Raw genomic sequence first — 72,089 nt, forward strand, 5'->3', positions numbered from 1 at the left:
AGGTTTTGGAATCAACAAAATGACAACAGTGCCCAAATGTATGCACCTGCCTAATTTTGTTTAAACAATTATAGCACATTTTCTGTAAATCCAATAAACTTCATTTCACTTCTCAAATATCACTGTTTGTGTCTCCTATATGATATATTTAACTGACATTTTTTTATCGTAACAACCAACGATTTATACAAGAAAATCATGTCCATTAACAAGGTTGCCAAAACTTTCGCATCCCACTGTATGTGGATGAGAGCCACTGGGGGATGTGTTTTATCAAAATATGGATGGTACAAGTTGGTTGTCCTGCTTATAAGAGTTGACAGGAGAGAAAGAGAGAGATAACAGAGCAGAGAGCAGACAGGCTCAAGGATTCTCTTAGGACTTAAGTGATTGCCCAGTTTGCACAACACTTTGGTCTACTGGTAATGGGCTGATCGAGGGGCCCTGCTTCCTGTACCCCTTGCATACTTACATAGGTCATGCGTATGAAAAACATATGTTCATCATGTCCTACCAAGGAATTTGCCGTTCCTGCGACATTACCCAAAAATTACCCACATTAGCCAATACAAGCCTGCAAGTCTTTCTCTTCAAATCCCAACTGCCATAAACACAGTTTTACTCCAGGTTTCCATAAAAACACAGTAATTTTTCTTTACTGCTTAAAGGGGCTGGCACAGTGGAGGTCACTGTTATTAAATGGGTGGGCACTGTGGAGGTCACTGTTATTAAAGGGGCTGGCATTATGAAGGTCCCTGTTAAAGGGGCGGTCACTGTGAAAGTCACTGTTAAAGGGTGTGGTCACTGTGAAAGTCACTGTTAAAGGGGCAGTCATTGTTAAAGTCACTGTTAAAGGGGTGGCCCCTGTTAAAGGGGCGGTCTCTATGAAAGTCACTTTTAAAGGGCGGGCACTGTGGAAGTCACTGTTAAAGGGGTGGTTAATGCCAAAGGGGCAGTCACTGTTAAAGGAGTCGGCACTGTGGAGGTCACTGTTAAAGGAGTCGGCACTGTGGAGGTCAATGTTAAAGGGGCGGGTACAGTAGAGGTCACTGTTATGGGGAAACTGTCTGTCTATCTTTTACGACACACGGAAACATAAAATGAAATAGATGAAATATACCCGTGCGAAGCCGGGTCCTTCTGCTAGTGCTTTATAATTTAGTTTCCCACTCTTGATCTAGGGGAATCTGAGGAAACCATTAATGCATGAAATTGAAATCAGCTTTTGTAGCTGGGGGGGGGGCAGCCATTACCCCTGCAGCATCACTTTGCATCTATCATTTTGTTTCAGATATATTTACTGGAAAGTGAATGATTGTTTATGCTGGTTTATTGTTACTATGAGAGTAAACTTTCTTCTTTCTACTCCTCTTAGGATGTAAACCCTGGAAAATCCAATTTCCTGTTTTATGTCCTGGAGACCTCACCGCGGCTCAGCATGTTAGGCATGTATTTGTTTGATTATACAGAGACTTTTTTACCGTTCATCCACTCTACATGTCCTCTGCAGGAGGAGGATGAAGAAGACATTATAACAAAATTCATAGTAAGTTTTCACTGATTTGTAACATGTTTTTAAATCTATTTTTACCTAATTTACTTTACTCAGTCTTTGGTCCGAAGTTTAGGAAAACTTTGATTTGCAGCAAAGCCGAATTTCCTTTTACTTCGTTGTAATGAATCAGGTTTTCCTAAAATTGAGGCTACATGTGTTAAAAAGTGAAAGTGAGAAGCCTGGGAATGCAAGATCACCCATAATGCCGTGCAGTCAGCCAATCCACAGGTAGCCATCCCCCATGATGTCAGAGCCATATAAAAGCCTCATTCCCCGCGGTAACTGCCATTCTCCTGTGAGCTCAGCATAGCGAGACGTGGCAAGCGCTTATGCGCTAGGGACAGTGTTGCTTCAATAATCCAGCTGCCATGTTTGATCCATCCCCCATGTTCTGCCACCTTGTCTTAACCCTAATAATTTTAAGCGGAAAATACCAATAGTTTCATAGTATGGAGGGATCCCAGACCTTATAGAGGGATCCACGTGGGATTATAGCAATCCCTGTTGTGGATCCCTCAATTTTATTGCTTTGAGGAAAGTTTTCTGGCCTCAATACTGTGTACCATCTCTGGTACCATCACACAGGAGGACAGAGGCTGCTTCAAACACGCCGGAGCACACCAATCATCATGGCATCTGAAGGGTTAAAAGTCTGCAAACGGCGGTAATTCCATTAGTGCCGGGTGTCTTCTCTTTAAAGGGAACCTGTCACCAGTTTTATGGTGTCCTAACTAAGGGCTTTTTCACACTTGCGTTCTTTTCTTCCGGCATAGAGTTCCATCGTCGGGGCTCTATGCCGGAAGAATCCTGATCAGTTTTATCCTAATGCATTCTGAATGGAGAGAAATCCATTCAGGATGCATCAGGATGTCTTCAGTTCCGGAACGGAACGTTTTTTGGCCGGAGAAAATACCGCAGCATGCTGCGCTTTTTGCTCCGGCCAAAAATCCGGAACACTTGCCGCATCGACGGATCCGGAATAATAGCCCATTGAAATGTATTGTTCCGGATCCGTCCTAACATCTTCAGTTTTTAAGACGCAACGACGGATCCGGAAGTTGCGCCTGCGCCAGGAAGTAGGAAGGGCTTGGCTGGTGCAAACTTCCACAGACAACCCGCGCGGGAGAGGACAGGTCGTGTCTTCAGCTCCTGGAGGTGAGTATTCAGTGTGTGTTTTGTCTTTTAATACATTAACTACACACATCTACTATGTCCTAGACATAGTAGATGCATGTAGGAGGCAGCAAATGAATGTTGGGGGTAGTAGTCCCCTGGGGAATGCTGCCCCCAGCACCCACCATGCAGTCACCCCAGCTTCAGTCCCAAGTGCTTTTTCTTTGGGACTGCAGCTGGCTGGGGTGACTGCATGGTGGATGTTGGGGGTAGTAGTCCCCTGGCTAAGGTGGTACTGTTGTTTAATATTAATGTGTTAACTTTCATCTTTTTGTTCTCATTTTTCTTAGGTTTTATTTTTGGGGAGATAGACCTGATTTAGAAATAAAAAAAAAAATGTCCAGTAAGTATCATTTTTGAGGGATTTTTTTCAATAATTCAAAATCAATTGTTTAATTATTTTTAATTGTTTCAATAGGCTATTCAAGTGAGTCCGGGAACTCTCCTCCAAGGCGACGAGTTCGCTTGGATACGGTATGTCATGTTTGAAAGTTTTATTTTATTATCCCATCCATGTCCAAAATATTAATATTTTTTTTTCTTTTACAGCAATCGTCAGCGGAGGAGAGGTATTCCGACCCTGCTCCGACAACGGGAGAGGAGGAAGTCGGGGGTGGACACCATGAATCGGTAATAAAAATAAAATAAAAAATGTATTATGTTTATTCTTAATTCAGAAAATTTTTGGTTAAGTTTGATATTCTTTTATTTTAGTCTAATCCTACTGTTGCCTCAAGAGGTCGTCAGCAACCACCCACAAGGCGCCGGGGACGTGTGAGTATATCTCAGTATTGAATCTTGTTATATCATATGTGTAAATTATTAAATTATTTTTTAAAATTAATACCTTATTTTCTCATTTTTTTAGGGTTCAAGGGCCTCTGCCAGAACGGATGAGGAGGAATTATCTGGTTTCTATAGCGACAATGAACTCCTCATCCATCTGGTGGAGGAACGCATCCCACTCTGGGACCATACCGACCGCCGCCATGCAGACCATCACCTGACCCGGAGTCTGTGGATGGAGATTTGCGGAAAAATGCTGACTGATTGGGACGACCTCAGTGAAGGCAAACAGGAAGATTGCAGTAAGTATCCTTAATTTTTTTTAATTGATTAGTTATCTGTCATGTCCAAACTGCGGCCCTCCAGCTGTTGCAAAACTACTACTCCAAGCATGCCCTATCTAGGCATGTTGGGAGTAGTAGTTTTGCAACAGCTGTAGGGCTGCAGTTTGGTAATGCCAGTAATTGGAGAGTAACGTTTATTTTTATATTTTTCAGAGACGGCAGTCATGGTGCGATGGCGCTCAATAAGGGACCGCTATAAGAAAGACTATAATGAGGAGGTCAATCACCCGAGTGGGTCTGGCGGAACCCGCCGGCAGCCGTACCGCTATGCGGCTGCCCTAGGGTTCCTACGTAGAACCCTAGAGCTGCGAAGGTAAGTAAAAAAAAAAATCCCTAAAAAAAAAATGGTAAAATGTTGAAATCAATTTTAAAAACATGCTAATTTTTCTTTCTTTTTTACAGAACAACTAGCAGTACTCGGGCGCCAGAACCTCCTTGTGAAAGTCATCATGAGGCGGTCCCTGCTGAGCTGCCACCCGCGGATCCCTCTCCACCTCGTCCAGCACCTGGTCAGGACCCAAATCGTCCTCTACTGGTGCCCTCTGGTGACGCAACAATGGCCGTTATGGCGCCACTTTTTTGAGGCGTTGATGCGTCGCCAGAGGGCCGGTAGAAGCCGCCAAGCTGATTATGAAGACCTCACAAGGCTCTTGTATGAGACCTTGTGTGGTTACAGCAATAGGATTGTAGCCATGGAGGCCGAGCTGAGAAGTCTGCGGGAGTGTGTGGCGCAGTTTTCTCAGCCGGGCCCGCTACAAACCTATTGGCCGTCAGTTAATCAGCTGGTGGCGGACTTCACGCCCGACCAGGTGTTGGAGTTCAGACGTACGGTGGAGGATGCGGTGTGGGATTTGAGACACCGCACAACTTCTGTCCCCCAACCACCAACCTATCCCCCCTCCCATTCCTATCCCCCACCACAACCTCCTCACCCCTTCCAACCTCCTCACCCCTTCCAACCTCCTCACCCCTTCCAACCTCCGCAAACTCCAACCCGTCCACCTCAACCACCTCCCCATTCTACAACCCCCGAGCCTTTTCACCACTGTTCTCTCTCTCCTCCTAACTATTTCCATCAATCAACTTTCACCACTCCTCCTTCGCTGGCTCGGACAACTCCTTCACCCAATCCCCCATCCCGGTTGCATACTCCCGCTATCTCTCCTCCCACATCACACATTTCAGTGTCCACCAGAACATACGAAGGTGGAGAGGGATCAAGCCGTGCACGGCTTTCCACCCCCCAACCTCCTCCTCCAAATCCTCAATACCAGGATTTGTAATTTTTGTTGTTTTAAATTTTATATTAATATTGTTTTATTTATATATATATATATATATATTTTTTTTTTTTTATAAAATTCAGTAAAATTCTGTTCAAAGTTTTTATGTGTCCTTGTGTTTTTTTTACTTATGTAAAAATAAAGGCCTGACATGCTCTCCCACCGCTTGTGGAGCGACACTGGAACTGTCGCTCTACAGGCGGTGGGAGAGGGTGTAGTGGATAAAGGCCTGACATGCTCTCACACCGCTTGTGAAGCGACACTGGAACTGTCGCTCTACAGGCGGTGGGAGAGGGTGTAGTGGATAAAGGCCTGACATGCTCTCACACCGCTTGTGAAGCGACACTGGAACTGTCGCTCTACAGGCGGTGGGAGAGGGTGTAGTGGATAAAGGCCTGACATGCTCTCACACCGCTTGGGGAGCCAGCCAATGATAGTGGCTACTCATGCGGTGATAAGATTTTTAGTAAAAATAATATAAATTATTTAAAAAGAAACACCATACTACTATATTTGAAAAAGTTATTAAACTTTATTAATGAATATTTTTTTAGAAAAAAAACAGCAACAGTACAAAATTTGAATTTTAAACATTCTGGTCCTGCCACTGTAAACGTCCAGGATCTGAGCTGAAGTAGGCAGCAAATGAATCTCGCATGGCAGACACCGCCACAGTACCACGTGGTCCAAAAGTTTCAATACTAGACATTTCGCTGTCCTCGATTATTCGCTCAATTGCGGGTTCTTTAGTCCGTATGAAATTGTGAAGAACTACCCCACACTTTACTACTTCGTCTACTATTTCAATCTTCAATTGAATCGGTTTAGCAAAAACTCTCCATTTAGAGACAAGGATCCCAAAGGTGCACTCGACCATTCTTCGTGCCCTTGTTAAGCGATAACTGAAAATGCGTTTTGTGGCATCCAATCCACGGCTGGAGTAGGGTTTAATCAGGTTTCCAGACATTTGGAAAGCTTCATCCCCCCACCAAGACTTATGGCAGTGGTGGACTGTCGGTTCCAGGCATAGGTTCAGGAGGTGAAAAGTCAAAATCGCCGATTGTACACGCTCCGTCCCATGAAAGAGTTTTTGAAAATCATTGGTGCGGCCATATGCACCAATTTCAACTGCCACAAACCGGTACTCAGCATCAGCGATGGCCATTAAAACAATTGAAAAATACTTTTTATAATTAAAAAATTCTGATCCGGTACCTGGTGGCTTTATAATACGGATATGTTTTCCGTCCACTGCGCCGACACAATGCGGAAATTGACAGACCTCATAAAAATGTTTTTCAATTTGAAGCCATCTCTGCTGATTGGGAGTAGGTATGAACTCCTCATGCAGTTCCTCCCATAAAACTTGACATGTTTCTTTTACAATAGTTGAAATCGTTGAAATCCCAAGCCGGAAATGGTAGTGTAGCGACGTAAAACTGTCACCTGTAGCCAGAAAGCTGAAGAAAAAATAAAGAAAATAATAGATTAATAATTTGAAATACTTAAAAATTTTAGATTATGGATTCGTCTAATTTGATATGGCCTGAATCACAATAATTATCATAAATATCGTTATGAGTAAAATGTTACTATACTTGAAAGCATCAATATATATTTACTGCCTGTAATATTTATATTAAATACATGCAGATTAGTATAGCTGCTATAAAAATCTTCCCAAAAAATTGTTAATGAAATATAAATACTAGACAACACATAAATAATTAAAATTAATTATATATATATATATCTCATTATCTTGCCGGATGGAGTCGTTCTGTAGGTGACACACTCCTGTGGAAATACGTATCCATTCTGGCCAGTCTTGGTGATACTCGGTCTAGGAGCTCATCAAAGCTAGCCATGTTCATGCGAAAAAAATTATTACATTTTTCCGGATAATGGCGCAATTCCGGGTAAAGGACTTCAAATGCTCCTTCGGTAATCCGTGCTGACGAAATTGGATGAACCCAATACCGACGAAGACGACGCCGACGTCTATCTCGCTGTTGTTTCCTCCATCTTGAAACCAAGATCAGGGCTTTGAAAGCAAACTCTTGTTCAGGCATCATCCTGGCGACAATCCTAAGCAGAATCTGAGCTAGTCCCTTAAAGGTTTACTTTTTATAGACCAAAATATTTGCATATTTTATTAGTTGTACAACAGTGATAAGATTAGTTTCTGATTAATTTTTAGTGATAGGATTAGTTTCTGATAAGAAATTATTTTGCATACCGGATCCGCTCTAAAATACACAATGGATCCGCTGTTTCAACGGATCCGTACGACGGATCCGGCTACATACCGGATCCGTGCGACGGATCCGGACAAAAAACGCAAGCGTTGCATTCAGGATTTCCGGATCCGTATCTCCCGAAAAAAGCCGGAAAGACGCATCCGGAATGAAAAAAAATGATGCGTTCTCACGCGTTTTTCCGGATCCGGCGTGTAATTCCGGCAAATGGACTACACGACAGATCCGGCCAACGCAAGTGTGAAAGAGCCCTAAGGGCAACATAATTAAGTGACTGATTCTCTTAGCACAATGCTGGGTCACTTTCTTTAATTGACCCAGTCAATCTGCCAATATCTTGTATTGAAAAGCTCCAGCTGATAATGATTAGTCATGAATATTCATGAGCTCCTGACTCTCCCCACCCACCTGCTGCTGAATGACAGTTTGTTTCCATATGAATCAGCAGCAGGTATGCAGGGGAGTGGCTATAGCTCTGAATTAAATATACGCTAGACTCAATGACATCACGCTGGACTCGAATCAACTCATTAGCATGTGGTATCTTTGTGTGTATATTATGAGGTAACCATCTGTCACACCAGTAAGTGAATACATCTAAGGTACTTTTTAGTAGTTAATGATTATATATAATTAGTTAGATTATAAATCAAATATCCACATGACTGGTTCCCTTTAACCATTAGGATACCGGAGGTTTTTTGTTTTTGCATTTTAATTTTTCTTCCCTATCTTCCTTCCTTCCCATTATTGCCGATCGCGATAATTAGGGTACATTTACACTTGTGTTAAACTTTTCCAGTATAGAGTTCCGTCCTAGGGGCTCAATACCAGAAAAAAATTGATCAGTCAAAACGGATCCGTTTGCACTATCATGAAAAAAACAAACAAAAAAAAAACAAAACGTTGTTTTCATGGTAATGCAAACTGATCCGTTCTGAACGGATCTAAGCGTTTGCATTATAGTTGCGGATCCGTGTGTGCAGACCCCAGACGGATCCACTCCGAACGCAAGTGTGAAAGTAGCCTTAAGCTTTTTTCTGTACCCTAAAGATTTTAAGACTCTCAGACAACCCTTTAAAGGGACTCTGTCACCACTTTCTAACCCCCACTTTTTTAACTATCGTTTTATTCATGGTGCCCTTCTGATTACAGTTGTCATCTTATATGTTAGATCTGCGGTGCCGTTTAGGTAAAAAATCGATTTATATCACCTGTCAATCAGCTAGATAAGGTGCCCAGGGCGTTCCTCTCCTCTTGAATCTGCCGCCTGCCGCCGCCGCCGTTGGTGCCCAGCTCCTCCCCCGGTCTCGTCAGCGCTGCCTCAAACAACACAGATCCGCCTCCGGCTCTCCCTCAATGCCCCCTCCTTTTTTTCGGAAATCTCGCCCGTGCGTACGCATCCTTTCGGCATCATCGCTCTAAGTTCGCGTTATGCGCATGCGCGAGAAAAGGATGCGTACGCACGGGCGCAGGCCTGTGCGCACACGCGAGATTTCCGAAAAAAAGGAGGGGGCATTGAGGGAGAGCCGGAGGCGGATCTGTGTTGTTTGAGGCAGCGCTGACGAGACCGGGGGAGGAGCTGGGCACCAACGGCGGCGGCGGCAGGCGGCAGATTCAAGAGGAGAGGAACGCCCTGGGCACCTTATCTAGCTGATTGACAGGTGATATAAATCGATTTTTTACCTAAACGGCACCGCAGATCTAACATATAAGATGACAACTGTAATCAGAAGGGCACCATGAATAAAACGATAGTTAAAAAAGTGGGGGTTAGAAAGTGGTGACAGAGTCCCTTTAAGGGATCATTAGAGGTTCCATTGATTGAATCCAATCCAATCATACATACCACAGTTCATCGATATTTTTAAATAATCAAGAGGGAAACCCTTTTAAGTTGTTGTCCACTTTTTGGCAACCATTTCTCACATGACCTTAGCAATTATTTACAAGGAGGACATCCAGCTAGTCATCATTTGTGGTAGAAATAAACTTTACACACGATTAGAGTTGAGCGAACACCTGGATGTTCGGGTTCGAGAAGTTCGGCCGAACTTCCCGGAAATGTTCGGGTTCGGGATCCGAACTCGACCCGAACTTCGCCCCGAACCCCATTGAAGTCAATGGGGACCCTAACTTTTCGGCACTAAAAAGGCTGTGAAATAGCCCAGGAAAGGGCTAGAGGGCTGCAAAAGGCAGCAAAATTTAGGTAAATCCCCTGCAAACAAATATGGATAGGGAAATGAATAAAAATAAAAATAAAATAAATTAAAATTAACCAATATCAGTTGGAGAGAGGTCTCATGGCAGAGAATCAGGCCTCATGTCACCCACCACTGGAACAGACCACTGTCAGATATTTAGGCCCCGGCACCCAGACAGAGGAGAGAGGTCCCATAGCAGAGAATCAGGCTTCATGTCATAGCAGAGAATCAGGCTTCATGTCATAGCAGAGAATCAGGCTTCATGTCATAGCAGAGAATCAGGCTTCACGTCACCCACCACTGGAACAGGCCATTGTCAGATATTTAGGCCCCGGCACCCAGACAGAGGAGAGAGGTCCCATAGCAGAGATTCAGGCTTGGGCGTGTCTGGTGTCTGCAGCTGAGGTGGAAGGGTTGGACCCTGTTTGCAGTAGCAGGGGTTGCAAGGTGGGAGCGGCTGAAAAGCTGCACAAGCTGGTGCCGAAAGAGAGAGGAGGGGGGGCGTGGCTGCATTGGGTGTATCCCCGCCCACCGCCGCTGCCTCCACCGGAATGCTGGATAAGTGTTTGGCGGGGGTGCAGGTGCGGCGGTGTGACTATTTTGTCGCCACCCCTCCTGCCTTGGATGGGGGTGTGGTCCTTGCTTCCTCTGCCCCCGTTGGCCCCCGTGTGCCTGTGTCTCCCGCCGCCCCTTCTGCCTGTGTTAGTGCATCGGCGGTGGAGGGGGGCGGGGCCAGGGCGGGGTCCATACTTCCGTCGCCATGTGCGAGGTGACGGGTGTCCTGTGGCTTCCTTCTCTGCCCCTGCCTCTTCTGCTGCTCATATGCTCATTGCTCCTTCCCCTGCTGGTGTCATTGTACCAGCGGTGGGAGGGGGCGGGGCCTGGGCGGTGGGGGGAGTCTGCGGACATGCCCCTGGGAGTGCCTGGGGGCGTGTCCATGGGCGCGTGTCCATGGGCAGGGATGAGAGGGGCGGGGCTCCTGCGGCAGTGGCTTTGTGCTGGGCTGACATGGCTGGGAGCAGTGGTGCCGCAGAGCACCTGCTCCAGCCGGGTCCCCTGGGGAAAGGGAGCCCCAGTGTTATGGATAAAGGCAAGAAAGAGGGACGTTGTGAGAACATTAAAACAAATAAAGTTGCAAAGACTGTACATAGGGTATACAGGGGGTGGACGTCGCCGCGTCCTCTCTGTCCTCCTCAGAAGAGGGGGGGGATGGGGAGGATAGTGGCAGAGGTCGCAGTCCCGTGAAAACGCCTATGAAGCCGAGGATGTGGTGGTAGGGACCACTAAGGCTGAGGTGTATAAAAGGAAAAATGTTAATGTCGTTGGCCCAGTTGTGTGTTTGGGGGTAGGCGAAGGTTCAGGGGTCGTTCGGGGTCCTTGTGGGGGGGTGGATGCAGGGGTTGGTCCTGCTGCTGAAAAAGTGGCAGGCCCCCCTGCGTGCCCCCCTCAGGGGGATCCGGTGCGACACTTGTGACAGGTAGGGTTATGCCAGTGTGGCTGCGGCTGTAGGGGGGGGGGCTGACTTCTTTGGCTTCCTCGCTCTCAGGTTCTGGTAATGGTGACTTGCAGCGGCGACTGCTGGAGGCCCTCAAAAAGGGGGAGAGCTCCTTTTCCGTAGAGGGGAAGAAGGTGGAATGTTCATTCTGGTTCAACAGACATGGCGTTCGGACCTTCCGAGAACAGAACCCACCTGGTCTTCACCCACAACCGGCCCTGGAGCCAGACGGAATGTGGTCTGTCTCAAGTGGAGTAGCGACGAAGCTTGCCCTACTAGAAAGAGGGTAGTGGAGCTCCTGCTTGGGATGGGTTTCAGGGCAACTGACATCTTTGCCTTGATCCATCCTTTTGGCTCCAAGGAGTTTGACATCAGCTTTGTCCGGCCGGAGGGGCTTGAGCTCTTCTGGTCTGGGTATGAGCTGGTGAAGAACATGCCGGACTGGCGTGGTTTCGTGGCAAAAGTGATAACCCGCCAGAGTGAGGTCAAGAGAGTGACTGTGCTGACCCGTAACGAGTCGCTCTCTTGTATTGACATCATGACCTGGCTGGGAAGGTACAGAGAGGTCCAGGGAATACCAGCTAAAAACCTGGACGAGTTTGGCATTTGGTCGGGTGCCTGGATGTTTAATATCAAGCTTAAGCGTCTGGGTAGTACAGTTTCTCACATTCCATCATCTGCCTTTATCGGCCGAGACAGGATCTTGGTTTTCTACAGGGGGCAGCCTAAGCTCTGTCACAAGTACGGCAGCCCCACACACTTCAGCGCCAGCTGCCAAGTGCAGAAGTGCGCATTGTGTGGGGGGACAGGTCATCTTGCTGCATCTTGTGAGGAGATTAGATGCAACCTGTGTGGGGAGCTCGGGCACCCCTTCAGTCGCTGTCCTCTCTGAGGCCAATGCGGCCCGAACTCATGCAGGAGCGGGTCGGGAGGTCCCTTCGGCTGAGGCGGGTACTGGCAAAGGCAGTGGAGTTAAGGGGTCAGTGAGGAACCGGAACAACCCGTCCCGGCAGAGGCGGAGAGAGAGAGGCGTCAGGCGGCGAGGGAGGGGGAGGATCCCCGTCCTGGGGTGATGCCCGCTCCTTCCCAAACGACTGCCCCTCCTGAATCAGAGACCCTAGGGGGCAGCGAGCTGGAGGAGGAGATTGAGAGACTGGATCGGGCCGAAGAGACTCTGTCCTCGCACTATGAAAGTTCTGCATAGGGTAGTGGGGCAGAGTCCCAAAGTAGACAAACGGCGTACAAAAAAAAAAAAAATCTAGCCCGACCAAAATTTCCAGGGAAGGTGTAACCGGCTCCCCTCTGGAGCTCTCCAACCAGTACCTCATCTTGGATGAGACCTCTGCCTCCTCTGCTGAGGAGGGGGTTGAAGGTGAGGGGCCGGGGGCGAAGGGCCTTCAGGGGGCCCCGCGCCCCCCTCTGGTGGGGATGCAAGGTCCTCAGGAGGGGTGGCAAAACCGGGCCCTGAGACTGAGAAAGCCAGGAGTGGTGCGCAGAGGGAGGTGGTGGTGGCAGAGATGGATACCACTATCTCCCTCAAGAGAGGTCGTGCTGCTCTAGAAGGCAGCCCCGGGAGGGGGGAGAAGGATGGGAAGAAGGCAGTCTAATTTAACTACTCTTTATGGCGGTACCCGCTCTGCTGACTCTGGCGACCATTAATGTCGCCAGCATTAAGTCGGATGCGGCTCGTTTCACAGCCTTCGATCTTCTGAGCCGTGTTGAAGCTGACATTGTTTTTGCAAGAGACCAGGCTGCCAGATTTGGCAGCGATTTATAAAGCCAAGAGGGGGTGGAGACCAGGGCCCTCCTACTGGTCTCTTGCGGCTGAGCCGTATAGCGGAGTGGCGGTCCTTTTTACCGCACCGGTAGAATGCCGATGAGTAATTGAATTAGAAATGGGGAGGTGTTTGATCTTGGATGTCCTTATGAAGGGACAGGAACTGTACCTGATTAATATCTACGGGCCCCAATCCAGGTGGGACAGGAAATGTCTCTTTATGAGGATTTAAGCCTTTCCTTTTTACAAGCCGGCAGGTGGTTTTTGGTGGGGACTTTAATACTGTCACAAGGCCCCAAGACAGGGGAGGCACCAGAAACCGGCTGACTTATGATAGTATTTTTCTGAATAGAGTAGCTAGTGAGGCTCGTCTGGAGGATGTCCACATTAGGCATACCCCAGGCCACGGGGTTTTCACTTTCTATAGAGGTAGTCAGATCAGGTCTAGAATAGGTTTTATTTGAAGGAGGAGGCTACCTTTTCGCCCTCAAGGGTTGTGGAGGTGGAATTCTCCGATCACTGTTTTCTCTGAATATTTCAGAATCCCCCCAAATGGGAAGAGGTTATTGGAAGCTGAATTCGGGTGTCTTGGAGGAAGCAGAGGTGAGACAATCCTTTGAGGACTTCCTTCAGAGTCGGGTACCTTTACTGGATCTCTGTGATACTAAGTCAGAGTGGTGGGAGATTGTCACGGCTGAGGATGGGGAAAATCCTCAGCCGTGCGATGCCAGCTGATGTCCGGTTGCTGCTCGTCCAGGGCAATAGAATTAGGGAGCTGGTCACCTCCTATAGCGTCCCTAATCTGACCCTAACTCCTATCTACATGGGCCGACCTTAAAGGTAGGAGGACCCATGCGACGGAACCTAAGAGCCCTGACTTACCCTCCGTCCGGTCCCTAGCTAGGAGTCGGGGTAAGACGGCCTGTTCCTACTGGACACGGAGGAACAGGGGTCTCACGGGCCGAGTAGCAAGGAAAGGGGGAACATCAACAGTCTTATGGATATGGCAGGTGAACTAACTAGTTCCACCTACCTGCCATAGCCTTGCTGACTGGATCCCTGTGGACACAGGAATCCAGATCCATAAGCTGCACAGAAACCAAAGAGATAAGACATCAACCATACATCAGGGAAAGGAATCTTATGACCGGAAGGGTGGCCCTTACAAGAAGGATGGAATCCACAGGAGGCTGCTTCAGCCAAGCATGACTGAAAGCAACCTACTGAGCAGTGCTCCAGACACAGGCTTTATAGGGCTAAATGGCCACACCTACCGGACAGAGACACACCCAGTGACATCACACACACTGGGAAGAGGGTTAACCCTTCCAGCACCACAGGAAAGGAAAACACCAAACATACAGGGGAAGTGACCAAACTAAGATCACCCTGTGGCTGTTGCCGCTGACAACGACATGGGTGGCAGCCGTCCCGGGAGACAGCCTGAAGGCCGAGACACTGCCACCACATGTACATGATACCAAACGTTGCCATGGGCAGCCACAGTGAAAGGACGATGTCCGTGCGCACCAAACAAACTACAGTGCACACCAGACATACAAAACACAGTGCATCCACACACGCACACAACTCTCCGGGAACCGCACACAAAGCTGTTGTCCGAGGCAACCGCACTGAGGCCAACTACATTATGCCTCAGCTGCGGTTGACACAACAACCACAACCGCGGGCAACTGTATGCGGCTCCCAAGGAGTCACGGCCATAACCGTGGCCGTGACAGAGATATTCAAATATCGGGCTGCAAAGTTCTTCCGCCGGCTCTCGAGACTCAGGTCCCTGGACAGGTACCGCCTGTATCAGGGTCTGAGGAGGAAACTCGAGCATCTGGTCTCGACTGGTGGTAGCCGCGAGGATATCTCCAGGGTGAAATCTTTGCTCAAGAGGTGCCAGTATGATAGGCACACATCTTTAGTTTTTGAGAGGGATTTCGGGAGGTACCGCTCGCCCGACCCCTACAGAAATTGTAAGATGTCAGTGAAGAGTATGTTAATAACAGGACTGGTCGATAGTACAGGATCTCTGAGCAGGTCCAGATCAGGGATCCTGGAAGTAGTCAGATCCTTTTACTCATGCCTCTTGGGGAGGAGGGATCTGGATTGGGACAGGATGTCGGCTTTCCTGGCTGGGGTCATCTGAGTCAGGAGCTCACCTGGGGGCCCTGAGTCAGGAGCTCACCTCTCTTTCGACAGTTTGGTAGAAGAGATCAGAAAGGAGGAAGTTATCCTGGCGGTGGAAGGGTTAGCTCTGAAGAAGTCGCCAGGCCCGGATGGCTTAACATCCGAGTTTTATAAGGCCTTTAAGGACTCTTTATGTCCCCCTCTTGACTGAGGTATGAGGGGAGTTTTTATCCTTGGGCACTCTACCCCGGTCAATGAGGAGGTCAGCTCTGATCCTTCTATCAAAGGGTAAAGATCCGAGCCGTATTGAGAACTGGCGTCCCATAGCACTTAATATGGACAGAAAGATTCTGGCCAAGATACTTTTTAATAGGCTGGTAAAATTTGCACCCCAACTCCTTTTGGTGGCTCAGCATTGCTCAGTTCCAGGCCGCAGCACTTTTAGTGCTGTACTCTGTGTCCGAGAGGCAGTGGAGCAGAGTAGAGCAGGCTACTGGAGGGGGTACATGCTGTCCTTAGATCAAGCAAAGGCGTTTGATCGGGTGAACCATGAGTAGCTCTGGTCGGTCCTTCTGAAGTATGGCCTGCCGGGGGGGGAAGGGGGGTTTGTCGATTGGTTAAAGATCTTGTATGCAGGGGCAGAGAGTTTCCCGCTTGTGAACGGTTGGTCTGGCTGCTCTTTTGAGGTTGGGTCTGGTGTCCGCCAGGGTTGTCCTTTGAACCCGCTTTTATACGTGTTCGCGATTGATCCCTTTCTTAAGCGGATCGATCGTGGTCCATTGGCGGGAGTCGGGATGGATCGGGCGGCGCCGGAAGCCACTCTGAGGGTAGTAGCGTACGCTGACTATGTCACCATTTTCGTATCCTCGAGAGGGGAGGCGGAGTACGTGATGTCTGAAGTGGATCGCTACTCGGAGGCATCCGGGTCCATGATCAATCGAGATAAGTGTGAGAGTCTCTGGCTGGGAGGGGGTGATCCAGTTTTTGATCTCCCGGACACCCTCCCAGGGCCCAAGTCGTCAGCCAAAGTCCTAGGCATCCATTTTGGCCATGGGGATTATCCCACTCAAAATTGGGATGACAGGCTTAAGATCGCCGCTCAGAAGGTCGACCAGTGGAAGCGTTGGTCTTTGACCCTCAGGGAAAGGGTAAACCTGATCAAGGCCTACTTACTCCCTTTGCTTATCTATTTGGGTAGCGTGTGTATCTTGCCAGAGCCTCTCTGGACTCGGATTTATAGTCTGTTCTTCCAGCTCTTATGGGGGAATAGACTGAACCTGATCAAGAGAGAAGTGACTTACCGCACAAGGAGACTAGGGGGGTTATCTATGGTCAACCCCGTGGTGTTTCTTGTAAACACCTTTATTAAAGCGAATCTGGATGGAGAGGGCTTTTCCGTGGGTAGTCTCCTGCCAGGGGTGGTTTCAGCCTTTCTTCCAGGAATGGGAGACAGGAGGGCAAGTGAAGGACTTACGTACGCCTCACGGATATCTTCCGACTTACGTCACCCCGATTCTGAAGGCGATCCGCCGGTGGGGTTTGGAGGTGAGGGAGATCAGGACTCTGTCAAGGAGGTCCCTTGACGAGAGGGTCTTGTTGTCCCACCTTCAGAAGCCCCTGGCCCTCAGGGATTGCCCAAGCCAGGATCTAGACAAGGGGTTACAGTTGCTAAATTCTGCAAGGATCCCCTTGAAGTTTTGGGACTTGGCTTGGCTCTGCTTTCATGGGAGGCTGTATGTGAGGGACAACTTGAAGTACAGGAACTCTGATGAAAGGGGTTGTCCCCGGGAGGAGTGTGGCTCCATACTGGAAAGTACGGATCACTTCCTGCTTCAGTGTCCCTTTAATACAGGAGGTATACCAACGGGTGGGAGCTTCCATTGGCTGGCCTAGGCTAGCCAGCCTCTCCTACGCGGAGTGGGCTTATGGAGTGCTCAGAGACATTTGTAGAAGGAACCTGTGCACATGTTTTTTTAGTCAGTATAGTGGTTAGGTTCTACACGTGGAATGCACGGTGCTTAGTTTCAGCGCAGCAGAAAGTCCTCCCAGTGGACGAGGTATGTAGAAACATTCTGGGTGACCTTGTGAAGGTGCGTTCTTTGGAGTATGAGAGACTGGGTACCAGTAGGGCCTCTCTCCTCTGGAGAGGCTTTGCTTTTAGCGTACCCTAGCCTAGTCATACGTTTCCTGGTGGTGGGCTGATGCTTTCACCGTAGATTTTTGTTTTGTGGGATGTTGAGCTTTGAAGAAAGGCTTACAGAGACCGAGCTTGGGCCTTCGGGTAGTTCTGTATATTAGAATATTTTGCAGTGTGTGTTAAATAGTTATGTTGTTTATTAGGATAGAATGAGTTGGGGCTAGTTAGGTTGGGTGGGTGAGGGAAGGTTTTTTTTATTTGTGCTTTTATGTGTGTTTTGAAGTGGGGAGGCCTGCATCTAGCCCTGGACTATGCGGACATGGGGCGAGAGGCTAGATGTTGGTCGTGGAGGTAGGGCTGGCCTCGGACTATGCGGACACGAAAGACGTGAGGCGGAGGTCAGCCTTGGGTGATGGGTGAAGGGTGATGGAGTAGGTAGTGGGGGTTAGGGCTAGATTAGGGAGGTAAAAAGGTTTGTTTTGCTTTATGTTATATTAGTAAAAAGGTAATATAAATATAATAAAAAAATAAAATAAAAATTAGGTGATGGGGGAAAAAAAAAAAAAAAAGTAGTCAAGTTTTTCTTTTTGGGTTTTACAGCTGAACCGGCTAAGGAAGTTTCATTTCTTTTTTTTAGCATTTGTATATAGTTTGTATATAGTTTTTATAGAGTATTGGCATGAATGTGAGTATGAGTGAGGCTGGGCCAGCTGAGAAGCTGTTCTGTTTTGTTTTCTTGTCTGTAAAGTTTTGTATTTTTCTTATTAAAAAAAAAAGAGTTCCCATAGCAGAGAATCAGGCTTCACATCACCCACCATTGGAACAGGCCATTGTCAGATATTTAGGCCCCGGCACCCAGACACAGGAGAGGTTCATTCAACTTTGGGTTGCCCCGCAATATAATGGTAAAATGAAAATAAAAAAGAGAGGATTGAATGAGGAAATGCCCTGGAGTACAATAATATATGGTTAAGGGGAGGTAGTTATAAATGTCTAATCTGCACAAGGGATGGACAGGTCCTGTGGGATCTATGCCTGGTTCATTTTTATGAACGTCAGCTTGTCCACATTGGCTGTAGACAGGCGGCTGCGTTTGTCTGTAATGACGCCCCCTGCCGTGCTGAATACACGTTCAGACAAAACGATGGCCGCCAGGCAGGCCAGCACCTCCAAGGCATAAAAGGCTAGCTCTGGCCACGTGGACAATTTGGAGACCCAGAAGTTGAATGGGGCCGAACCATCAGTCAGTACGTGGAGGGGTGTGCACATGTACTGTTCCACCATGTTAGTGAAATGTTGCCTCCTGCTAACATGTTCCGTATCAGGTGGTGGTGCAGTTAGCTGTGGCGTGTTGACAAAACTTTTCCACATCTAACCCTGCCCTCAGAGGAGCTGGCCGTGACACAGCTGCGTTGGCGACCTCTTGCTCCTCCTTTGCCTTCGCCTTGGGCTTCCACTTGTTCCCCTGTGACATTTGGGAATGCTCTCAGTAGCGCGTCTACCAATGTGCGCTTGTACTCGCGCATCTTCCTATCACGCTCCAGTACAGGAAGTAAGGTGGGCACATTGTCTTTGTACCGTGGATCCAGCAGGGTGGCAACCCAGTAGTCCGCACACGTTAAAATGTGGGCAACTCTGCTGTTGTTGCGCAGGCACTGCAGCATGTAGTTGCTCATGTGTGCCAGGCTGCCCAGAGGTTAGGACAAGCTGTCCTCTGTGGGAGGCGTATCGTCATCGTCCTGCGTTTCCCCCCAGTCATGCACCAGTGATGGGCCCGAGCTGAGTTGGGTGCCACCCCGCTGTGAACATTCCTCCTCCTCCTCCTGACATAGAAGTGGTATTGTAACGCTGATAACGGCGTCATCGCCACTGGCCATGTTGGTGGAGTACTCGAAACAGCGCCACAGGGCACACAGGTCTCGCATGGAGGCCCAGTCATTGGTGGTGAAGTGGTGCTGTTCCGCAGTGCGACTGATCCGTGCGTGCTGCAGCTGAAACTCTACTATGGCCTGCTGCTGCTCGCACAGTCTGTCCAGCATGTGCAAGGTGGAGTTCCACCTGGTGGGCACGTCGCATACGAGGCGGTGAGCGGGAAGGCGAGCAGCGGCAGGATGTGAACGCCGGAAGCGCGAACAGACAGCCCGCACTTTATGCAGCAGCTCTGACATGTTGGGGAAGTTGTGAATGAACTTCTGCGGCGGAAGGATGTGCGCCAAACAGCTCTCCGCCTGGGGCCCAGCCGCCACTACATTTACCCAGTGTGCAGTTAGGGAGATATAGCGTCCCTGGCCGTGCTTACTGGTACACGTATCTGTGGTTAGGTGGACCTTGCCACAGATGGCGTTGCGCAGTGAACACTTGATTTTATCGGATACTTGGTTGTGCAGGGAAGGCACGGCTCTCTTGGAGAAGTAGTGGCTGCTGGGAACAACATACTGTGGGACAGCAAGCGACATGAGCTGTTTGAAGCAGTCTGTGTCCACCAGCCTGAATGACAGCATTTCATAGGCTAGTAGTTTAGAAATGCTGGCATTCAGGGCCAGGGATCGAGGGTGGCTAGGTGGGAATTTACGCTTTCTCTCAAATGTTTGTGAGATGGAGAGCTTAACGCTGCCGTGCGACATGGTTGAGATGCTTGGTGACGGAGGTGGTGCTGTTGGTGGTACATCCCCTGTTTGCTGGGCGGCAGGTGCCAACGTTCCTCCAGAGGCGGAGGAAGAGGCCGAGGCGGCAGCAGCAGAAGAGGTAGCAGGGGGAGCCTGAGTGAGTTCCTTGTTTTTAAGGTGTTTACTCCACTGCAGTTCATGCTTTGCATGCAGGTGCCTGGTCATGCAGGTTGTGCTAAGGTTTAGAACATTAATGCCTCGCTTCAGGCTCTCATGGCACAGCGTGCAAACCACTCGGGTCTTGTCGTCAGCACATTGTTTGAAGAAGTGCCATGCCAGGGAACTCCTTGAAGCTGCCTTTGGGGTGCTCGGTCCCAGATGGCGGCGGTCAGTAGCAGGCGGAGTCTCTTGGCGGCGGGTGTTCTGCTTTTGCCCACTGCTCCCTCTTTTGCTACGCTGTTGGCTCGGTCTCACCACTGCCTCTTCCTCCGAACTGTGAAAGTCAGTGGCACGACCTTCATTCCATGTGGGGTCTAGGACCTCATCGTCCCCTGCATCATCTTCCACCCAGTCTTGATCCCTGACCTCCTGTTCAGTCTGCACACTGCAGAAAGACGCAGCAGTTGGCACCTGTGTTTTGTCATCAGAGACGTGCTGAGGTGGTATTCCCATGTCCTCATCATCAGGAAACATAAGTGGTTGTGCGTCAGTGCATTCTATGTCTTCCACCCCTGGGGAAGGGCTAGGTGGATGCCCTTGGGAAACCCTGCCAGCAGAGTCTTCAAACAGCATAAGAGACTGCTGCATAACTTGAGGCTCAGACAGTTTCTCTGGTATGCATGGGGGTGATGTGACAGACTGATGGGCTTGGTTTTCAGGCACCATCTGTGCGCTTTCTGCAGAAGACTGGGTGGGAGATAATGTGAACGTGCTGGATCCACTGTCGGCCACCCAATTGACTAATGCCTGTACCTGCTCAGGCCTTACCATCCTTAGAACGGCATTGGGCCCCACCAAATATTGCTGTAAATTCTGGCGGCTACTGGGACCTGAGGTAGTTGGTACACTAGGACGTGTGGCTGTGGCAGAACGGCCACATCCTCTCCCAGCACCAAAGCGTCCAGTAACACCACTACGACCATGTCCGTGGCCCTTACTAGATGTTTTCCTTATTGTTACCGTTCACCACAATAAGAAAAATATTATTTGGCCCAATGTATTGAATTCAAATTCAGGCCTTTTTTTACAGACACCTAACACTATCTGGCTATGTATTTAGGTACCGTATTACACTAATAAAGGCACAGCAGTAACGACAGATTTAGATGAATGTAAATTTGAGGCCTATTATTTAGGCGCTGGGTGAAAGGTATACGTTTACAGACAGAATTAGACTTGAAAATGCACAGTAGCGTGTGTGTGAAGTTATTGAGAATGACCCTATCTGCACCTTGAATCTTATATACCCTTTTAGGGATAGATTTAAAGTAGGTCTGATACAGCAGAAACCACTAAATTAGGAAATTGCTAAATTGGGAATTGTATTTCAACCCAGAACAAAAACTGTGCTTTGACGGACACTAAATAACTTGACCAGCCACAGCAATAACCACAGATTTAGATGAATGTAAATTTGAGGCCTAGTATTTAGGCGCTGGGTGAAAGTTATACGTTTACAGACAGAATTAGACTTGGAAATGCACAGCAGCGTGTGTGTGAAGTTATTGAGAATGACCCTATCTGCACCTTGAATCTTATATACCCTTTTAATGAATAGATTTAAAGTAGCCCTGATACAGCAGAAACCACTAATTTAGGAAATTGCTAAGTTGGGAATTGTATTTCAACCCTGAACAAAAATATATCCTTTTCCAGACAGCAGACAGTATTACAATTGGCTGGCCACAGCTGAAACACCAGATTTAGGGTACTGCTATTTTGGCAATTGTATTTCACCCTTCAATAAAATAGCAAGCACAGCCAAGCCCCTGATGTAGGATATAGCCAAAAAATAACCACACTATTGATGGTTAAATGCACTTGGTGACAGCTTGTGCTGGCGCACCACAAGACACAAAATGGCCGCCGATCACCCCAGAAAAAAGTGAATGAAAAACACTCTGGGCAGCCTAAAAACAGTGAGCTATTGAATAGCAGCAGTTCAATGATCCACAGCTGTAGATCGATCACTGAATGAAGTCTTTTGGAGGAGTTAATCACTGCCTAATCTCACCCTAACGTCGCAGCTGCAACCTCTCCCTACACTGATCAGAGCAGAGTGACGTGCGGCGCTACGTGACTCCAGCTTAAATAGAGGCTGGGTCACATGCTGCACTGGCCATTCACAGCCATGCCAATAGTAGGCATGGCTGTGACGGCCTTTTGGGGCAAGTAGTATGACGCTTGTTGATTGGCTGCTTTGCAGCCTTTCAAAAAGCGCCAAGAAAGCGACGAACACCGAACCCGGACTTTTACTAAAATGTTCGGGTTCGCGTCCGTGTCACGGACACCCCAAAATTCGGTACGAACCCGAACTATACAGTTCGAGTTCGCTTGTCCCTAGCCACGTCCTCTCCCAGCACCAGAGGGTCCACTAACACCACCACGACCATGTCCGCGTCCCTTACTAGATGTTTTCCTCATTGTTATCGTTCACCACAATAAGAAAAAAATTATTTGGCCCAATGTATTGAATTTTAAATTCAGGCCTTTTTTTTTTTTTTTTTTACAGACACCTAACACTATCTGGCTATCTATTTAGGTAACGTATTAAACTAATACAGGCACAGCAGTAACGACAGATTTAGCTGAATATAAATTGTAGGCCCTGAATGACAGGTATACGTTTACGGACAGAATTAGACTTGGAAATGCACGGCAGCGTGTGAAGTTATTGAGAATGACCCTATCAGCACCTTCAATCTAATATACCCTTTTATGGATAGATTTAAAGTTGTCCTGATACAGCAGAAACCACTGATTTAGGGAATTGCAAAAGTTGGGAATTGTATTTCAACCCAGAACAAAAACTGTGCTTTGACAGACCCTAAATAACTTGACCAGCCACAGCAATAACCACAGATTTAGCTGAATATAAATTGTAGGCCTATTATTTAGGCGCTGGGTGACAGGTATACGTTTACGGACAGAATTTGACTTGGAAATGCACAGTAGAGTGTGAAGTTATTGATGATGACCCTATCCGCACTGTCAATCTAATATACCTTTTTTGGATAGATTTAAAGTTGGCCTGATACAATTCCCCAAATCAGTGGTTTCTGCTGTATTTCAACCCAGAACAAAAATATATCCTTTGCCAGACAGCAGACAGTATTACAATTGGCTGGCCACAGCTGAAACACCAGATTTAGGGTACTGCTATTTTGACAATTGTATTTCACCCCTCAATAAAATAGCAAGCACAGCCAAGCACTTGATGTAGGATATAGCAAAAAAAAAAAAAAAAAACACACACACTATTGATGGTTAAATGTATTTGGTGGCAGCTTGTGCTGGCGCACCACAAGACACAAAATGGCCGCCGATCACCCCAGAAAAAAAGTGACAGAAAAACGCTCTGGGCAGCCTAAAAACAGTTAGCAATTAAATAGCAGCAGTTGAATGATCCACAGCTGTAGATCGATCACTTCATTAAGTGTTTTTGCTGAGTAAATCCCTGCCCTGCCTAATCTCGCCCTAACAGCAGCAGCTGCATCCTCTCCCTACACTGATCAGAGTAGAGTAATGTGCGGCGCTACGTGACTCCAGCTTAAATAGAGGCTGGGTCACATGCTGCACTGGCCAATCCCTGCCATGCCAATAGTAGGCATGGCTGTGATGGCCTCTTGGGGCAAGTAGTATAACGCTTGTTGATTGGCTGCTTTGCAGCCTTTCAAAAAGCGCCAAGAAAGCGCCGAACACCGAACCCGGACTTTTACCAAAATGTTCGGGTTCGGGTCCGTGTCACGGACACTCCAAAATTCGGTACGAACCCGAACTATACAGTTCGGGTTCGCTCATCCCTACACACCATCCTTAAAGGAGGCACCTTTATGCCTTTACTAAACATGCACTCATGTCATTGAATCAATGATTTTTAACCATGGATAAGGTGCACGTTGTTGCAGGCAGTGGGTGTGGAACCACTGTGTCAACCGACTGGTTTGACTTTTAGGTAAACCTAAGGGTGTTATTCTTGCAGTCCCCTAATTCTCACCCGTTAACCCCTATTCTGGTATCTGGACTTTGCTGCAGGACAGCCACTAGGCTACTCTTTGCTTAAATAGTCCCAGTGTGGTTGACAGCTGATCCATGGGGGTCAGATACACCTGTGTAAAGCACTAAGGGATCAGGCAAAGCTTGTAGTCAGTAACAGGCCAAAGTCAGGGAAAGCAGAGTTTTGGGTGGGTCTAACTGCTGTGGAAAGGTGATAGCATTATTACGTGGCACATCCTGTCCAGTTTTAGTAGTAATAATGACTCTGTATGATACAAATTCTGTAATATAACTAGATTAGTGTTGATCACGAATATAGGTACTTCGAAAATTCGCGAATATTTCGAATAAAGTTATATATATTCGTAATTTCGAATATTCGTATTTTTTTTGTTTGTTTTTAAATCAGTACACATGATCCCTTCCTGCTTCTAGCTTGTGGGTCAATAAGAAGGCTGCAATATACTTGACTTCAGGAGTAGTAGTGTTTGCGAATTTTGCTCTATATTAATATTTTTTCGAATATTCGCTATATTGCTATATATTCTTGTTTTTAGATTATTACGAATATTCGAAAAAACAGAGTTAGAGCAATATGGCGAATATTCGAAAAAAAAAACAAATATAGAGCAATTTAGCTAATATAGTACTAAATTCTTTTTTTCATAGTTGGAATTTTTTTCCAATCTGAACTTCACATGAGAAAAAAATTACAACTATTAGACAAAGAAGATTATAGCACTATATTAGCTAAATTGCTCTATATTCGTTTTTTCGAATATTCGCTATATATTTGTTTTTCGAATATTCGTAATATTCTAAAACAAGAATATATAGCAATATAGCGAATATTCGAAAAAAATCGAATATAGAGCAATTTGGCTAATATAGTGCTATAATCTTCTTTGTCTAATAGTTGTAAGTTGAAAAATTTGCATATTACACAATCATTACCTTGCCGATTTTTTTTTTGTAAAAAAAATAAAAAAAATATGTATTTGTGAATATTCTACAAAATATTGCGAATTCGAATAGGACCCCTGCCGCTCATCACTACTATAGATGACTGAAAAATACAACTAAATATATCAGGAGATGGGTTTTCTGCACATAAAAAGCTTACAAAATAGAGAACATAGAAAGAATGTATGGCAGATTATAAAGAGGAGGCAATGAAGAGATCTGAATGTGAAGAGAAAACTTGTATTACATTTTAGGTTTATAAATATTGTTCTGTCTTCATATACGTTCACACTATGTACAGTCTGACATTCAGTATAAACCATTCCTGCCTTCCAAATGAGGACTGTTTTCTGTAGTCTAACTTGTTTATTGGCAAAACAGGAGTATTTGATGTGATTGATCAATTGTGGTAAAACTATAGGAATACAAATATCTTGTATAAGTAAAACATAAAGAATGGCATGTACAATAATATAACATTAACAGAGAGAGCACATGACTAAAATGGCTGCCTATACATGGATTGCAGGTCTAGCATCTAGCAGTTACAACCTCTTTCCCTAAGTAACACTTATACCTAGCTAAACAGCACTGCATACATAATGTCCCTGAAACAAAGGTAGAAGTCTTACCAGATATGCTTGTACAAGGATTGTGGGGTTTGAAAAGGAGATTTGCAGGAAACAGCACTGCTGATGTCCTGTAACATGGAGACTGGAGGCTGGGCTTCTATTTCCCAGAATGCATTACACTCCCACAATGCCTTGCAACACCCACAAACACAATAATCTTTATTAACAGAAAAACAAGGTGCAATACATTTTTAAGACCGCTAGATGGTGCTATTACCTAACTAATCAGTACAGAAATACGAGAATTGTAGGAGAATGAATTAGAAATTAAATAGACGTGATCTGAAAAGAATCTCCCTGTGCTGGGGCAGAACAAATATAAATAAATGGATTGGGATAACCGCAAAATAATCAATTTTACATTTTTACTAGGATAGTTTTCTGTCTGACTTCCTGTTGAAGTACATGAATAGCCTAGGCTTATGCACCGTGTGGCTTTTAATTTTCTTATAGACTTTTCCCTGTGGTTACATTGCATACCCGTCTACACAGGGACACAAACCCCAGTAGCTTAAAAAACATTTAGTATGTAAATACCTTTCAGCCAGTCAGTCAGCAGACATACAATGTTTTAAGATAGCTCATGTCTGCTGCTAATTTGTCAAAATAGACCTGCATACATTAACTGTACTTCATGCCGTTTTCAGGATTTACAGGATCCAACATGGACACAGTGGCGTGAGTTTCTTGTCAAATACGTGTTTCTTCCATATCTACTTCTTGCTGAGTTTGCATGGGACTGGCTAGAAATACATTACTGGACTTCTCGATTTATAATTCTAAAGGCCATGATTAATTCAAGACGGGAGTTACATTCATTTTATTTACTGTGGAGGGACAGACAAAGATGGTAAGTGATCACATAAGTTGATGGTGGGTTTTCAGGAAGCATACAAATTTATAATTATCACAATTAATTGGAGACAGGCAGTATATATATAAATAAATAAAAAAATATATATATATATATTTATTTATTTATATTAGCTGAAGTACACGGCTTCGCTCGGGTATATTTAATCTATTTCATGTAATGTATATGTGTGTGTCGTTAAAAGATAAACACTTTCCATTATAACATTGATATCTACAGCCCTGACTGACCCCCCCCCCCCCCCACAGTGCCCCATTCCTTAACCACCTCAGCTCCCCTAGCTTAAACCCCCTTAACTACCTCCCGACCGTCTAACGCACGGATGCGTCCGGGAGGCGGTCGATTCATTCCTCCTGGACGCATCTGTGCGTCATCTCGCGAGACGCGAGATTTCGGTCTGAGCCGGCCCGCGCATGCGCATCGCGGGCCGGCAAAAGTTCAAGCACAATTTCGTCACCAGCCTGCCAGCCAATGATCGTGGCTGGCAGGCTGGCGATTTTTTAAATTTCAAATCAGAAGCCATTTAACACATTATATTTGTAAATATAAGGTGTTAAATGGCTTCCCTGCTCCTCTGCTGGTCCTTTTGGTCGGTTGGTCTCAGCAGAGGAGCAGGCATCACGGTGAGTAGCACCAAACACTACACATAGCCCCAGATCACCCCCCTGCACCCCAATTAACCCCTTGATCACCCCCTTCTTGCCCCTGTCAATCATTAGTGAAAGGGAAAAAAGTGATCAGTGTAAGGCCCCATGCACACGGCCGTGTGCGGGCCGTGGAACCGCGGCCTGGATCCCTCCTGAGAGCAGGAGCGCACGGCGTCACTGGTTGCTATGACGCCGTGCGCTCCCTGCTGCCGGCACAGTACAGTAATACACTGGTATGATCTATAGCAGTGTATTACTGTACTGTGCCGGCAGCAGGGAGCGCACGGCGTCATAGCAACCAGTGACGCCGTGCGCTCCTGCTCTCAGGAGGGATCCAGGCCGCGGTTCCACGGCCCGCACACGGCCGTGAACAACGGCCGTGTGCATGGGGCCTAAACTGTCACTTTTTTTTTCACTGGTATTGACTGTTAGGTTTTAGGGATAGTTTAGGCCCCTTGGTTAGGTAGTTTAGCGATCATTTAGCGCCCAGCCCACCGCACCGCAGTCACTTATTCGCTGATTAGCGTATCGCTAATCAGCATTTGTACTTTTATAGTATCTGTAAGTGATCAAAACTGATCAGTCAGATCTATAATAGTATTAGTGTCAGCTTAGTTCGCCCTCCACCCAAAACGCAGTGTTTGCCTGATCAGGCCTGATCGGTCGCCCACACGTGCGTTCACCCACGCCCGCCCCGCCGCAGTGACAACATTCTTTATTTTTTTTATCACTGCATAATCACTTTACAAGCGCTGCGGCGATAAAAAAAAATCAGTTTTGATATTTTTTATCAACCGCAGCGGCCTCCGGTACTTCGCTAGCCTCCCATTTGTAAGACAGGCTTGCTTTTTTTCTTGGGTAGTCTCAGGGAATACCCCTAAATTTAGTAGCCCAAATGTCAAACAGGGGGTATTCTTCTGAAGAGGCCTACAGGCTTCTGACCCAGTCGGATGAGGAATGGGAACCCTCATCTGATGAATCTAGCGGGTCAGAATATGAAACTGTAGAAAGCAGTGGCAGTCTGACTCAAAGTTCGGACGAGGAGGTTGAGGTCCCTGATAGCACCAGGCATACCCGTGTCACAACCAGACAGCTGAGAAGCTCTGACAGAGTGTCACAACCAGACAGCTGAGAAGCTCTGACAGAGGCCTTTCAGAACCTCCTTCTTGAGTTTCTGTGTTGTGGTATTCAGCTCCTCCTCTCGTTAGCCTCTCTCAGCTGTCATGTGTTGGACTAATTGCTTCCCTTTAAATTCTTCCCCAGAAGGCTTTTCTGGGCGGCTTATACTACTTCCTGGAGTGTGTGTGCACGCTGACTCTGTCCTCCTGTTTGCTTCAAAGCTAAGTGTTGTACCTTTATCTGTTATTTTCTGTTTGCTGGATCCCAGGTGACCCTGACTCCCTCCGTATCTTGTGTAGGGAGCCGGTGGTCGTGTCCCCTCACTATTGTAGGGTGCTCAGGGCTTTATAGTCAAGGTTCGTGGATATGCAAACCTCCACCATTCGGATCTTTGCATAGGCTGAGCAGCCAGGGAAAGTGCCAGGTCTTCTGCAGGGGTCTCCCTTGGTTCCTTAGTTTTTGGATCCAGCGAGTCGTTTATACATGTTGCTTTGCCTTGTTTCCTGTACACCGTCCGAGACATTATAAGCCGCCATAACCGTCTCAAGCATGGATCCGGTTTCACTTTTGGCTGAACGCCTTCAGGGTCTTTCATTGGAGGTAGCTGATCTCCGTAAGACTTTTTCTCAGCTTCAAGTGACCGGTTCAGCTTGCGTTCATGGAGTTTGTTCTGAGCCTAAGATCTCGCTCCCGGATACGTTCTCCGGGGGTAGTGAGAATTTTGTGCGTTTTAGAGAGGCTTGCAAACTCCATTTTCGCCTTCTTCCCCACTCCTCTGGTGATGAGGAACGGAGGGTGGGGATCATTATATCGCTGCTCAGAGGTAACGCTCAGTCATGGGCCTTTTCGCTGCCGGAGGGGGCACGGCCTCTCCGTTCAGTGGATGAATTCTTTTTAGCCCTGGGTCAGATATATGATGATCCGGATCGTATTGCTCTGGCTGAGTCTAAACTACGTCTATTATGCCAGGGTAAACAATCCGCAGAAATATACTGCTCAGAATTTCGGAGATGGGCAGTTGATACTGGTTGGAATGATCCTGCGCTCCGAAGTCAATTTTGCCATGGTCTTTCAGAGGGATTGAAAGATGCATTTGCCTTTCATGAGAGGCCTAGTTCTTTGGACTCTGCTATGTCTCAGGCCGTTCGTATTGACAGGCGTCTTAGAGAGAGAGGAGAGATGTCCCCTTCCTGTCATACTCAGTCCCAGGACAGTGCAGCGGTCCCGTTCTGTGCGCAGGGGTCTCAGTCGCCGTCAGCCCCTTCTGAGCAGGAGCCCATGCAGCTGGGGTTGATTGCTTCTGACAATAGAAGATTCAGCCCGCATGGGAGGGTTTGTTTTTGTTGTGGAGGTATAAATCATTTGGCAAATATTTGTCCCTCTAGGAGATTCAGGCAGTTTTCTGGGAGTAATAAAGAAACAAACAGGAAAAAATCTTTTAAAAATGTTCCGTCTGTTACTATTGGCAGGGTTGAGGTGGAAATTGAAGGTTTTCCATTTGCTTGTAGTTCCCGTTTTGTCCTGCCGGCTAGGGTGGCGCTAGAGAGCAAGAACATTTTTTGTTAGATTTTTGTGGATAGTGGAGCAGCGGTTAATCTCATTGATAATCAATTTGCGATAACTCATGGTTTCCAGGTGCGCACTTTGGGAAAGGATATTCCTGTTTTTGCTATCGATTCCGCTCCACTTTCTCAAAAATCATTAAAGGGCATAGTTCACAATATCCGTTTAATTATGAGTGATGCTCATGTTGAGGATGTGTTATGTTTCGTCCTTAGCGGTTTACCCACCCCTCTGGTGTTGGGGCTGCCCTGGGGCAGCCATCTGTTTCTGAGGTTGCTACTAAGACTGTACCATCTTTTCTCTCTGAATTTTCGGATGTCTTCTCTGAGAGTGGAGTTCAGGATATGCCCCCGCACAGGGAGTACGATTGCCCTATTAATCTCATCCCAGACTCCAAGCTGCCTAAATCTCGTTTATACAATCTTTCCCAACCTGAGAGGATCTCTATGCGTGCTTATATCTCTGAGAGTCTGAGAAAGGGACACATACGACCCTCGAAGTCACCTGTTGCCGCTGGTTTTTTCTTTGTTAAGAAAAAAGATGGTTCTTTAAGACCTTGTCTGGATTTCAGGGAGCTGAACAATATCACAATTCGTGACCCTTATCCGCTTCCTCTGATCCCGGACCTATTTAACCAGGTTGTTGGGGCTAAAGTATTTTCCAAATTAGATTTAAGAGGAGCATACAACCTGGTCAGGGTCAGAGAAGGGGACGAATGGAAGACGGCCTTCAATACCCCTGAGGGCCATTTTGAAAATTTGGTTATGCCTTTTGGTTTGATGAATGCCCCAGCCGTTTTTCAGCATTTCGTGAACAGCATTTTTTATCATTTGATGGGAAAATTTGTATTGGTGTATTTGGATGACATTTTGATTTTTTTCTCCCGATTTCAAAACTCATAAGGAACATTTACGTCAGGTCTTGCTCATCCTGCGGGAGAATAAATTATATGCGAAACTGGAAAAATGTGTGTTTGCGGTTCCAGAAATTCAATTTCTAGGGTTTCTTCTCTCCGCTTCTGGTTTTCGCATGGACCCCGAGAAGGTCCGCGCTGTGCTTGAGTGGGAGCTTCCTGAGAATCAAAAGGCGCTGATGCGTTTTTTGGGCTTTGCCAATTATTACAGGAAGTTAATTTTGAATTATTCTTCTATTGTTAAACCACTCACTGATATGACCAGAAAGGGGGTAGATTTTTCTTCTTGGTCAGTAGAGGCGCGTAAGGCTTTTTATGATATCAAGGAGAGTTTTGCTTCCGCTCCCATCTTGGTGCAACCTGATGTTTCTTTACCCTTCATAGTTGAGGTTGATGCTTCTGAGGTGGGTGTGGGGGCGGTCTTGTCTCAGGGTTCCTCTCCTGCCAATTGGCGACCGTGTGCGTTTTTCTCAAGAAAACTCTCCTCCGCAGAGAGAAATTACGATGTGGGAGATAGGGAATTGTTGGCCATCAAGTTGGCTTTTGAGGAATGGCGCCATTGGCTAGAGGGAGCCAGACACCCTATTACCGTATTTACTGACCATAAAAATCTGGCCTACTTGGAGTCAGCCAAGCGTCTGAACCCGAGACAGGCCAGATGGTCGTTGTTCTTTTCTAGGTTTAATTTTGTTGTCACGTTCCGCCCTGGAGTTAAGAATGTGAAGGCAGATGCCCTGTCACGTTGTTTTCCGGGAGGCGGGAATTTTGAAGACCCGGGTCCCATTTTGGCTGAAGGTGTGGTGGTCTCTGCTCTTTTTCCTGAATTGTAGGCAGAGGTGCAGGCAGCCCAGTCAGAGGCTCCTGATCTTTGTCCTCCTGGGAGGTTGTTTGTGCCTCTCGCTTTAAGACACAAGATTTTTAAAGAACACAACGATACGGTCCTTGCTGGGCACCCGGGGGTAAGAGCCACACTGGATCTCATCGCTCGGAGATTCTGGTGGCCTGCGCTTCGTAAGTCGGTTGAGGGTTTTGTGGCAGCCTGCGAGACTTGCGCTCGTGCCAAAGTCCCTCATTCACGGCCATCAGGTCCTCTCCTTCCCTTACCCATTCCTTCCCGTCCTTGGACACATCTGTCCATGGACTTCATAACGGACCTGCCTCGTTCCTCGGGGAAGACTGTGATTCTGGTGGTGGTGGACCGTTTTAGCAAAATGGTGCATTTCATCCCTTTTCCTGGTTTGCCCAATGCTAAGACGCTGGCGCAGGCATTTGTTGATCACATTGTCAAATTGCACGGTATTCCTTCAGACATAGTCTCTGATAGGGGCACGCAGTTTGTTTCCAGATTCTGGAAGGCTTTCTGTTCTCGCTTGGGGGTTCGGTTGTCATTCTCTTCTGCTTTCCACCCGCAGTCGAATGGCCAGACAGAGCGCGTCAATCAGAATCTGGAGACATATCTGCGTTGTTTTGTGGCGGAGAATCAAGAGGATTGGTGTTCTTTTTTGTCCCTTGCTGAGTTTGCTTTAAATAACCGTCGTCAGGAGTCCTCTGATAAGTCACCATTTTTTGGTGCATATGGGTTTCATCCACAGTTTGGGACTTTCTCGGGAGAGGGGTCTTCTGGTTTACCTGATGAGGACAGATTCTCCTCGTCTTTGTCATCTATTTGGCAAAAGATTCAAGATAATCTAAAGAGCATGAGTGAGAGATATAAGCGTGTGGCTGATAAGAGACGTGTGCTTGGTCCGGACCTGAATGTTGGTGATCTGGTGTGGTTGTCTACCAAGAATATCAAATTGAAGGTTCCCTCCTGGAAGTTGGGTCCTAGGTTTATTGGGCCTTACAAAATCCTGTCTGTCATCAATCCTGTTGCATACCGTCTTGATCTTCCTCAGACTTGGGAGATCCATAATGTTTTTCATAAGTCCTTATTGAAACCTTATGTTCAACCCATTGTACCCTCGCCTTTGCCTCCTCCTCCGATTATGGTTGATGGGAATCTTGAATTTCAGGTCTCTAGGATTGTGGATTCTCGTCTTGTCCGCGGTTCTCTTCAGTACCTTGTTCAGTGGGAGGGGTATGGTCCTGAGGAGAGGATGTGGGTCCCAGTGACGGACATTAAGGCCTCTCGTCTCATCAGGGCTTTCCATAGGTCCCATCCTGAGAAGGTGGGTTCTGAGTGTCCGGAGTCCACTCGTAGTGGGAGGGGTACTGTCACAACCAGACAGCTGAGAAGCTCTGACAGAGGCCTTTCAGAACCTCCTCCTTGAGTTTCTGTGTTGTGGTATTCAGCTCCTCCTCTCGTTAGCCTCTCTCAGCTGTCATGTGTTGGACTAATTGCTTCCCTTTAAATTCTTCCCCAGAAGGCTTTTCTGGGCGGCTTATACTACTTCCTGGAGTGTGTGTGCACGCTGACTCTGTCCTCCTGTTTGCTTCAAAGCTAAGTGTTGTACCTTTATCTGTTATTTTCTGTTTGCTGGATCCCAGGTGACCCTGACTCCCTCCGTATCTTGTGTAGGGAGCCGGTGGTCGTGTCCCCTCACTATTGTAGGGTGCTCAGGGCTTTATAGTCAAGGTTCGTGGATATGCAAACCTCCACCATTCGGATCTTTGCATAGGCTGAGCAGCCAGGGAAAGTGCCAGGTCTTCTGCAGGGGTCTCCCTTGGTTCCTTAGTTTTTGGATCCAGCGAGTCGTTTATACATGTTGCTTTGCCTTGTTTCCTGTACACTGTCCGTGACAACCCGGCCCCGTGCTGCTAGACCACAGGTTGCGCAGGATCCGCTTCAAGGGCAGCAGAGTGGGGCTGGCGCTGTCGGATTACGTGGTGAGGCAAACACCAGCAGAGCAGCCCATCCTGGACCTAGTACCAGCACTGCCGTACAACATGGTGAAGTGGCGAGCACCAGAAGGGCAGTTAAAGCTGGTACGGTGGCACGTGCAGTAGTTACCCCGTCGCAGCCACCGCACAGACAGGCCCGTAGAGCCCTTAGAATCCCTGAGGTGCTGGCAAACCCTGATTGGCAGTCCCCAACTTCAGCCGCACCAGTAGTTCCCCCTTTCACCGCCCAGTCTGGAGTTCGGGTTGAGACAGCTCAGATCGGTTCGGCCCTGGGATTTTTTGAGCTGTTCTTGACTGCGGAGCTCTTGTGGCAGAAACAAATCGGTATGCCACTCAATTTATATCCGCCATCCCGGGAAGCTTTTGTGCCCAGCTTTTCCGGTGGAAACCAGTCCAAGTTTCTGAAATAAAAAAAATTCTGGGCCTTCTCCTCAACATGGGTCTAACCAAAAAGCATGAATTGCGGTCATATTGGTCCACGAACCCAATTCATCACATGCCCATGTTCTCTGCTGCTATGTCCTGTTCTTTAGCGACAACACTACCTCCCGTCCCAGAGGCCACCCAGCTTTTGACCGGCTCCACAAAATTCGGCCCCTCATAGACCACTTCAACCAGAAATTAGCAGATTTGTATACCCCTGAGCAAAAAATCTGCGTAGACGAGTCCCTAATACATTTTACCGGGCGCCTTGGCTTCAAACAATACATCCCAAGCAAGCGCGCCCGGTATGGGGTCAAGTTGTATAAGCTCTGTGAAAGGGCCACAGGCTATACCCACAAATTTCGGATCTATGAGGGAAAAGATCAGACCCTGGAGCTGGTCCGTTGCCCTGACTACCTGGGGAGCAGTGGGAAGAAAGTCTGGGACTTGGTGTCACCCTTATTTGGCAAGGGGTACCATCTTTATGTGGACAATTTCTACACAAGTGTGGCCCTCTTCAGGCATTTGTTTCTAGAACAGATTGGCAGTTCGCGCGGGCTTCCCCCAACGGCTCGTTACCACCCGTCTTGCAAGGGGGGTGAGGGCTGCCTTGTCTAACCAAGAACTGCTCGCGGTGAAATGGAGAGACAAGCGTGATGTTTACATGCTCTCCTCCATTCACGCAGACACGACAATCCAAATTGAGAGAGCAACCAGTGTCATTGAAAAGCCCCTCTCAGTCCACGACTATAACCTTCACATGGGAGGGGTGGACTTCAATGACCAGATGTTGGCTCCGTATTTAGTTTCCTGACGCACCAGACGCTGGTATAAGAAGGTGTCTGTATATTTAAAGGGGTTGTCCGGGTTCAGAGGTGAACCCGGACATACCCTTATTTTCACCCCGGCAGCCCTCCTGAGCCTGGCATCGGAGCATCTCATGCTCCGATGCGCTCCCGTGCCCTGCGCTAGATCGCGCAGGGCATGGGCTCTTGTGTTTTCAATAACACACTGCCGGGCGGTAACTTCCGCCCAGCAGTGTGTTCGGTGATGTCACCGGCTCTGAGGGGCGGGCTTTAGCTCTGCCCTAGCCGTTTTACTGGCTAGGGCAGAGCCAAATCCCGCCCATCAGTGCCGGTGACATCACCGGGCTGCCTGTCAGCTCCATAGAGAGCCCCGGTACGTCACCGGAACTCAGAAAAATGCCTTTGCCCTGCGCGATTTAGCGCAGGGCAAAGGAGAGCTTCGGAGCATGAACTGCTCCGATGCTCATGTCAGGGGGGCTGCCGGGGTGAAAATGGAGGTATGTCCTGGTTCAGCTCTGAACCTGGACAACCCCTTTAATTCAATTGGCTCTGTATAATAGTTTTGTTCTCTACAGTAAGGCTGGGAGAACAGGATCCTTCCTCAAATTTCAGGAAGAGATCATCGAGAACCTCCTGTATCCAGGAGGTTCCGTGGCCCCATCCACCAGTGTAGTTAGCCATCTACATGAGCGACATTTCCCCAATGTCGTTGCTGGTACCTCAACCCAACCGTCACCCCGAAAAAGATGTCTTGTCTGTAGCAGGAGTGGAATAAGGCGTGACACCCGCTATTTCTGTCCTGACTGCCCTGACCACCCTGCCCTATGCTTAGGGGAGTGTTTCCGGAAGTACCACACACAGGTACACTTAGCATAGGGATCACATTTTGCAGGACAGGCACACAGGGCTATTAGGGCCCATTCACACACAGCTGCTGCAAACCTCTCCTTTCACCTGGGACAAAGTGCATAATGCACTTCGCCGCATCTTTGGGCGATTTGTGCTTTGCACATTGTCCCATGAGAAAGGAGAGGTTTGTCCTATAAAGGTAAAAAAAAACAAAAAAAAAAAACACCAGTAAGCAAAAAAGTTAACGTTCAGTTCCAAAAGTTAAATAAAGTTTATATGTTCTGTTCAAAGGTTATTATAAAGTTAATAAAATTTATTGCGTTGCGGCCTGGTTTTTGGATCCGAGACTTCTTCTCACGCTTTAGGGCCCCTAAAATGCCAGGGCAGTATAAATACCCCACATGTGACCCCATTTTGGAAAGAAGACACCCCAAGATATTTTGTGATGGGCATAGTGAGTTCATGGAAGTTTTTATTTTTTGTCACAAGTGTGTGTCACACGCACATACACTCAGCTTTATATATTAGATATGGTCCATATGGTCTTCGCCAGAAACACCCGTGTCATTAAGAAGGTGGGGTCCACGTAATGTTGTTCATTTGTTATAGGGTTATCTGGTTCTTTAAAATGGATGCCCTATCCTTAGGACAGGCCTTCAATATTAGGTTGGTCGGGGTCGACTCTGTTTTAATGAGCATCCACTTCACTGTGTACCAGGCATAGCTCTGTACTTTTAGTGGCAGCTGTGCCTGGTATCAGTAAAGCTTAGTCAGATTCAGGGACTGAACTGCAATACTTGGCACGAGTTCAGCCCCCCCACTTATCTAACGTTGATCTCTTATGTTAAGGATATCATCAGTTTTGAAGAGCACAATAATCACTTTAATTCTTGAGAGCGTGTAGTACTAAAGCTGGTTTCACATTTGTGTTGTGGCTTTCCGGTTTTAAGATCCGGCGCAGGATCTCAAAACTGGAATTAAATGGATCTGTGCCATTGAATACATCTGGATGCATCATAAATTCCCCCAAAAATGACAAGAGTCCAGCTTCCAATAAAAAGCATTGCATCTTCATTCTTCAAATCATGAATAATAAAATCCAAGTGTGACATCATGCAGACAGGATAGAGTTATAGTTTACACGTTTCGGATACCAAAATGTGATCCTTACTCATGTCAATTTAGTATCCGAAACGTCATGACAATGTCATGAGTATTTTGGTACCTGAAACATGTAGACTATAACACTATCCTGTCTGTATGATGTCACACTTGGATTTTATTATTCATGATTTTTGAAGCCTAAAGATGTAACGTTTTTTTTTGGAAGGTTTTCATTTTGTTTGGACTTTTATCTTGCCTGATCTGATTTTATGGTCCGTGTCTCCATTAAGCGGGACACAGGTTAGCGCAGCTATTTTTCTTTATTTGTGTTCATCTGGATGCATCTGTTTCGGCCTGATCCGGTTGTATTAAATCCAAGCTGAACAAACCAGATCTGGTATGAAAATCACTGTAGCTCAATGGGCACTAGATCATTAATTTATTTTTTCGCTAACAAAAAACAAGATTTTGCACTTATGAATTATATTAATTTTCATGCCGGATTCGGTCTGTTCCGTTGTGCAAACAGGACACAAAAAATAAGGAAGGTGTGACCCAGATGGAATCAATATTATGTTCTCTATCTTTCAGGTTCGACTCTCAACTTTTTTTGCGCCTTTTGTGGGTTATATCAAACAATGGATTTTATCTTTTCATCTTATGGACTATAACCCCACAATTTATCTATAACTATGTGTTTTACTTCTCATTGTATATCTACCCATTCATTTACATTTACGAAGTGGTGGTAAAGTTCCAAGAACTGGGCATTCAAGCAATATGAGACATGATGGCGTTCCTACCCAGGGTTGGATACAAATTGTCACTCTGAATTAATGGATGGAAGATGACGCCCCTTCTATCACTGTGATCCATATATTAAAAAATATTAAGACTATTAAAATCAAAGAGGCACTATTATGGTCAAAATATTTTCATAGTGTGTAATGTGGTTTTTCTACCTTGAACATTAAATATTTTCATTTTTTCCATCTTATTTAAGAGCATTGGTTGTTAAAGGGCATCTGTCAGCAGATTTGTACCTATGACACTGGCTGACCTGTTACATGTGTGCTTGGCAGCTGAAGGCATTTGTGTTGGTCCCATGTCCATATGTGTCCGCATTAAAATAATGTTTTAATATATGCAAATGAGCCTCTAGGATCAATGGGAACAAAAAATTATGAAGAGCAACAAGCACGGGCCTAATCAACCTTTCCGGAATGCAACAGCCAAACCACGACCACAGATGCACAGCAGTCCACCGGTTAGTAAGCAAACAGGTAGTGGCAGCATCCCAGATATTCCTTATATTCTTAGTACTTACAGTAATGTGTACAAAAAGAGCAAAAAATGCAACGTTTCGGCTATAAGGTAGCCTTTGTCAAGCATAACTACAAGTGGCAAAACACAAATGTATATAGTGCATGGGACACCTCCCAATACCTCAAAGAGGCCAAGCAAATAAACAGCACAACGCCTCATAGTTAAAAACCTCCAATACCATGGTGATCTTAATCAAGTATTACATTACTTACAATTGTGTTCAATTAAAAGGACGTGTGCTACCTCACGGGGGGCGGAAGCCAAGGGAGCACATCCATCAAGCATCTCGGTTGACCATTGCTATCGACAATTGTGCATGCTTAAAACATCATCAAAGGGTGTCACACGCATCACATAGCGCACACCAGCGCGTCACTGATTGCCTATTCAATCACGTGACTTCCGGTTTAAGAATTGTGGGTACCCTCAGGAATCTTTTAAAAGGGCACACCAACATGCAATGAGTTGCAATCGTGAACAACACTTGTGCCCAAAGGTTAGGAAGGAGGAAGACAATATGTGCAGGATTAAACACAATGTAATATAGCTGCTCACCCGTCTACTGTCAAACAAGGTGCTCAAAGTCTAACTGACTCACCCAGTCAGAAAAAGAGAGAAATTGAAATGTTGCTGGATAGACTGGCACACTATATCTGGTAGCAAGTAGAGGACAGACGAGTGGTGTTAGGTGATTGGTAATGAATTATTTTGATATAGGGAGATAAGTACAGTGGATATAAAAAGTCTACACACCCCTAAAAAAATGAGACAAAGATAAATAATTTCAGAACTTTTTCCACCTTTAATGTGACCTATAAACTGTACCACTCAATTGAAATATTTTAGGTGGCGGGAAGAAAACAAAAAAAATAAAATGTGGTTGCATAAGTGTGCACACCGTCTTATAACTGGGGATGTAGTTCAGAATTAAGCAATCACATTCAAAATCATGTTAAATAGGAGTCAGCATACACCTGCCATTGTTTACAGTGTCTCTGATTAACCCCAAATAAAGTTCAGCTACTCTAGTTGATTTTTCCTGAAATTTTCTTAGGCCTCTTTCACACTTGCGTTGTCCGGATCCGGCGTGTACTCCACTTGCCGGAATTACACGCCGGATCCGGAAAAACGCAAGTGTACTGAAAGCATTTGAAGACGGATCCGTCTTCAAAATGCTTTCAGTGTTACTATGGCACCCAGGACGCTATTAAAGTCCTGGTTGCCATAGTAGTAGTGGGGAGCGGGGGAGCGGTATACTTACAGTCCGTGCGGCTCCCGGGGCGCTCCAGAGTGACGTCAGAGCGCCCCATGCGCATGGATCATGTGATCCATGCGATCACGTCATCCATGCGCCTGGGGCGCCCTGACGTCACTCTGGAGCGCCCCGGGAGCCGCACGGATGGTAAGTATGCTGCTCCCCGCTCCCCACTACAGTTTACCATGGCTGCCAGGACTTTAGCGTCCCGGCAGCCATGGTAACCATTGAGAAAAAGCTAAACGTCGCATCCGGCAATGCGCCGAAACGACGTTTAGCTTAAGGCCGGATCCGGATCAATGCCTTTCAATGGGCATTCATTCCGGATCCGGCCTTGCGGCAAGTGTTCCGGATTTTTGGCCGGAGCAAAAAGCGCAGCATGCTGCGCTATTTGCTGCGGCCAAAAAACGTTCCGTTCCGGAACTGAAGACATCCTGATGCATCCTGAAGGACGGACTGTCCATTCAGAATGCATTAGGATAATCCTGATCAGTATTCTTCCGGCATAGAGCCCCGACGACGGAACTCTATGCCGGAAGACTATAACGCAGGTGTGAAAGGGCCCTTAGTCGAATCCCACAGCAAAAGCCATGGTCCACAGAGAGCTTCCAAAGCATCAGAGGGATCTCATTGTTAAAAGGTATCAGTCAGGAGAAGGGTACAAAAAAATTTCCAAGGCATTAGATACACCATGGAACACAGTTAAGACAGTCATCAAATGGAGGAAATATGGCAAAACAGTGACATTACCAAGAATTGGACGTCCCTCCAAAATTGATGAAAAGACTAGAAAAAAACTGGTCTGGGAGGCTACCAAGAGGCCTACAGTAACATTAACCACTTCAACCCCCCTAGCTAAAACCCCCTTAATGACCAGGCCACTTTTTACACTTCTGCACTACACTACTTTCACCGTTTATTGCTCGGTCATGCAACTTACCACCCAAATGAATTTTACCTCCTTTTCTTCTCACTAATAGAGCTTTCATTTGGTGGTATTTCATTGCTGCTGACATTTTTACTTTTTTTGTTATTAATCAAAATGTAACGATTTTTTTGCAAAAAAATGACATTTTTCACTTTCAGCTGTAAAATTTTGCAAAAAAAACGACATCCATATATAAATTTTTCGCTAAATTTATTGTTCTACATGTCTGTAATAAAAAAAAAATGTTTGGGCAAAAGAAAATGGTTTGGGTAAAAGTTATAGCGTTTACAAACTATGGTACAAAAATGTGAATTTCCGCTTTTTGAAGCAGCTCTGACTTTCTTAGCACCTGTCATGTTTCCTGAGGTTCTACAATGCCCAGACAGTACAAACACCCCATAAATTACCCCATTTCGGAAAGTAGACACCCTAAGGTATTCGCTGATGGGCATAGTGAGTTCATAGAACTTTTTATTTTTTGTCACAAGTTTGTAAGAAAAAAGAAATAAATCATCATTTTCCGCTAACTTATGACAAAAAATAAAACATTCTAGGAACTCTCCATGCCCCTCACGGAATACCTTGGGGTGTCTTCTTTCCAAAATGGGGTCACTTGTGGCGTAGTTATACTGCCCTGGCAATTTAGGGGCCCATATGTGTGAGAAGTACTTTGCAATCAAAATGTGTAAAAAAAATGGCCTGCGAAATCCGAAAGGTGCTCTTTGGAATGTGTGTCCTTTGCCCACCTAGGCTGCAATAAAGTGTCACACATCTGGTATCGCCGTACTCAGGAGAAGTTGGGGAATGTGTTTTTGGGTGTCATTTTACATATACCCATGCTGGGTGAGAGAAATATCTTGGCAAAAGACAACTTTTCCAATTTTTGTATACAAAGTTGGCATTTGACCAAGATATTTATCTCACCCAGCATGGGTATATGTAAAATGACACCCCAAAACACATTCCTCAACTTCTCCTGAGTACGGCGATACCACATGTGTGACACTTTTTTGCAGCCTAGATGCGCAAAGCGGCCCAAATTCCTTTTAGGAGGGCATTTTTAGACATTTGGATGCCAGACTTCTTCTCACGCTTTCGGGCCCCTAACATGCCAGGGCAATATAAATACCCCACATGTGACCCCATTTTGGAAAGAAGACACCCCAAGGTATTCTGTGAGGGGCATGGCGAGTTCCTAGAATTTTTTTATTTTTTTGGCACAAGTTAGCGGAAATTGATTTTTTTTTTGTATTTTCTCACAAAGTCTCCCTTTCCGCTAACTTGGGACAAAAATTTCAATCTTTCATGGACTCAATATGCCCGGAATATCTTGGGGTGTCTTCTTTCCGAAATGGGGTCACATGTGGGGTATTTATACTGCCCTGGCATTTTAGGGGCCCTAAAGCGTGAGAAGAAGTCTGGAATATAAATGTCTAAAAATGTTTACGCATTTGGATTCCGTGAGGGGTATGGTGAGTTCATGTGAGATTTTATTTTTTGACACAAGTTAGTGGAATATGAGAATTTGTAAGAAAAAACAAACAAAAAATTTCCGCTAAGGCTCCTTTCACACCTGCGTTCAGGTGTCCGCAGGTGAGCTCCGTTTGAAGGGGCTCACAAGCGGCCCTGAACGCAGCCGTCTGGCCCTAATGCATTCTCAGTGGAGGCGGATCCACTGAGAATGCATCCGCCTGCCAGCGCTCAGCCTCCGCTCCGCTCAGTGAGCGGACACCTGAACGCTGCAAGCAGCGTTCGGGTGTCCGCCTGGCCGTGCGGAGGCGAGCGGATCCGTTCCGACTTATAATGGAAGTCAATGGGGACGGATCCGCTTGAAGATGACACCATATGGCTCAATCTTCAAGCGGATACGTCCCCCTTTGACTTTCAATGTAAAGTCTGAACGGATCTGCTCAGGCTACTTTCACACTTAGAAAATTTTTCTAAGTTATAATGCAGACGGATCCGTTCTGAACGGAGCCACCGTCTGCATTAATATGAGCGGATCCGTTCAGAAAGGATCCGATCGAACGCTAGTGTGAAAGTAGCCTAACTTGTGCCCAAAAAAATGTCTGAATGGAGCCTTACAGGGGGTTGATCAATGACAGGGGGTGATCAGGAAGTCTATATGCGTGATCTCCCCCTTGTCATTGATCACTGTAAGGCTCCATTCAGACGTCCGCATGTGTTTTGCGTATCCAATCCATGTATCTGTGGATCCGTAAAAATCATACGGACCTCTGAATGGAGCCTTACAGGGGGGTGATCAATGACAGGGGGTGATCAGGGAGTCTATATGGGGTGATCAGTGGTTCATAAAGGGTTAATAAGTGACAAGTGGGGGTGTAGTGTAGTGGTGTTTGGTGCTACTTTACTGAGCTGCCTGTGTCCTCTGGGGGTCGATCCAAACAAAAGGGGCCCCGCAGAGGACCAGGTAGCAGGTATATTAGACGCTGTTATCAAAACAGCATCTAATATACCTGTTAGGGGTTAAAAAAAAAACACATCTCCAGCCTGCCAGCGAGCGATCGCCGCTGGCAGGCTGGAGATCCACTCGCTTACCTTCCGTTCTTGTGAGCGCGCGTTCACAGGAAATCTCGGCTCTCGCGGGAGGACGCGTATATGCGTCCACCCAGAAGAGCAGGGCCGCCGCCAGGACGCAATCCTGCGTACGGCGGTCCTGTAGTGGTTAAAGGAGCTGCAGGAATATCTGACAAGTACTGGCTGTGTGGTACATGTGACAACAATCTCCCATATTCTTCATATGTCTGGGCTATGGGGTAGAGTGGAAAGACAAAAGCCTTTTCTTGCGAAGAAAAACATCCAAGCCAGGCTACATTCTGAAAAAACACATCTGAAGTCTCCCAAAAGTATGTAGGAAAAGGTCTTATGGTCTGATGAAACCAAGGTTGAACTTTTTGGCCATAATTCCAAAAGATATGTTTGCCATAAAAACAACACTGCACATAACCAAAAGAACACCATACCCACAGTGAAGCATAGTGGTGGCAGCACATCATGCTTTGGGGCATTTTAACAGGGGTGTGTAGACTTTTTATATCCACTGTATATGGAGATCTATATTAAAATTATTTGTATAAACAGTCCTACATAGCAGCCAATCAACAAGCGTCATACTACTTGCCCTAAAAGGCCATCACAGCCAATCCTACTATTGGCATGGCTGTGATTGGCCAACTGCAGCATGTGACCCAGCCTCTATTTAAGCTGGAGTCACGTAGCGCCACCCGTCACTCTGCTCGGATTAGTGTAGGGAGAGGCTGCAGCTGCTGTGAGGGAGAGATCAGGGAGAAATCTTATCAAGAACTTTTTTTTGTACTCTGCGATCTACAGCAAATGAGTTTTGTGGGTACAGTGCACAATTTTTTTAAGCCTGCCCTGAGCCAACTACTTCTGAAAACTAACTTTTTATTTTTTTCTTCAGTTTGTCAATATCAATACATAATCGGCAGCCATTTTATGCAACGATAGTGCACCAGCACAGGCTATCTGCATGTCTGCAAGTCCAGAAATACAGCTTTTTGCTTACTGGGGTTAAAAAAAATACATCTGTTAAATATAGTGCACATCTGGGATTACACATGCATAAGTGACTGTCACATTTAGGCCAGAAATACAGCTTTTTGGTTACTGGGGTAAAAAAAAGCCTCTGATATACTGCATATCTGGGATTACACGTCCATAATTGACTGTTACATTTAGCCCAGAAATACAGCTTTTTGGTAACTGGGGTGAAAAAAAACTCTGATATACTGCACATCTGGGATAAGACACGCATAAGTGAGTGTCACATTTAGGCCACAAATACCGCTGACCTATAGAGTTTAAAAAAAAAAAATTGTGCAATACCCTACATCAGGGTTTTTATTGGCGGTTAATTATTTTTAACAGACTTAACCACTTTTTACTTTGCTTTGTAAACGCTAACTATGAGGCAAACATCTAATAAAGGACGCGGTCAGGTGGAGCCTCTGGTGCAGGGAGAGGACGTGGCCGTTCTGCCACAGCTGCACGTCCTACTGAACCTACTACCTCAGGTCCCAGTAGCCTCCAGAATCTACAGCGATATTTGATTGGGCCTAATGCCGTTCTAAGGATGGTAAGGCCTGAGCAAGTACAGGCGCTAGTCAATTGGGTGGCCGACAGTGGATCCAGCACGTTCACATTATCCTCCACCCAGTCTTCTGCTGGCAGGGTTTCCCAAGGGCATTCACCTAGCCCTTCCCCAGGGGTGGAAGACATAGAATGCACTGACGTACAACAACTTTTATGTTTCCTGATGAGGACATGGGAATACCACCTCAGTAAGTCTCTGATGATGACTAAACACAGGTGCCAACTGCTGCGTCTTTCTGCAGTGTGCAGACCGAAAAGGAGGTCAGGGAGGAAGACTGGGTGGAAGACGATGCAGGGGACGATGAGGTCCTAGACCTCACCGGGAATAAAAGTCGTGCCACTGACTTTCAGAGTTCGGAGGAAGAGGCAGTGGTGAGACCGAGCCAACAGCGTAGCAAAAGCGGGAGCAGTGTGCAAAAGCAGAGCAGCCGTCGCCAAAACAGTTAGCTTGCTACTGGCTCCTGTCACCAGGGACCGAGCACACCAAAGGCAGCTTCAAGGAGTTCCCTGGCATGGCACTTCTTCACACTATGTGCTGATGACAAGACCCGAGTGGTTTGCACGCTGTGCCATCAGAGCCTGAAGAGAGGCATTAACGTTCTGAAACTTAGCACAACCTGCATGACCAGGCATCTACATGCAAGACATGGGCTGCAGTGGAGTAAGCACCTTCAAAACCAAGAAACGTCTCAGGCCTCTCCTGCTCCCTCTTCTGCTGCTGCCTCGGCCTCTTCCTCTGCCTCTGGAGGAACGTTGGCACCTGCCGCCCAGCAAACAGAGGATGTGCCACCAACAACACCACCTCCGTCACCAAGCATCTCCACCATGTCACACGGAAGCGTTCAGCTCTCCATCTCACAAACCTTTTGAGAGAAAGCATAAATTCCCACCTAGCCACCCTTCATCCCTGGCCCTGAATGCCAGCGTTTCTAAACTGCTGGCCTTTGAAATGCTGTCATTCAGGCTGGTGGACACAGACAGCTTCAAACAGCTCATGTCGCTTGCTGTCCCACAGTACGTCGTTCCCAGCCACCACTACTACTCCAGGAGAGCCGTGCCCTCCCCCCTCCCTACACAACAAAGTATAGGAAAAAAATCAAGTGAGCACTGTGCAACGCCATCTGTGGTAAGGTCCACCTAACCACAGATACGTGGACCAGTAAGCACGGTCAGGGACGCTATATCTCCCTAACTGCACACTGGGTAATCGTAGTGGCGGCTGGGCCCCAGACAGACCTTAACCACCAACTTCAGCACAGCCAGGGGTAAACGTCAGCAGGCCGTTCTGAAGCTGATGTGTTTGGGGGACAGGCCCCACACCGCGCAGGAGTTGTGGCGGGGTATAGAACAACAGACCGACGAGTGGTTGTTGCCAGTGGGCCTCAAGCCCGGCCTGGTGGTGTGCGATAATGGGCGAAATCCCGTTGCAGCTCTGGGACTAGCCGGTTTGACGCACATCTCTTGACTGGCGCATGTGCGGAATTTGGTGGTGCAGAAATTCATTCACAACTACCCCAACATGTCAGAGCTGCTGCATAAAGTGCGGGCCATCTGTGCGCACTTCCGGCGTTCTCATCCTGCTGCCCCTCGGCTGTCTGCTCTACAGTGTAACATTGGCCTTCCCGCTCACCGCCTCATATGCGACGTGCGTGCCCACCAGGTGGAACTCCACCTTGCACATGCTGGAGAGACCTTGCGAACAGCAACAGGCCATAGTGGAGTTTCAGCTGCAGCACGCACGGTTGAGTCGCACTGCGGAACAGCACCACTTCACCACCAATGACTAGGCCTCCATGCGAGACCTGTGTGCCCTGTCGCACTGTTTTGAGTACTCCACCAACATGGTGGAGATGATAACATCGCTGTTATCAGCGTTACAATACCACTTCTATGTCTCCTTTAAAAAACACTTAGGGTGATGATGGAAGAGGAGGTGGCACAGGAGGAGGAGGAGGAAGAGGGGTCATCTCTAACACTTTCAGGCCAGTGTTTTAGAAGTTGCTCAGAAAGAGGATTTTTGCAACAGCAGAGGCCAGGTACAAATTTGGCCAGCCAGGGCCCACTACTGGAGGATGAGGAGGAGGATGGGGATGAAGCATGTTCACAGCGGGTTGGCATCCAATGCAGCTCGGGCCCATCACTGGTGCGTGGCTGGGGGGATACGGAGGACGCAGATGATATGCCTCCCACAGAGGACTTACCACTGGGCAGTCTGGCACACATGAGCGACTACATGCTGCAGTGCCTGCACAACGACTGCAGAGTTGCCCACATTTTAACGTGTGCTGACTACTGGGTGGCCACCCTGCTGGATCCCCGTTACAAAGACAATGTGCCGTCCTTAATTCCCAATGTGCCATCCTTAATGTGCTACTACAAGCGCAAGCTGGTAGCCGCGCTCCTGAGAGCATTCCCGACTGACACTGGAGGACAAGTGGAAGTGTAACGGTCAGCAGAGGAAGAGACCGTAGAGCAGGACTCAAGTACAGTGCAGCAGACAAGGAGGCTGAAGTAGAAACCGGCTTTATTAAAAGAGAACTCTAACTGCCGGAGAAGCAGATTTACAATATGAACAGCTTGAGAATTCACAATAAAGATAATGGAAATTTGCATAAAGAACACAAATGAATCACAAACACAAGTACAGACAATAGCAGGCTACTCTCTTCTAGGTAGTCCTATCTGTCCCCGCTACCCGGGGTGCACCTCTATGGTGCACTAAACTAAATCCTATTCCACTATGTCCTAGCTCAGGTTAGCATCAGTGCACTCACAGTTCGGTGTCCGGCACATGCAGGCAGGTACAGTCTGGGTCCCGATCTGGTTGCTTGCTTGCTTGCTTGCTTGCTTCAGCGTGGCTCAGCTCTGGCCTCTCTTTGTAGTCTCTGTAACTCTGGTTAGAGATAATCAGCAGCTCTGGACGTGTAATCAGGCAGGGCCTGGAATTCACTCACAGTTCCTCTGGTAAGTGCCTCACACTACAGCAGACAGCACACAGATACTGTGTCACAGCAGGCAGGGAGAAATCGCTCTAATCTTCCCTGTGGATCTCCCTCTCAGTGCACAGCGTCCTTCTTCCTGTGTACTCAGACACCTTCAGCCCAGGCTCTCTGCTCAGCCCGGGAAAAACACTTAACTCCTTGTCCTCTGGAAACAACTCCTCTCACTGTCCTACTCAGCCACAGTGGCCTCTGGTGGCTGGAGGGAAACATGACAGTCTGCTATATATATATGTGTTGGAAATGTTGCTGGATGATCAGGGCTGCCTCTTACATGCCTCCCCACTTAAAGGTGGCCGTCCTCGGCCTTGCTATATAGTCCATAGAAATAATGGTTAATGTAACTTTTTATACAGCAGTACAACATTGTCCACAATACATACAGGTGGACCAAATGAACTCATCAGCAGCGTACCTGTTTGGTGGAACCCCTGCAGTAAGCCTACTGGATCTCCGGAGGTCCTGGCTATCTGTTACGACCTGACTCTCTCCACTAGGAACTGCCAGTCTGGATTCATCCACCACAATAGGAGGTTCGGGTGTGTCCGAGGGCCCCTCTCCATTACGGGCTGGCAATGGTTCTGTGACAGTGCCTTCATCACCTGTAACCTGGGAGGCTCCTTCAGTGTTGGGAGCAGTCCACCAGTCTTCACCATAATCTCCATCAGAGATAACAAGTTCTGAGTATGGGGCAGGAGGAGGTGTCCTCTGAACAGGTGCGGGATCTTTGGACCGGCATGGCCGTAACATATTCCTATGTAGAGTCCGTGAAGCAAATTCCTCATTCTCAACCTGCACTTCGTAGACCGGACCATTAGGGTACACTCTCTTGATCACTTTATACGGCTGTACTTCCCAACGCTCACTCAACTTGCCTCTGGGACGTTTCTCTCGTACCAGTACCCGATCCCCAGGCTGCAATGGAACCTCCTGAACTGGAGGACGGTCTGTATGAGCTCTCTCCTGTAACCGCTGACCTGCCAACCGGCGAATGGTCTGGAGACGCCGACGGTGTTCTTTCACCCATGAGGTGGTTGATCGCTCTATTAGGTCTTCTGGCTGTTCTAGGTTTAATTCCACGATCTCTCGACCAGCCCTACCGAACAGTAACATGTATGGGGTGTAACCGGTGGTGGTGTGGACACGATTATTGTAAGCCCAGACTAATTCTGGCAGGTAGTCAGGCCAGTGTGCCCTCTTGTCTTCCTCTAGCGTCCTCAGCATTTGCAGCAATGTGCGGTTAAAGCGCTCACAGGCTCCGTTTCCTTGGGGATGATAAGGAGTTGTCCTGGATTTTTCAATGCCGTACAGTCGATGTAGCTCTTCCATCACTTTTCCTTGAAAGCACGCCCCTTGATCTGAATGGATCCGCTTTGGACACCCATAGACCCGAATGAAGTCTTGACAAATGGCTCGTGCAGCGGACTCGGCCGTCTGGTCCCGAGTTGGGGTGACTACTGCAAACTTGGAGAAGTGGTCGATCATGACCAGGCAATACTGTGGACCTCTTGACGATTGTCCCACAAGAAGATAGTCTATCATCAACACTTCCAGCAGTTCTGTGGTCTGGATGGACTGTAGGGGTGCTCTCTGTTCTGTACTCTTCGTGAGTTCACACACTCGACACTGTCGGCAAACTTCTTCAACTGTGGCCTCCAGTCGCGGACAATACACATAACGCTGCAGCCACTGGTATGTCTTGACTGGCCCGAAGTGAGCTCCAAACTCATGAGCCTCTTTGGCTATCTCCCGTGCCATTCTTCTGGGTATCACTACCTGCCACCTCGCCTCTAGGTCGGCAGGCTGTTGCCACTTGCGGAACAAAACAGCTCCATGCACTTCCAGTCTGTCCCATTGATGTAGAACGGACTTCATCTCGGCATCCAGATCAGTCCTTTCTTCTTTGTTGGGTTTCCTGCACTGGGTTACCCAGCTTTTCATTTGCTGCAGTCCAATGTCTTCATCTTGCAATCTGCCCCATTCTTCATTAGTTCTCCCCAATGCTTTGGGTAGCTTACGGGCCTCCCCACTTGTCTGGGCCGCGACTGTTGGGGGAGCGAACTTGCGGAAGTCAGGAGTTTCCTCTTCTTCCTTTTGTTCATCCATATCCCCTACTGGAGTTTCAAAAGTAACCCTCGAGAGACCATCAGCATTAGTGTTCTCTGTAGCGGAGCGGTAGCGAATTGAGAAGTCATACTTTGCGAGGCGAGCCGCCCAGCGTTGCTCCAGGGCTCCCAACTTGGCCGTACCCAGATGGGCCAGGGGATTGTTATCCGTCCGTACGAAGATCTTAGCTCCTGTCAGATATCCTGCAAATTTCTCCGTCATAGCCCACACCAGGGCAAGGAGTTCCAGCCGGAAGGAACTGTAGTTATGGGGGTTTCGCTCCGTATCTCGCAAGGATCTACTGGCATAAGCGATCACTCTCTCATGTCCATCCTGTACCTGCGACAGGACTGCCCCAAGTCCGTAGAGGCTGCCATCAGTAGCTAAGATGAATGGTTTATCAAAATCGGCATAAGCCAAGATGGGGGCCGATGTCAGGGCTTCTTTCAGGGCCTGGAAGGCCTCTTCCTGTTTCTGTCCCCAGGGGATACTTTGGCCCTTGGGTTGCCCAGCCGTTCCTCTCAACAACTCATTCAGAGGGCCCGCTATTTTTGCGTAGTCTTTGATGAACCGCCGGTAGTACCCAGTCAGTCCCAGGAAGGCCTTCAACTCACGCAGTGTTCTCGGCACTAGCCATTGTCGTATTGCAGCCACTTTGTCTTGGGACGGTAGCACTCCGTCTTGGGACACCCTATGGCCCAGGTACTCGATCTCCCTCTTGAAGAGATGACACTTCTTTGGCTTTACCTTCAGGCCATGAGATCGCAGTCGCTCGAGTACCTGCCCTAGCCGATTCAAGTGTTCTTGAAAAGTAGCAGAGTATACGATGATATCGTCTAGGTATATCAGAGTGGCTTCAAAATTCAGGTCTCCCAGGCATCTCTCCATCAGCCGCTGGAAGGTTCCAGGGGCATTAGTCAGTCCGAATGGCATCCTGTTGAATTCAAATAACCCCATGGGGAGTATGAATGCTGTCTTTGCCTTGTCCTGCTCAGCCACTGGTACTTGCCAGTACCCACTTGCTAGATCCAGGGTGGAGAAGTATTTGGCTCGTCCTAGAGCCGTCAGAGACTCCTCGATGCGTGGCAGAGGATATGAGTCTCGCGCAGTGCAAGCATTCAACCGCCGGTAATCCACACAAAATCGAATAGTGCCGTCCTTCTTCTTGACAAGCACCACTGGGGCTGCCCAAGGGCTCTGGCTTCCCCGCACCACTCCGGAATCTATCATCAGTTTCAATAGCGTCTTCACTTCCTGGTACAACTTGGGCGGAATCTGTCGATATCTCTCCCGAATTGGTGGAGTGTCCCCCGTCGGTATCTCATGTGTGATAGCATTCGTGCAGCCAAAGTCATCGGCGTGGCGGGCAAACGCAGCCTGATTCTGGGGGTCGGCGCCTCTTCTGCACTGGCAGTAACTGCCAGGGTCCAACCAGCATCCCCTACCGGAGCTAGAGTCACTTCTCTCTGACTCAGGATTTCTCCCTGATGTAGGTACACACGAGCCAGTTCCACCCCTGGCGTCAAGGGAACTTCTAGATATCCCACATTCACAGCTCTTATGGGTACTCGTCCATTCTGGACCACTCCCAGTGTCCGGGCCACCAGGACGTCCTGACCCAGCTCTCCTAGGCCTGTTGGTTCAACGAACACCTCCATGCCTTCAAGATTACGGAAAGTTCCCACGGGTAACGTCAGCACGGTCTCCCGACCAGGGGGAAGGGTGAAGGTAGCCTTTCCTGGCGCTCGGATCGTTCCCACCGCCTGGTGTGCTGGTACACTTTTCTGTGTTCCACAAAAACGGATTAGCCGTTGAAATGCTTTCTGGGTAGGTTTGTGCGGGGTGGCTTGTTTCCAGTAACCCGGCCCCCGTTTGGTGAACATGATCTGATCCAATTCTCGCAGGATATTCATGCCCATTATCACCGGCACATCTTCTTTGAACATTTCGGGGACCAACAAGATACCTTTCCGCCCCACTTCCTGTCCACACAGCCGTACATTCATCCACACGACCCCTGTGACAGGAATCTGTTGTTGGTTAGCCGCTGTAACCCGGACCAGTGTCTCTCGTTCTGGCTTGGCCAGCGCTTGAAAGTAACGGTAGAAGAATGACTCGGGCATAGTTGTCACCTGAGACCCAGTATCCACTAAGCAGTCGACAGGAACACCTTCGAACTCAGCTCGTATAGTGGGGCACCCTGCGACCAGGTGTTCGGAGCTTTGCTGGGTAACTTGGCTCTCCACCTCCCCTGCAGTACGCCCCACTACTGCAGGGGTCGGTAGTTTAACGGCGGTTCTTGGCATCCAGCTGGATTATTCCGACACTCTCTGGCGAAATGTCCTAGATCTCCACACCGCCAACACTGTGCCCCTTGACGGCCCACTTTTAGCCTGCGAGTGGGAGGTGCCCTCAGAGCTTGGCTGGATGGCCCCACTGAAGGGTAATGAGGGGCTTGATGGTATGGTAAACTAGCATAAGGGCATTCGGGTGTAGGAACCCACGGAGTCGCCTGATAGGTTTGTTGTCGGGCTGGATAGGCAGCCTCAGTAGTATGGCGCGACTCTATCCGTTTCTCCAGGTGTGTCAACTTTTCATGCATGGCACTCAGGGAGCTCTGCAAGTCTTGTACCACTCTGACCAGGGCTTCCTCATTTCTTGTAACCCCGGGGGGTGTAACGGTCTGGGTCCGTATTACTCCAGAAGCATAGCCGTCTTCTTTGTTTCGCGTCACGGCCTCTGCCAAAATTTGTCGAAAGGTTAGGGTAGGGTCTACTCTGACTCGTTCCCGCAGAGCCTGTTTCAGGGCATTGCTGTAGAGCCCCAGAATAAATTGTTCCCGCAGTATCCGGTCTATGGGTCCCATGCCAGTAACCCCATCTGCCTCTTTTTTTTGTACCTCGGCCAACACTTCCTGTAGGGCTGTAGCGTACTGAGAGACACCTTCGTCTTCCCGTTGAATCCGGTAAAAAAACTTCGCCCGGAGGTGCCCTGCACTGGCTGTTTCCCCATATATTTCTTCCAGGAATCTCACCATCTCTTGCAATGTATTGCGCGTGGCTTCTGGTTGTAGGAGAACATTTCTTCGGGGCTCACCCTCGAGAGCGGCCAAAGCAATTTCTTCTTGTAGTTCTGGGCTGACATTGTAAATCCTAACAGCACTCTGTAACCTTTTCACCCAGTCTGACAGTGTCATGTTCTGGCCATCAAATTTGGGTAGCAAGTTGAACAACGTGCCAATAGGAAGGGCCCTTGCAAGGGTTCCACCATTGCCTGAGGTACTCACATTAACATCATGCACATTGCCTTCAGCCGCCTCCATCTCTGTAACTGTACCCTGCTCGCAGCGCCACTTGTAACGGTCAGCAGAGGAAGAGACCGTAGAGCAGGACTCAAGTACAGTGCAGCAGACAAGGAGGCTGAAGTAGAAACCGGCTTTATTAAAAGAGAACTCTAACTGCCGGAGAAGCAGATTTACAATATGAACAGCTTGAGAATTCACAATAAAGATAATGGAAATTTGCATAAAGAACACAAATGAATCACAAACACAAGTACAGACAATAGCAGGCTACTCTCTTCTAGGTAGTCCTATCTGTCCCCGCTACCCGGGGTGCACCTCTACGGTGCACTAAACTAAATCCTATTCCACTATGTCCTAGCTCAGGTTAGCATCAGTGCACTCACAGTTCGGTGTCCGGCACATGCAGGCAGGTACAGTCTGGGTCCCGATCTGGTTGCTTGCTTGCTTGCTTCAGCGTGGCTCAGCTCTGGCCTCTCTTTGTAGTCTCTGTAACTCTGGTTAGAGATAATCAGCAGCTCTGGACGTGTAATCAGGCAGGGCCTGGAATTCACTCACAGTTCCTCTGGTAAGTGCCTCACACTACAGCAGACAGCACACAGATACTGTGTCACAGCAGGCAGGGAGAAATCGCTCTAATCTTCCCTGTGGATCTCCCTCTCAGTGCACAGCGTCCTTCTTCCTGTGTACTCAGACACCTTCAGCCCAGGCTCTCTGCTCAGCCCGGGAAAAACACTTAACTCCTTGTCCTCTGGAAACAACTCCTCTCACTGTCCTACTCAGCCACAGTGGCCTCTGGTGGCTGGAGGGAAACATGACAGTCTGCTATATATATATGTGTTGGAAATGTTGCTGGATGATCAGGGCTGCCTCTTACATGCCTCCCCACTTAAAGGTGGCCGTCCTCGGCCTTGCTATATAGTCCATAGAAATAATGGTTAATGTAACTTTTTATACAGCAGTACAACATTGTCCACAATACATACAGGTGGACCAAATGAACTCATCAGCAGCGTACCTGTTTGGTGGAACCCCTGCAGTAAGCCTACTGGATCTCCGGAGGTCCTGGCTATCTGTTACGACCTGACTCTCTCCACTAGGAACTGCCAGTCTGGATTCATCCACCACAATAGGAGGTTCGGGTGTGTCCGAGGGCCCCTCTCCATTACGGGCTGGCAATGGTTCTGTGACAGTGCCTTCATCACCTGTAACCTGGGAGGCTCCTTCAGTGTTGGGAGCAGTCCACCAGTCTTCACCATAATCTCCATCAGAGATAACAAGTTCTGAGTATGGGGCAGGAGGAGGTGTCCTCTGAACAGGTGCGGGATCTTTGGACCGGCATGGCCGTAACATATTCCTATGTAGAGTCCGTGAAGCAAATTCCTCATTCTCAACCTGCACTTCGTAGACCGGACCATTAGGGTACACTCTCTTGATCACTTTATACGGCTGTACTTCCCAACGCTCACTCAACTTGCCTCTGGGACGTTTCTCTCGTACCAGTACCCGATCCCCAGGCTGCAATGGAACCTCCTGAACTGGAGGACGGTCTGTATGAGCTCTCTCCTGTAACCGCTGACCTGCCAACCGGCGAATGGTCTGGAGACGCCGACGGTGTTCTTTCACCCATGAGGTGGTTGATCGCTCTATTAGGTCTTCTGGCTGTTCTAGGTTTAATTCCACGATCTCTCGACCAGCCCTACCGAACAGTAACATGTATGGGGTGTAACCGGTGGTGGTGTGGACACGATTATTGTAAGCCCAGACTAATTCTGGCAGGTAGTCAGGCCAGTGTGCCCTCTTGTCTTCCTCTAGCGTCCTCAGCATTTGCAGCAATGTGCGGTTAAAGCGCTCACAGGCTCCGTTTCCTTGGGGATGATAAGGAGTTGTCCTGGATTTTTCAATGCCGTACAGTCGATGTAGCTCTTCCATCACTTTTCCTTGAAAGCACGCCCCTTGATCTGAATGGATCCGCTTTGGACACCCATAGACCCGAATGAAGTCTTGACAAATGGCTCGTGCAGCGGACTCGGCCGTCTGGTCCCGAGTTGGGGTGACTACTGCAAACTTGGAGAAGTGGTCGATCATGACCAGGCAATACTGTGGACCTCTTGACGATTGTCCCACAAGAAGATAGTCTATCATCAACACTTCCAGCGGTTCTGTGGTCTGGATGGACTGTAGGGGTGCTCTCTGTTCTGTACTCTTCGTGAGTTCACACACTCGACACTGTCGGCAAACTTCTTCAACTGTGGCCTCCAGTCGCGGACAATACACATAACGCTGCAGCCACTGGTATGTCTTGACTGGCCCGAAGTGAGCTCCAAACTCATGAGCCTCTTTGGCTATCTCCCGTGCCATTCTTCTGGGTATCACTACCTGCCACCTCGCCTCTAGGTCGGCAGGCTGTTGCCACTTGCGGAACAAAACAGCTCCATGCACTTCCAGTCTGTCCCATTGATGTAGAACGGACTTCATCTCGGCATCCAGATCAGTCCTTTCTTCTTTGTTGGGTTTCCTGCACTGGGTTACCCAGCTTTTCATTTGCTGCAGTCCAATGTCTTCATCTTGCAATCTGCCCCATTCTTCATTAGTTCTCCCCAATGCTTTGGGTAGCTTACGGGCCTCCCCACTTGTCTGGGCCGCGACTGTTGGGGGAGCGAACTTGCGGAAGTCAGGAGTTTCATCTTCTTCCTTTTGTTCATCCATATCCCCTACTGGAGTTTCAAAAGTAACCCTCGAGAGACCATCAGCATTAGTGTTCTCTGTAGCGGAGCGGTAGCGAATTGAGAAGTCATACTTTGCGAGGCGAGCCGCCCAGCGTTGCTCCAGGGCTCCCAACTTGGCCGTACCCAGATGGGCCAGGGGATTGTTATCCGTCCGTACGAAGATCTTAGCTCCTGTCAGATATCCTGCAAATTTCTCCGTCATAGCCCACACCAGGGCAAGGAGTTCCAGCCGGAAGGAACTGTAGTTATGGGGGTTTCGCTCCGTATCTCGCAAGGATCTACTGGCATAAGCGATCACTCTCTCATGTCCATCCTGTACCTGCGACAGGACTGCCCCAAGTCCGTAGAGGCTGCCATCAGTAGCTAAGATGAATGGTTTATCAAAATCGGCATAAGCCAAGATGGGGGCCGATGTCAGGGCTTCTTTCAGGGCCTGGAAGGCCTCTTCCTGTTTCTGTCCCCAGGGGATACTTTGGCCCTTGGGTTGCCCAGCCGTTCCTCTCAACAACTCATTCAGAGGGCCCGCTATTTTTGCGTAGTCTTTGATGAACCGCCGGTAGTACCCAGTCAGTCCCAGGAAGGCCTTCAACTCACGCAGTGTTCTCGGCACTAGCCATTGTCGTATTGCAGCCACTTTGTCTTGGGACGGTAGCACTCCGTCTTGGGACACCCTATGGCCCAGGTACTCGATCTCCCTCTTGAAGAGATGACACTTCTTTGGCTTTACCTTCAGGCCATGAGATCGCAGTCGCTCGAGTACCTGCCCTAGCCGATTCAAGTGTTCTTGAAAAGTAGCAGAGTATACGATGATATCGTCTAGGTATATCAGAGTGGCTTCAAAATTCAGGTCTCCCAGGCATCTCTCCATCAGCCGCTGGAAGGTTCCAGGGGCATTAGTCAGTCCGAATGGCATCCTGTTGAATTCAAATAACCCCATGGGGAGTATGAATGCTGTCTTTGCCTTGTCCTGCTCAGCCACTGGTACTTGCCAGTACCCACTTGCTAGATCCAGGGTGGAGAAGTATTTGGCTCGTCCTAGAGCCGTCAGAGACTCCTCGATGCGTGGCAGAGGATATGAGTCTCGCGCAGTGCAAGCATTCAACCGCCGGTAATCCACACAAAATCGAATAGTGCCGTCCTTCTTCTTGACAAGCACCACTGGGGCTGCCCAAGGGCTCTGGCTTCCCCGCACCACTCTGGAATCTATCATCAGTTTCAATAGCGTCTTCACTTCCTGGTACAACTTGGGCGGAATCTGTCGATATCTCTCCCGAATTGGTGGAGTGTCCCCCGTCGGTATCTCATGTGTGATAGCATTCGTGCAGCCAAAGTCATCGGCGTGGCGGGCAAACGCAGCCTGATTCTGGGGGTCGGCGCCTCTTCTGCACTGGCAGTAACTGCCAGGGTCCAACCAGCATCCCCTACCGGAGCTAGAGTCACTTCTCTCTGACTCAGGATTTCTCCCTGATGTAGGTACACACGAGCCAGTTCCACCCCTGGCGTCAAGGGAACTTCTAGATATCCCACATTCACAGCTCTTATGGGTACTCGTCCATTCTGGACCACTCCCAGTGTCCGGGCCACCAGGACGTCCTGACCCAGCTCTCCTAGGCCTGTTGGTTCAACGAACACCTCCATGCCTTCAAGATTACGGAAAGTTCCCACGGGTAACGTCAGCACGGTCTCCCGACCAGGGGGAAGGGTGAAGGTAGCCTTTCCTGGCGCTCGGATCGTTCCCACCGCCTGGTGTGCTGGTACACTTTTCTGTGTTCCACAAAAACGGATTAGCCGTTGAAATGCTTTCTGGGTAGGTTTGTGCGGGGTGGCTTGTTTCCAGTAACCCGGCCCCCGTTTGGTGAACATGATCTGATCCAATTCTCGCAGGATATTCATGCCCATTATCACCGGCACATCTTCTTTGAACATTTCGGGGACCAACAAGATACCTTTCCGCCCCACTTCCTGTCCACACAGCCGTACATTCATCCACACGACCCCTGTGACAGGAATCTGTTGTTGGTTAGCCGCTGTAACCCGGACCAGTGTCTCTCGTTCTGGCTTGGCCAGCGCTTGAAAGTAACGGTAGAAGAATGACTCGGGCATAGTTGTCACCTGAGACCCAGTATCCACTAAGCAGTCGACAGGAACACCTTCGAACTCAGCTCGTATAGTGGGGCACCCTGCGACCAGGTGTTCGGAGCTTTGCTGGGTAACTTGGCTCTCCACCTCCCCTGCAGTACGCCCCACTACTGCAGGGGTCGGTAGTTTAACGGCGGTTCTTGGCATCCAGCTGGATTATTCCGACACTCTCTGGCGAAATGTCCTAGATCTCCACACCGCCAACACTGTGCCCCTTGACGGCCCACTTTTAGCCTGCGAGTGGGAGGTGCCCTCAGAGCTTGGCTGGATGGCCCCACTGAAGGGTAATGAGGGGCTTGATGGTATGGTAAACTAGCATAAGGGCATTCGGGTGTAGGAACCCACGGAGTCGCCTGATAGGTTTGTTGTCGGGCTGGATAGGCAGCCTCAGTAGTATGGCGCGACTCTATCCGTTTCTCCAGGTGTGTCAACTTTTCATGCATGGCACTCAGGGAGCTCTGCAAGTCTTGTACCACTCTGACCAGGGCTTCCTCATTTCTTGTAACCCCGGGGGGTGTAACGGTCTGGGTCCGTATTACTCCAGAAGCATAGCCGTCTTCTTTGTTTCGCGTCACGGCCTCTGCCAAAATTTGTCGAAAGGTTAGGGTAGGGTCTACTCTGACTCGTTCCCGCAGAGCCTGTTTCAGGGCATTGCTGTAGAGCCCCAGAATAAATTGTTCCCGCAGTATCCGGTCTATGGGTCCCATGCCAGTAACCCCATCTGCCTCTTTTTTTTGTACCTCGGCCAACACTTCCTGTAGGGCTGTAGCGTACTGAGAGACACCTTCGTCTTCCCGTTGAATCCGGTAAAAAAACTTCGCCCGGAGGTGCCCTGCACTGGCTGTTTCCCCATATATTTCTTCCAGGAATCTCACCATCTCTTGCAATGTATTGCGCGTGGCTTCTGGTTGTAGGAGAACATTTCTTCGGGGCTCACCCTCGAGAGCGGCCAAAGCAATTTCTTCTTGTAGTTCTGGGCTGACATTGTAAATCCTAACAGCACTCTGTAACCTTGTCACCCAGTCTGACAGTGTCATGTTCTGGCCATCAAATTTGGGTAGCAAGTTGAACAACGTGCCAATAGGAAGGGCCCTTGCAAGGGTTCCACCATTGCCTGAGGTACTCACATTAACATCATGCACATTGCCTTCAGCCGCCTCCATCTCTGTAACTGTACCCTGCTCGCAGCGCCACTTGTAACGGTCAGCAGAGGAAGAGACCGTAGAGCAGGACTCAAGTACAGTGCAGCAGACAAGGAGGCTGAAGTAGAAACCGGCTTTATTAAAAGAGAACTCTAACTGCCGGAGAAGCAGATTTACAATATGAACAGCTTGAGAATTCACAATAAAGATAATGGAAATTTGCATAAAGAACACAAATGAATCACAAACACAAGTACAGACAATAGCAGGCTACTCTCTTCTAGGTAGTCCTATCTGTCCCCGCTACCCGGGGTGCACCTCTACGGTGCACTAAACTAAATCCTATTCCACTATGTCCTAGCTCAGGTTAGCATCAGTGCACTCACAGTTCGGTGTCCGGCACATGCAGGCAGGTACAGTCTGGGTCCCGATCTGGTTGCTTGCTTGCTTGCTTGCTTGCTTCAGCGTGGCTCAGCTCTGGCCTCTCTTTGTAGTCTCTGTAACTCTGGTTAGAGATAATCAGCAGCTCTGGACGTGTAATCAGGCAGGGCCTGGAATTCACTCACAGTTCCTCTGGTAAGTGCCTCACACTACAGCAGACAGCACACAGATACTGTGTCACAGCAGGCAGGGAGAAATCGCTCTAATCTTCCCTGTGGATCTCCCTCTCAGTGCACAGCGTCCTTCTTCCTGTGTACTCAGACACCTTCAGCCCAGGCTCTCTGCTCAGCCCGGGAAAAACACTTAACTCCTTGTCCTCTGGAAACAACTCCTCTCACTGTCCTACTCAGCCACAGTGGCCTCTGGTGGCTGGAGGGAAACATGACAGTCTGCTATATATATATGTGTTGGAAATGTTGCTGGATGATCAGGGCTGCCTCTTCCAGAAGCACAAGGCGAAGGCAGGGGAGGAGGATAAGGTCGTCAATGCAGCTGTGTCAGCACCAGCACCTCACAAGGCAGGGTTAGCATGGCCGACATGTGGAAAAGCTTTGTCACCTCGCCGCAACAACCGTCCCCAACTGCTGATATGGAGCGTGTTAGTAGGAGGCAGTATTTGAACAACATGGTGGAACAGTACCTGTGCACACGACTACACGTACTGACTGATGGTTCTGCCCCATTCAACTTCTGGGTCTCCAAATTGTCCACATGGCCAGAGCTTGCCCTGTATGCCTTAGGCCTCATGCACACGACCGTTGTGTGCATCCGTATCCGTTGTTCCGTTTTCCGTGATTTTCTGCGGACCCATTGACTTTCAATGGGTCCATTGAAAACTCGGAACATGCACCGTTGTTCATCTGCGTCCGTGATCCGTGTTTCCTGTCCATCAAAAAATATGACCTGAACTATTTTTTTGACTGACAACGGTTCACGGACCCATTCAAGTCAATGGGTCCCTAAAAAAACACGGATGCACACAAGATTGTCATCTGCGTCAGTGATCCGTGTCCATAGGCTACTTTCATACAGACGGATCCGAAGATTTTTCAGAGCTCAGATCCGACAGTATATTCTAACAGTGATGGGGACGCTTCAAGTTAGAATATACTACGAACTGTGTACATAACTGCCCCCTGCTGCCTGGCAGCACCCGATATCTTACAGGGGGCTGTGATCCGCACAATTAACCCCTCAGGTGCCACACCTGAGGGGTTAATTGTGCGTATCATAGCCCCCTGTAAGAGATCAGGGGCTGCCAGGCAGCAGGGGACAGAGCCCCCTCCCTCCCCAGTTTTAAATTCATTGGTGGCCAGTGCGGCCCCCCTCCCTCCCTCTACTGTATTAATTTCATTGGTGGCCAGTGCGGCCTTAGCAATATTAGAAGCATTATACTTACCTGCTCCGCTTTCTGTGACCGGCCAGGAGCTCCTCCTACTGGTAAGTGACAGATCATTAAGCAATGCGCCGCACAGACCTGTCACTTACCAGTAAGAGGAGCGCCCGGCTGGTCACAGACATCGCAGCAGGTAAGTATAATGCTTCTAATATTGCTAAGTAACCATGGCAGCCAGTAGAGGGAGGGAGGGGGGCCGCACTGGCCACCAATGAATGTAAAACTGGGAAGGGAGGGGGGGTCTGCCCCCTGCTGCCTGGCAGCCCCTGATCTCTTACAGGGGGCTATGATACGCTCAATTAACCCCTCAATTAACCCCTCAGGTGCGGCACCTGAGGGGTTAATTGCGCAGATCACAGCCCCCTGTAAGAGATTGGATGTTGCCAGGCAGCAGGGGGCAGTCATGTACACAGTTCTTAGTATATTCTAACTTGAAGCGTCCCCATCACCATGGTAATGCCTCTGTGTTAGAATATACTGTCGGATCTGAGTTTTCACGATGTAACTCAAATTCAATGGTATATTCTAACATAGAGGCGTTCCTATGGTGATGGGGACTCTTCAAGTTAAAATATACCATCGGATTGGAGAATACTCCGATAGGGACTCCTGACTTTACATTGAAAGTCAATGGGGGACGGATTTGTTTGCAATTGCACCATATTGTGTCAACGTCAAACGGATCCATCTCTATTGACTTGCATTGTAAGTCAGGACGGATCCGTTTGGCTCCGCATGGCTAGGCGGACACCAAAACTTTTTTTTTTAAACTTTCCTTCATGTCTGGTGACCCTCCAAAAATCACGGAAGAGACACGGAAGAAAAAAAGGACACGAATCACGGAACAACTGAACCCCATTTTGCGGACCGTCAAAAAATAATGTTGTATGCATGAGGCCTTAGAGGTTCTGGTCTGCCCTGCAGCCAGTGTACTCTCTGAACGTGTATTTTGCACAGCAGAAGGCGTCATTACAGACAGACGCAGCCGCCTGTCCACAGCCAACGTGGACAAGCTCATGTTCATTAAAATGAACCAGGCATGGATCCCACAAGACTTGTCTGTACCTTGTGCAGAATAGACATTTATAATACCATCAAACATACATTCTTGTACTCAAGTCAAGTGCAATGATTCTTTGTTTTCTTTTTTTTATTTACTTGTCGCAATATTTTGGGGGCTACCTACCCATATAAAAAATAAAATAAAAACATTGTTGGCTACCTCCTCCTCCATTGCTGCCTCCACCTACAACACCACATTCACCACCTCCTCAACCTCCGACTCCATATCCACCTGCTTCTCTGAGTTGCAGGTTAATAATTTGTAATTTTTAGTTATTTTAGTTCATTTTAAGTTTTTTCCTATCCACATTTGTTTGCAGAACAGTTGCCATGCTCTTAAGCACATTTTACTGCCTTTTACATCCCTCTAGCCTTTTCAAGGGCTATTTTAAAGCCATTTTAATGCAAAAAATGTTAGTGCCCTAAATTGAAAAAAAAAGGGGAGTCTCACACATGTAAAAGATGACACCATTCCTATCTCCGGTATGTAGTTGTACCTAGGATGATCTTAGCGTACATTATACATGCACAGTTAACGCAACTTTGGTATTTGGATCTCTGTATCTGAGCCAGGGAGACCAGATTTTGTGAAATGTATCTTTTGAGCCTACTATGTAAACTGGTAATCTCTTCAAATTGGCAAATTTGATTAACCTTGTTTACCCATTCATTAAATGTGGGTGGCTCCTTGCTTAGCCAGTGCAAGGGGATAAGAGATTTTGCAGCTGCTATAAGATGGGTGGCTAGATTGTGTTTGGATGGTAAGAATGTAAGGCTGGGTCTTGCCAAGACAATATGTTCAATTTGAATTGAAAAGGTGGAAGAGCATATTGCCTTCATAGTCTGATCTACCTGGCTCCAGAAGGTGGTAACTCATGGACAATAGAACCAGATGTGGGATAGAGAGTAGGGATGAGCGAACTCGAACTGTATAGTTCGGGTTCGTACCGAATTTTGGGGTGTCCGTGACACGGACCCGAACCCGGACATTTTCGTAAAAGTCCGGGTTCGGGTTCGGTGTTCGTCGCTTTCTTCGCGCTTTTGTGACGCTTTCTTGGCGCTTTTTGAAAGGCTGCAAAGCAGCCAATCAACAAGCGTCATACTACTTGCCCCAAGAGGCCATCACAGCCATGCCTACTATTGGCATGGCTGTGATTGGCCAGAGCACCATGTGACCCAGCCTCTATTTAAGCTGGAGTCACATAGCGCCGCTCGTCACTCTGCTCTGATTAGCGTAGGGAGAGGTTGCGGCTGCGACAGTAGGGCGAGATTAGGCAGATTAACTCCTCCAAAGGACTTGATTAACTGATCGATCTGCAGCTGTGGATCATTGAGCTGCTGATCCTCAATTGCTCACTGTTTTTAGGCTGCCCAGACCGTTTGTCAGTCACATTTTTCTGGGGTGATCGGCGGCCATTTTGTGTCTTGTGGTGCGCCAGCACAAGCTGCGACCAAGTGCATTTAACCCTCAATGGTGTGGTTGTTTTTTGGCTAAAGCCTACATCAGGGTGAAGCTGTCACACCAAGTGCATTTAACCAGCAATAGTCTGTTTATTTTTTGGCCATATACTACATCAGGGGCAAGCTGCGCCTGTCACCAAGTGCATTTAACCCTCAATGGTGCGTTTGTTTTTTGGCTAAAGCCTACATCAGGGTGAAGCTGTCACACCAAGTGCATTTAACCAGCAATAGTCTGTTTATTTTTTGGCCATATACTACATCAGGGGCAAGCTGCGCCCGTCACCAAGTGCATTTAACCCTCAGTAGTGTGGTTGGTCAAGCTATCACACCAAGTGCATTTAACCAGCAATAGTCTGTTCATTTTTTGGCCATATACTAAATCAGGGGCAAGCTGCGCCCGTCACCAAGTGCATTTAACCAGCAATAGTCTGTTCATTTTTTGGCCATATACTACATCAGGGGCAAGCTGCGCCCGTCACCAAGTGCATTTAACCCTCAGTAGTGTGGTTGGTCAAGCTGTGACACCAAGTGCATTTAACCAGCAATAGTCTGTTCATTTTTTGGCCATATACTACATCAGGGGCAAGCTGCGCCCATCACCAAGTGCATTTAACCAGCAATAGTGTGGTTATTTTTTGGCCATATCCCAGTCTAATTCTGTCACTAAATCCATACCGGTCACCCAGCGCCTAAATACTAGGCCTCAAATTTATATCCCGCTAAATCTCTCGTTACCGCTGTCCTGTTGTGGCTGGGAAAGTTATTTAGTGTCCGTCAAAGCACATTTTTTGTTCTGGGTTGAAATACAATTCCCAATTTAGCAATTTAAAAATTTAGTGGTTTCTGCTGTATCAGAGCTATTTGAAATCTATCCCTAAAAGGGTATATAATATTCAAGGTGCACATAGGGTCATTCAGAATAACTTCACACACCCGCTACTGTGCATTTCCAAGTCTAATTCTGTCACTAAACCCATACCTGTCACCCAGCGCCTAAATACTAGGCCTCAAATTTATATCCAGCTAAATCTGTCCTTAGTGCTGTAGCTGGGCGAGTTATTTAGTGTCCGTTCAAGCACATTTCTTGTTCTGGGTTGAAATACAATTCCCAATTTAGCAATTTCATAATTTAGTGGTTTCTGCTATATCAGAGCTATTTGAAATCTATCCCTAAAAGGGTATATAATATTCAAGGTGCACATTGGGTCATTCAGAATAACTTCACACACACCCGCTACTGTGTATTTCCAAGTCTAATTCTGTCACTAAACCCATACCTGTCACCCAGCGCCTAAATACTAGGCCTCAAATTTATATCCAGCTAAATCTGTCCTTAGTGCTGTAGCTGGGGGAGTTATTTAGTGTCCGTTCAAGCACATTTCTTGTTCTGGGTTGAAATACAATTCCCAATTTAGCAATTTCATAATTTAGTGGTTTCTGCTATATCAGAGCTATTTGAAATCTATCCCTAAAAGGGTAGATCATATTGAAGGTGCACATAGGGACATTCAGAATAACTTCACACACCCGCTACTGTGCATTTCCAAGTCTAATTCTGTCACTAAACCCATACCTGTCACCCAGCGCCTAAATACTAGGCCTCAAATTTATATCCAGCTAAATCTGTCCTTAGTGCTGTAGCTGGGCGAGTTATTTAGTGTCCGTTCAAGCACATTTCTTGTTCTGGGTTGAAATACAATTCCCAATTTAGCAATTTCATAATTTAGTGGTTTCTGCTATATCAGAGCTATTTGAAATCTATCCCTAAAAGGGTAGATCATATTGAAGGTGCACATAGGGACATTCAGAATAACTTCACACACCCGCTACTGTGCATTTCCAAGTCTAATTCTGTCACTAAACCCATACCTGTCACCCAGCGCCTAAATACTAGGCCTCAAATTTATATCCAGCTAAATCTGTCCTTAGTGCTGTAGCTGGGCGAGTTATTTAGTGTCCGTTCAAGCACATTTCTTGTTCTGGGTTGAAATACAATTCCCAATTTAGCAATTTCATAATTTAGTGGTTTCTGCTATATCAGAGCTATTTGAAATCTATCCCTAAAAGGGTAGATCATATTGAAGGTGCACATAGGGACATTCAGAATAACTTCACACACCCGCTACTGTGCATTTCCAAGTCTAATTCTGTCACTAAACCCATACCTGTCACCCAGCGCCTAAATACTAGGCCTCAAATTTATATCCAGCTAAATCTGTCCTTAGTGCTGTAGCTGGGCGAGTTATTTAGTGTCCGTTCAAGCACATTTCTTGTTCTGGGTTGAAATACAATTCCCAATTTAGCAATTTCATAATTTAGTGGTTTCTGCTATATCAGAGCTATTTGAAATCTATCCCTAAAAGGGTATATAATATTCAAGGTGCACATTGGGTCATTCAGAATAACTTCACACACACCCGCTACTGTGTATTTCCAAGTCTAATTCTGTCACTAAACCCATACCTGTCACCCAGCGCCTAAATACTAGGCCTCAAATTTATATCCAGCTAAATCTGTCCTTAGTGCTGTAGCTGGGCGAGTTATTTAGTGTCCGTTCAAGCACATTTCTTGTTCTGGGTTGAAATACAATTCCCAATTTAGCAATTTCATAATTTAGTGGTTTCTGCTATATCAGAGCTATTTGAAATCTATCCCTAAAAGGGTATATAATATTCAAGGTGCACATTGGGTCATTCAGAATAACTTCACACACACCCGCTACTGTGTATTTCCAAGTCTAATTCTGTCACTAAACCCATACCTGTCACCCAGCGCCTAAATACTAGGCCTCAAATTTATATCCAGCTAAATCTGTCCTTAGTGCTGTAGCTGGGGGAGTTATTTAGTGTCCGTTCAAGCACATTTCTTGTTCTGGGTTGAAATACAATTCCCAATTTAGCAATTTCATAATTTAGTGGTTTCTGCTATATCAGAGCTATTTGAAATCTATCCCTAAAAGGGTAGATCATATTGAAGGTGCACATAGGGACATTCAGAATAACTTCACACACCCGCTACTGTGCATTTCCAAGTCTAATTCTGTCACTAAACCCATACCTGTCACCCAGCGCCTAAATACTAGGCCTCAAATTTATATCCAGCTAAATCTGTCCTTAGTGCTGTAGTTGGGCGAGTTATTTAGTGTCCGTTCAAGCACATTTCTTGTTCTGGGTTGAAATACAATTCCCAATTTAGCAATTTCATAATTTAGTGGTTTCTGCTATATCAGAGCTATTTGAAATCTATCCCTAAAAGGGTAGATCATATTGAAGGTGCACATAGGGACATTCAGAATAACTTCACACACCCGCTACTGTGCATTTCCAAGTCTAATTCTGTCACTAAACCCATACCTGTCACCCAGCGCCTAAATACTAGGCCTCAAATTTATATCCAGCTAAATCTGTCCTTAGTGCTGTAGCTGGGCGAGTTATTTAGTGTCCGTTCAAGCACATTTCTTGTTCTGGGTTGAAATACAATTCCCAATTTAGCAATTTCATAATTTAGTGGTTTCTGCTGTATCAGAGCTATTTGAAATCTATCCCTAAAAGGGTATATAATATTCAAGGTGCACATAGGGTCATTCAGAATAACTTCACACACACGCTTCTGTGCATTTCCAAGTCTAATTCTGTCACTAAATCCATACCGGTCACCCAGCGCCTAAATACTAGGCCTCAAATTTATATCCCGCTGAATTTGAATACAATACATTGGGCCAAATAATATATTTGTTGTTGTGGTGAACCATAACAATGAGAAAAACATCTAGTAAGGGACGCGGACGTGGACATGGTCGTGGTGGTGTTAGTGGACCCTCTGGTGCTGGGAGAGGACGTGGCCGTTCTGCCACATCCACACGTCCTAGTGTACCAACTACCTCAGGTCCCAGTAGCCGCCAGAATTTACAGCGATATATGGTGGGGCCCAATGCCGTTCTAAGGATGGTAAGGCCTGAGCAGGTACAGGCATTAGTCAATTGGGTGGCCGACAGTGGATCCAGCACGTTCACATTATCTCCCACCCAGTCTTCTGCAGAAAGCGCACAGATGGCGCCTGAAAACCAACCCCATCAGTCTGTCACATCACCCCCATGCATACCAGGGAAACTGTCTCAGCCTCAAGTTATGCAGCAGTCTCTTATGCTGTTTGAAGACTCCGCTGGCAGGGTTTCCCAAGGGCATCCACCTAGCCCTTCCCCAGCGGTGAAAGACATAGAATGCACTGACGCACAACCACTTATGTTTCCTGATGATGAGGACATGGGAATACCACCTCAGCATGTCTCTGATGATGACGAAACACAGGTGCCAACTGCTGCGTCTTTCTGCAGTGTGCAGACTGAACAGGAGGTCAGGGATCAAGACTGGGTGGAAGACGATGCAGGGGACGATGAGGTCCTAGACCCCACATGGAATGAAGGTCGTGCCACTGACTTTCACAGTTCGGAGGAAGAGGCAGTGGTGAGACCGAGCCAACAGCGTAGCAAAAGAGGGAGCAGTGGGCAAAAGCAGAACACCCGCCGCCAAGAGACTCCGCCTGCTACTGACCGCCGCCATCTGGGACCGAGCACCCCAAAGGCAGCTTCAAGGAGTTCCCTGGCATGGCACTTCTTCAAACAATGTGCTGACGACAAGACCCGAGTGGTTTGCACGCTGTGCCATCAGAGCCTGAAGCGAGGCATTAACGTTCTGAACCTGAGCACAACCTGCATGACCAGGCACCTGCATGCAAAGCATGAACTGCAGTGGAGTAAACACCTTAAAACCAAGGAAGTCACTCAGGCTCCCCCTGCTACCTCTTCTGCTGCTGCCGCCTCGGCCTATTCTGCTGCTGCCGCCTCGGCCTCTTCCTCCGCCTCTGGAGGAACGTTGGCACCTGCCGCCCAGCAAACAGGGGATGTACCACCAACACCACCACCACCACCTCCGTCACCAAGCGTCTCAACCATGTCACACGCCAGCGTTCAGCTCTCCATCTCACAAACATTTGATAGAAAGCGTAAATTCCCACCTAGCCACCCTCGATCCCTGGCCCTGAATGCCAGCATTTCTAAACTACTGGCCTATGAAATGCTGTCATTTAGGCTGGTGGACACAGACAGCTTCAAACAGCTCATGTCGCTTGCTGTCCCACAGTATGTTGTTCCCAGCCGGCACTACTTCTCCAAGAGAGCCGTGCCTTCCCTGCACAACCAAGTATCCGATAAAATCAAGTGTGCACTGCGCAACGCCATCTGTAGCAAGGTCCACCTAACCACAGATACGTGGACCAGTAAGCACGGCCAGGGACGCTATATCTCCCTAACTGCACACTGGGTAAATGTAGTGGCAGCTGGGCCCCAGGCGGAGAGCTGTTTGGCGCACGTCCTGCCGCCGCCAAGGATCGCAGGGCAACATTCTTTGCCTCCTGTTGCCACCTCCTCCTTCTCGGCTTCCTCCTCCTCTTCTTCCACCTGCTCATCCAGTCAGCCACACACCTTCACCACCAACTTCAGCACAGCCCGGGGTAAACGTCAGCAGGCCATTCTGAAACTCATATGTTTGGGGGACAGGCCCCACACCGCACAGGAGTTGTGGCGGGGTATTGAACAACAGACCGACGAGTGGTTGCTGCCGGTGAGCCTCAAGCCCGGCCTGGTGGTGTGTGATAATGGGCGAAATCTCGTTGCAGCTCTGGGACTAGCCAATTTGACGCACATCCCTTGCTTGGCGCATGTGCTGAATTTGGTGGTGCAGAAGTTCATTCACAACTACCCCGACATGTCAGAGCTGCTGCATAAAGTGCGGGCCGTCTGTTCGCGCTTCCGGCGTTCACATCCTGCCGCTGCTCGCCTGTCTGCGCTACAGCGTAACTTCGGCCTTCCCGCTCACCGCCTCATATGCGACGTGCCCACCAGGTGGAACTCCACCTTGCACATGCTGGACAGACTGTGCGAGCAGCAGCAGGCCATAGTGGAGTTTCAGCTGCAGCACGCACGGGTCAGTCGCACTACAGAACAGCACCACTTCACCACCAATGACTGGGCCTCCATGCGAGACCTGTGTGCCCTGTTGCGCTGTTTCGAGTACTCCACCAACATGGCCAGTGGCGATGACACCGTTATCAGCGTTACAATACCACTTCTATGTCTCCTTGAGAAAACACTTAGGGCGATGATGGAACAGGAGGTGGCCCAGGAGGAGGAGGAGGAGGATGAGGAAGAGGGGTCATTTTTAGCACTTTCAGGCCAGTCTCTTCGAAGTGACTCAGAGGGAGGTTTTTTGCAACAGCAGAGGCCAGGTACAAATGTGGCCAGCCAGGGCCCACTACTGGAGGACGAGGAGGACGAGGATGAGGAGGAGGTGGAGGAGGATGAGGATGAAGCATGGTCACAGCGGGGTGGCACCCAACGCAGCTCGGGTCCATCACTGGTGCGTGGCTGGGGGGAAAGGCAGGACGATGACGATACGCCTCCCACAGAGGACAGCTTGTCCTTACCCCTGGGCAGCCTGGCACACATGAGCGACTACATGCTGCAGTGCCTGCGCAACGACAGCAGAGTTGCCCACATTTTAACCTGTGCGGACTACTGGGTTGCCACCCTGCTGGATCCACGCTACAAAGACAATGTGCCCACCTTACTTCCTGCACTGGAGCGTGATAGGAAGATGCGCGAGTACAAGCGCACGTTGGTAGACGCGCTACTGAGAGCATTCCCAAATGTCACAGGGGAACAAGTGGAAGCCCAAGGCCAAGGCAGAGGAGGAGCAAGAGGTCGCCAAGGCAGCTGTGTCACGGCCAGCTCCTCTGAGGGCAGGGTTAGCATGGCAGAGATGTGGAAAACTTTTGTCAACACGCCACAGCTAACTGCACCACCACCTGATACGCAACGTGTTAGCAGGAGGCAACATTTCACTAACATGGTGGAACAGTACGTGTGCACACCCCTCCACGTACTGACTGATGGTTCGGCCCCATTCAACTTCTGGGTCTCTAAATTGTCCACGTGGCCAGAGCTAGCCTTTTATGCCTTGGAGGTGCTGGCCTGCCCGGCAGCCAGCGTTTTGTCTGAACGTGTATTCAGCACGGCAGGGGGCGTCATTACAGACAAACGCAGCCGCCTGTCTACAGCCAATGTGGACAAGCTGACGTTCATAAAAATGAACCAGGCATGGATCCCACAGGACCTGTCCGTCCCTTGTCCAGATTAGACATTAACTACCTCCCCATAACCATATATTATTGGACTCCAGGGCACTTCCTCATTCAATCCTATTTTTATTTTCATTTTACCATTATATTGCGATGCTACCCAAAGTTGAATGAACCTCTCCTCTGCCTGTGTGCTAGGCCTAAATATATGCCAATGGACTGTTGCAGTGGTGGCTGACATGAAGCCTGATTCTCTGCTATGACATGCAGACTAATTCTCTGCTGACATGAAGCCAGATTGTCTGTTACGGGACCTCTCTCCTCTGCCTGGGTGCTGGGCCTAAATTTATGACCATGGACTGTTGCAGTGGTGGCTGACGTGAAGCCTGATTCTCTGCTATGACATGCAGACTGATTCTCTGCTGACATGAAGCCAGATCGTCTGTTACGGGACCTCTCTGCTCTGCCTGTGTGCTAGGCCTAAATATATGCCAATGGACTGTTGCAGTGGTGGGTGACGTGAAGCCTCATTCTCTGCTATGACATGCAGACTGATTCTCTGCTGACATGAAGCCAGATTGTCTGTTACGGGACCTCTCTGCTCTGCCTGTGTGCTAGGCCTAAATATATGCCAATGGACTGTTGCAGTGGTGGGTGACGTGAAGCCTCATTCTCTGCTATGACATGCAGACTGATTCTCTGCTGTCATGAAGCCAGATTGTCTGTTACGGGACCTCTCTGCTCTGCCTGTGTGCTAGGCCTAAATATATGCCAATGGACTGTTGCAGTGGTGGGTGACGTGAAGCCTCATTCTCTGCTATGACATGCAGACTGATTCTCTGCTGACATGAAGCCAGATTGTCTGTTACGGGACCTCTCTGCTCTGCCTGTGTGCTAGGCCTAAATATATGCCAATGGACTGTTGCAGTGGTGGGTGACGTGAAGCCTCATTCTCTGCTATGACATGCAGACTGATTCTCTGCTGACATGAAGCCAGATTCTCTGTTACGGGACCTCTCTCCTCTGCCTGTGTGTGTGCTGGGCCTAAATATATGCCAATGGACTGTTGCAGTGGTGGCTGACGTGAAGCCTCATTCTCTGCTATGACATGCAGACTGATTCTCTGCTGACATGAAGCCAGATTCTCTGTTACGGGACCTCTCTCCTCTGCCTGTGTGTGTGCTGGGCCTAAATATATGCCAATGGACTGTTGCAGTGGTGGCTGACGTGAAGCCTCATTCTCTGCTATGACATGCAGACTAATTCTCTGCTGACATGAAGACAGATTCTCTGTTACGGGACCTCCCTCCTCTGCCTGGGTGCTGGGCCTAAATATATGCCAATGGACTGTTGCAGTGGTGGCTGACGTGAAGCCTCATTCTCTGCTATGACATGCAGACTAATTCTCTGCTGACATGAAGACAGATTCTCTGTTACGGGACCTCTCTCCTCTGCCTGGGTGCCGGGGCCTAAATATCTGAGAATGGACTGTTCCAGTGGTGGGTGACGGGAAGCCAGATTCTCTGCTATGGAACCTCTCTCCAATTGATTTTGGTTAATTTTTATTTATTTAATTTTTATTTTAATTCATTTCCCTATCCACATTTGTTTGCAGGGGATTTACCTACATGTTGCTGCCTTTTGCAGCCCTCTAGCTCTTTCCTGGGCTGTTTTACAGCCTTTTTAGTGCCGAAAAGTTCGGGTCCCCATTGACTTCAATGGGGTTCGGGTTCGGGACGAAGTTCGGATCGGGTTCGGATCCCGAACCCGAACATTTCCGGGATGTTCGGCCGAACTTCTCGAACCCGAACATCCAGGTGTTCGCTCAAC

General features: G+C 47.9%; 1 long non-coding RNA gene across 1 annotated transcript; it reads left to right on the plus strand.

Moving 5' to 3' along the window:
* The first annotated feature begins 1,427 nt into the window (after window positions 1–1,427).
* LOC122945717 lies at window positions 1,428–37,464 on the plus strand. The gene is made up of 3 exons (XR_006391140.1): window positions 1,428–1,546; window positions 26,215–26,417; window positions 37,298–37,464. It is a non-coding gene; the product is annotated as an uncharacterized LOC122945717 (long non-coding RNA).
* The last annotated feature ends 34,625 nt before the right edge of the window (window positions 37,465–72,089 follow it).

Source organism: Bufo gargarizans, chromosome 8 (genome assembly GCF_014858855.1).
Source record: "Bufo gargarizans isolate SCDJY-AF-19 chromosome 8, ASM1485885v1, whole genome shotgun sequence".
NCBI classification, from domain to species: Eukaryota; Metazoa; Chordata; class Amphibia; order Anura; family Bufonidae; genus Bufo; species Bufo gargarizans.